This window comes from Erinaceus europaeus, chromosome 11, assembly GCF_950295315.1.
Source record: "Erinaceus europaeus chromosome 11, mEriEur2.1, whole genome shotgun sequence".
NCBI lineage: Eukaryota > Metazoa > Chordata > Mammalia > Eulipotyphla > Erinaceidae > Erinaceus > Erinaceus europaeus.
Genome location: NC_080172.1, coordinates 116,189,846 through 116,253,174, shown reverse-complemented (window position 1 = coordinate 116,253,174; position 63,329 = coordinate 116,189,846). Strand labels below are relative to the sequence as shown.

Below are 63,329 nucleotides of genomic sequence, written 5' to 3'. Positions count from 1 at the left end.
TCAAGCTCCCGGATCCCCACCTGTAGGGGGGAACCTTCACGAGTGGTGCAGCAGGGCTGCCGGTGTTTCTCTCTCTCTCTCTCTCTCTCTCTCTCTCTCCCTCTCTAGCTCCCCACTCCTCTCAATTTCTCTCAATCCTGTCCAATAAAATGGAAGAGATGGCTGCCAGGAGCAGTGGATTCATAGTGCTGGCACCGAGCTCCAGCGATAACCCTGGAGGCAAAAAAAAAAAAAAAAAGTAAGGTAGAGGGAGTTGGGCAGTAGCACAGCAGGTTAAGCTCAGGTGGCGCAAAGCGCAAGGACCAGTGTAAGGATCCCGGTTCGAGCCCCCAGCTCCCCACCTGCAGGGGAGTCGCTTCACAGGTGGTGAAGCAGGTCTGCAGGTGTCTGTCTTTCTCTCCCCCTTTCTGTCTTCCCCTCCTCTCTCCAGTTCTCTCTGTCCTATTCAACAACGATGACATCAATAACAACTACATCAATAAAACAACAAGGGCAACAAAAGGGAATAGATAAATATTTAAAAAAAAAAAAAGAGAGAAAGGTAGAAACTGACTGCTGGGAGCAGTATATTCAATGTGCAGACACTGAGTCCCAGTAATCATTCTGGTGGCAATAAAATAAATAAATAAAAGTCTGTGTTGTCTCCAAGTTGGACAGGGGCCACGACAGTCAGGACAGCCCTGTGACTTCACTCAGTCAGATACTAGCAAAGAATCCGGGAGCCGGCCTGGAATCGGTGCAGCTCCTTCTCAGGATCCCCGTTTTCTGTTTTTCTTATCAGACCCCTGCTCTGCTCTGGCTCACGGTGGTGCCAGGGACTGAAGCTGGGAGCCACGTCTCAGGCAGGAGGGGCTGCTGTGCCCCCTCTGTTTCTCCCTGCCCCCTCTGGCACGCATGGCTTTGCAGGAACTCACTTCCCAGCTCCTCTTTGCAGGAAAGAGCCCTACCTCCCTGCTCCTAAAGCCCGAAAAACCCCACTCACTCCCGACATGTTCAGACGGGTCTCTGGAGACATGAGTCTGCCGTCTCTTCATGAAATATTGACCCAGACTAAGGATTGATTTTTTCCCCTTTTTTTGTTATTAATAGCGGGTTATAAGATGCTAAGGTTACGGTATCTAGTCCCACACCACACCTACCACCCAGAGCTCTGTGTCCCCATGCTCCCACCTCCCAAGGTGAACCACCATGGTTCCCATAAGCCTTAGAAGCAGTTACTTGGTTTTTTTTGTTGTTGTTTGTTGCAAATTCATGTTTCAATTCTCTAGATTCCACATAGGAGCGAAACCACCTGGCAGCCGTCTCTCACCTCTTATTTCACTAAGCATCATCAGCCCAGTCCCATCCATTTTGTCCCAAAGGGCTCAATATCATCTTAAAAAAAAAATAAAAAAAAACAAGATTTGGTGCCTTTTAAAAAAATGTTTTATTTTTATTTATTTTCCCTTTTGTTGCCTTTGTTGTTTTTTATTGTTGTAGTTATTATTGTTATTGATGTTGTCATTGTTGGATAGGACAGAGAGAAATGGAGAGAGGAGAGGAAGACAGAGAGGAGGAGAGAAAGACAGACACCTGCAGACCTGCTTCACCGCCTGTGAAGCGACTCTCCTGCAGGTGGGGAGCCGGGGGCTCGAACCGGGATCCTTATGCCGGTCCTTGTGCTTTGTGCCACCTGCGCTTAACCCGCTGTGCCACCGCCCAACTCCCTCAGTATCACCTTTTTATTGCAGAGTAGCATTCCATGTACCATATATCCCATAACATTTTTGGTCAGACATCTGTTGATGGACTTTTTGTCTGCTTCCACTCTTTGATAGTTAGTTAGAAGCACAGGGGTTCACATGCCCCTTCAAATTGGCATTTTTGTTTTTATTTTATCTTTAATTTTTTTTTTAAGTTGTGACTAATATAGGTTCTAAGGTTGTAAGGTGACAGTGTCTAGCTCCACACCACACCCACCACCAGAGCTCTGTGTCCTCACCCTCCCATCTCCCTAAGAGAACCACTGGGTTCCTGTGAAGTCTTAGAAACAGTTGCGTGTGTGTGTGTGTGTGTGTGTGTTTAATGCCAGAGCAGTACTCAGCTCAGGCTTATGGGTGCGCTGGGGACTGATTGAACCTGGGAACTTTGGAGCCTCAGGCATGGAAGGCTTTTGTTATCTCCCTAGCCTGCTTCTGGCTTTTTGTTTTTCTTTTTCTTTTTTCAAGTTCATGTGTTTCAATTCTCTAGATTCCATAGATGAGTGAAACCCTCTGGCAGCCGTCTTTCATCTCTTAACTTATTCCACTAAGAATCATCACCTCCAGTTCCAGCCATTTTGTCCCAAAGGACACAATGTCATCTTTTTTATTGCAGAGTAGTATTCCATGGAATACACATCCCATAACCTCTCCAGCCGACCATCTGCTGATGGGCATTTAGGCTGCGTCCACTCTTTGGCTGTTGTGAATAATGCAGCAGTGAACACAGGGGCACATGTGTCCTTTTAATTAATTAATTAATTAATTAATTAATTTATTTATTTTTTACACCACCACCTGACCCCGCCTTCATTTTTCATGGGAAATTTTCTGCGTCAATACACCAAATTCTTTTTAAAAAATACTTTTATTTATTTATTATTGGAAAGAGACAGAGAAATTGAGAGGGGTTGGAAGGGCTTGAGATGGGGAGAGACAGAGAGACATCTGCAGCCCTACTTCACAACTTGTGAAGCTTTTCCCCACAGGTGGGGACCAGGGGCTTGAACCTGGGTCCTTGCACACTGTAGTGTCAGTGCTTAACCAGGTGCACCACTGTCCGGCCCCTGCATGTGTCCTTTTTAATTAGCATTTGATTTTTCTTTGGATAAATGCCCAAGAGTGGTATTGCTGGGCCACAAGATAATTCCATGTTTATTTAAGGATTCTCCATACATTAATGGCTGCTTATTATCATTATTATTTCTTTTCTTTCTGATTTTTTCCCTTTTCATCTTTCTCTTTTTCCATAACTAGGACTTCATAGCTTATTAAAAAAATTAAATCTTTGGGGGAGGGCGAGGCAGCAGCACAGCAGGTTAAGTGCATATGGTACAAAGCGCAAGGACCAACACAAGGATCCCGGTTTGAGCCCCCGGCTCCCCACCTGCGGGGGGGGGGGGGTGTCACTTCACAGGCGGTGAAGCGGGTCTGCAAGTGTCTATCTTTCTCTCCCCTTTTCTGTCTTTCCCTCCTCTCTCGATTTCTCTCTGTCCTATCCAACAACGACAGCAGTGACAACAACAATAACGATAAACAACAAGGGCAACAAAAGGGGAAAAAAATAGCCCCCAGGAGTAGCGGATTCGTGGTGCAGGCACCGAGCCCCAGCAATAACCCTGGAGGAAAAAAAATAAAATGAAATAAAATTTTTATTAATGAAAGAGATAGGGGGAAAGAAAGAGAATCAGATATCAACCTGGCACATATGCTGTGCGGGTCCAACGAGGGAACTTGTGCTTGAGAGCTCGACACTTTATAAACTGCATCACCTTTGGGACTGCCGGGTTAACTTTTTTCAGAGAAAGAGAGAGAGCAGGAGAAATGAAAACGAGAATAGCGGGAGTCGGGCGGTAGTGCATCGGGTTAAGCGCACGTGGCACAAAGCGCAAGGACCGGCGTAAGGATCCCGGTTCGAGCCTCTGGCTCCCCACCTGCAGGGGAGTCGCTTCCCAGGCGGTGAAGCAGGTCTGCAGGTGTCTGTCTTTCTCTTCCCATCTCTGTCTTCCCTCCTCTCTCCATTTCTCTCTGTCCTAGCCAACAACGACTACAATAAAACAACAAGGGCAACAAAAAAGGAATACATAAATAAATATTTAAAAAAGAAAAGAATTTGCCACCTGCAAACTGGGTGCATGAAAACAGAAAACCATCGTAAAGTGGTGGGATCAATATTATAAGTCAAAAAACAAAAACCCCAGAATAGTACCAAAGCTTCTCAGTGTCGTGGGAGCGGGCGGGCTCAGATCTGGGCTGTGAACATGGCAAAGCAGTGCCCTGTTCAAATGAGCGACCTTGTTGGCCCCACACTTGACTACTGGGTCATTCTGGCCGCCAACATTGAAGCTTCTCTGGGCAGCAGAGCTTGTTCTGCTCTCCCTCTGGGTCCCCCGGCTCACCACCGACCCCCCTCCCCCAAACCCACCAGGGGCCTCAGTGGAGAAGATGCTCAGTAAATTTTGCAGCACAAATGACTAAGTGACCCCGCACACCACTGATGCGCTGCTCTGGGCGCCACTGAGATGAGACCAGGAGTTTGGGACCATAAGGCGACTTTACCCTGAGGTGCACAGCTTCCCCATGTGTTCAAAGTAGGGCATCCCCCTAGGGGGCTGGGCGGTGACAAACCCAGCTGAGTGCAAATAGTAAATAGTATGACGCGCAAGGACTGGCGCAAGGACCCGGCTCCCCACCTGCATGGGAGGACACTTCGCAAGCAGCAGAGCAGGTCTGCAGGTGTCTGTCTTTCTCTCTCCCTCTCTATCTTTCCTCCCCTCTCAATTTCTCTCTGTCCTGTAAAAAAAAAAGAAAAAAAAGAAAACAGTGGCTACCAGGAGCAGTGGATTTGTAATGTCGGCACCCAGGCCCAGCAATAACCCTGGAGAAAAAGCAAATCAGAGTCCTCTCCATTATCTGCAATGACAAGGCCCCCCCCCCCCACCTGCCCCCTTAAGCATGCCTCCCCAGCGGCCGCCAGCTTTTAGCAGTTTCTGGCTCTGCCTCCTGCCAGTCCCCAAGGCCATACCCTTCCTTGGGGACAGCTAGATCCAATGTGTATGTGTGTGTGTGTGTGTGTGTGTGTGGTGGGGGGGGGCAATGACATACTTTAGGCTACTTGTATTTTTTTTAAAAATATTTATTTATTAGCGCGAAAGAGAGAGAGGAGATGGGAGGACACTTACATGGCCTGAGAGGTGGCCCAGTGACTATATTACTGGACTCTGAAGTGTAAGGCTCTAAGCTCCATCCCTGGCATGGCACGAGCCAGAGCGATGCTGGGATTCCCCCACCCCCACCCCCCCACTTCATGCTAGCAAGTACTTTTAGACCAAATATGCGGCCAAGAGCAAATAACACAGGAGAAAAATCTGCATCTACGCTGAACGTACCTTCGGGCGGGGACCACAGAACCAGCCTCGCCACTGGGGGATACAAGGGATACAAGGGGCTTGAGCAGAGAGAGCAGGCGGCTCGGACCCATGACCAAGGCCTCTCACAGCAGCGCTGGGCCCACACTGCCTGAACCTCACAGGGACGTCTGGAAGGAGGAGGCAGTGACCACTCAGGCCGGCGGCCACCCCTCCCCAGGCCTCCTCACAGCTGCCATAGGAGAGAACGGAGCCTCTGGCCCGGGGCCAGCTCAGGGCACCATGTTCCACCACTTGAAGGGGAAGGGCTGGCGACGCACGTTGGTGCCACAGTGCACCTCCCCATGGCGGACGTGGTAGGCGAAGAAGTCGTCGATGAAGGTACAGTGGAGGCCCAGCGGCTCCAGCAGGGAGCACACCCTCTCCTCCAGGCAGCAGCGGCCGTTGATGACGGGCCCGAAGGGTTTGGGGATGCCCAGGTGCCTGCCTAGCACCAGCATGTTTACCTGCCAAGCAGGGGCACCCAGCTCAGGGGCGGTGGGAGCAGCTTGTGTTAGTGAAAAGAGGCCCACGCCACGTACACAGTGCCAGGGCGCGTGCAAGCGTCAGGGTTCGAGCCCCCTGGCTCCCCAGCTGCAGAGGGAGTCACTTCACATATGTGGTGAAGCAGGTCTGCAGGTGTCTGTCTTTCTCTGCCCCCTCTCTGTCTCCCCCTTCTCTCTCAGTTTCTCTCTGTCTTATCAAAAAAAAAAAATAGAGGTCCAGGGCAGGGTGGCGCACCTGGTTGAGCACACGGGTTATAAAGCACAAGGCCCCAGGTTCGAGCCCCCGGTCCCCACCTGCAGGGGGAAAGCTTCACAAGTGGTGAAGCAGGGCTGCAGGTGTCTCTGTCTCTCTCCCTCTCTATCTCCCTCTTCCTCTTGATATCTGACTGTCTCAATCCAATAAATAAATCAGGATAATAAAGAAAAAAATAATAAAGAGAGAGAAAGGTCCATGACAGTGTGATAGTTCACCTGGGAGGACACTTTGCCTGCAAGAGACCCAGGTTTGAGTCCCCTGGACATCACATGGGAACACTGCTTCACTAGCTTTAGCACTGTGTTCTCTCTATCTATTTGTTTCTTTAATTTTTTTAAAAAAAATTTTAAATTTATTTATTTTCCCTTTTGTTGCCCTTGTTGTTTTATTGTTGGTAGTTATTATTGTTGTTGTTATTGATGTAGTCGTTGTTGGATAGGACAGAGAGAAATGGAGAGAGGAAGGGAAGACAGAGAGGAGGAGAGAAAGACAGACACCTGCAGACCTGCTTCACCACCTGGGAAGCGACTCCCCTGCAGGTGGGGAGCCGGGGCTCGAACCGGGATCCTTACGCCGGTCCTTGCGCTTTGCGCCACGTGCGCTTAACCCGCTGTGCTACCGCCCGACTCCCTCTTTAAATTTTTAATTAAAATAATTAATGTTTTTTGCCTCCAGGGTTATCGCTTGGGCTCAGTGCCTGCACTACCAATCCACTGCCCCAGCAGCCATTTTTTCCTTTTTTACTGCATAAGACAAAGAGAAATTGAGAGAGGAGGGGAAGAGAGGGAGCGAGAATGAGAGACACCTGCAGACCTGCCTCGCCACTTGTAAGCGCCCCCACCTGCAGGTGTGGAGTAGGGGCTTGAACCAGGAACCTTGCCTGGGTCCTTGTGCTTGGTACTGTGTGTGCCTAACTGGGTGTGCCACCGCCCAGCCCTGTGCCTGGATTCTCTGTCTCCAGGCTTCTTGGGAGGTGCCCAGAGCTGCTCTGCAGGCTGGTTGGAGCCATGAAGCCCCAAGAAGGAGCAGACAGCCCAGCCTCCCAGACCTGCCTCCAGGTCCCACTGGGCCCTCTGCGGTTCCTCACTCACCATGTTGGGAAAAAAAGCCTCGGCCTTGAGGAGCCCTCTGGAGTCCTCCTGGAGCTTGAAGAGCTGGGGGATGTCCACGATGTCTCGTTCCGTCAGCCCCAGCTCCCGCTTCAGCACCTCCCGGTTCCAGTCGATGCAGCTCTGGGGAGGAGGGGTAGCGGGTGAGGTGACAGTGGTGACTGTGGTGGTGGGAGATTGGGGACAGCTGCAGGGATGGACCCGTGGGCCCTGACCAAGGGCGAACCAGACCAGGGCAGCAAGGCAATGCTGGACACCTCGTCCCCCATCTGCATTTGTCCCGCTCTGCTCAGTCCTTACGCCTCGCGCCTCGGTCTCTGGGTGTATGCTGTGTGTCTGTCTCTTTCCTTCTTCCTTCCTTCCTTTCTCTCTCTCCCTTTCTAATTTTTATTAGATAGAACAGAGAAATTAAGAGAGGATGAGAAGATAGAGAAAGAGAGAAAGAGAGACACATTCAGACCTGCTTCACTGCCATGAAGCTTTCCCCCAGCAGGTGAGGAGCAGAGGCTCGAACCTGGATCCTGGTGCTTGGGAACATCTGAGCTTAACGGGTGCACCACCGCCCGGCCCCTGTGTGTCTCCACCTTCCTGGCCACTCTGCAACTCTGCAGCTCTCCACTTAGCATCTTCTCTTTCTTTTAAAAAATAAGTTTGCCACTATGATTATTTTTTAAGAAATCTATTTATTTTGGAATAGAGACAGAGAAAAATTAAGAGGGGAGAGAGAAAGAGAGAGAGAAACAGAGAGACACTTGCAGCCCTGCTTCACGACTGGTAAAGCTTTTCCCCTGCAGATGGGAACTGGGAGGCTTGAGCCTGGTGTCTCTTTCTATCTCTGTCTCTGTCTCTGTCTGTATTTCTCGCTGACACACATTTCCCCAAACCCTAGGGTGCTATCACCCAGCTGACATCCAGGCAGCAGGAGGTTCTGCCTTCAGAATCACAGGCAGGGCGACTTCTGGGTCCTGGGCTAATACCTCCACATAGGAATTGTGTTCTCTCAGCTTCTTGCTTGATAGAATGTCCTTTATTTTCAGTTGTTTTTTTCCTATTACAGAGGAAGAAAAGCAAAAGGAAATGCAGATAATTCAGAAGTTGACGTCCTCCCTCCGGGTAGGTACAGTAGAAACTCAGTTTTCCTCATCTAGAAAGTGGGGCCACAAGAGTTCCTAGAATTAATTTCTTAAGTTTTGATCGGTGCACCAGTCAAGTTCTGGCTCTTGGTGGTAGCAGGAGTTGAAATTGGGGTCTTTTTCAGACAAGTCCTGTGCACTACCCCTACTCTATCTCCCCAACCCCAGATGGCCTTAGTAGAAATGTGTCATCAGGGTGAACCATCACTAAAAAATGGAGCTCTCACTCCCCTCGTGTCTCCCATTTACTGGGGCGGCAAGAATGTCTAGCAGCTGCCCAATGCTACGCCACAGACTGCAGACGGTCGTGGACACACTCTGCCATGGAGTCTCAGCCTGTGACCAGAACCCCGTGTCAAGACTTCATTGAAGAAACCACATTTCAGGGCCGAGTGGTGGCACACCTGGCTAATCGCCCACATGACAGTGTGCAAGGACTCAGGTTCAAGCCCCCGAACCCCACCTGCAGAGGCAAAGCTTCACGAGAGGTGAAACAGGTAGCAGGTGTCTCTGTCTCTCTCCCTCTCTGTCTCCCGCTCCACTCTCAATTTCTCCCTGTCTCTATCCAATAATAAATAAATAAAATATACAGCAGGGGGTAGATAGCATAATGGTTATGCAAACAGACTGTCAGGCCTGAGGCTCTGAAGTCCTAGGTTCAATCCCCCGCACCACAATAAGCCAGAGCTGATCAGTGCTCTGGTAAAACAAACAAACAGACAAACAAATAAATAAGATAGCATATTGTATTCTGTGTTTCATCCACACTTCACTTTTTTTCCTTTTTTAATTATAATATTTATTTATTTACTTAATAATGATCAACAAGACCGTAGGATAAGAGGGGTACAATTCCATACAATTTCCTACCACCAGAGTTCCCTGTCCCATCCCCTCCATTGGAAGCTTCCCCGTTCTTTATCCCTCTGGGAGTCTGGACCCAGATTCTCTATGGAGAGCAGAAGGTGGGAGTTCTGGCTTCTGTCATTGCTTCTCCGCTGGACATGGGTGTTGGCAGGTGGATCCACACCCCCAGCCTGTGTCTGTCTGTCCCTAGTGGGGCAGGGCTCTGGGGAGGTGGGGTTCAGGGACACACTGCCTATAGAGGCCCCCAAGCGGGCCCACTATGTTGTTTCTGATGGCGATGACCAGTGACAGTGGAGAGAGGGGCCCGTTAGAGGTCTAGGCCCATCCTGTCTGTGTGGGAATCCCAGGACTAGGGTCTGACTACGGCCCCGGAGGAAGGGCCTTTCCTTACCCTCTCTGGACTGAGCCCAGAAGGCAGGAGACTACTCTGCCCCATGTACTGGGCTTCCCCAGGACTTAGCTCAGTGGGTGCTCTGAGGATAGGTACTGCCAGGACAGTCCCAGCAGGCAGCGGGGGAGGCCATGCAGACAGAATAGCTCCCAGGAGCAGACCAAGGCACAGCCAACTTACTCTTGACGCCCTCAAACAGCAGCGCCTCTCCATGGCCCTGCTTCAGCTGTTCCTCGAACAGTTTGTAGCAGGCCGTGGGACTGGCCAGGAGCAGCCGGAAGCCCTGGAGGCAGAAACGTGAGGGTCAGAGATCATCTTTGTCCTTAGGCTCCCAGGAAGGAGACCTACCTCCTCTACAGCCCCTGCAAGGGGAAGGGGTGGGGCTCAGAAAAATGGAGTCAGACACTGTTGGTCTGCTTCTAAATTCTGCTTATCAGACCTTCTGTTTAGATCATCACATTAGGTTTGCTTGTATTACTTAGGATGTGGTCTGTTTACATCATCACTGTTTACCTGGGTCCCGCCCTGCCTGCAGGGTATTGGTTTCATCCCCACTGGTTAGATGGAAGCTTTCTATGTTCTGTTTGCACTCTCTTTTTGCTCCGCGCCCTCTCCTAGTCATTTCCTTTCCCTTGTCACTTCCGGTGAAGAGATGCATAAAAGGCGATGTATCTGACTAATAAACGAGATACTGCTTCCCAGCTCAGCCATGAGTCCCTGGTCGTCTGTCTCCCGCCCGCAAAGCTAGACTGGCAACTGGTACCCCGAACTGGGACCCACAAGACACCCCAAAGTCAGATGCAGAGCTGTGCACTCAGGCAAGAGAGAGGTGTGGACCTTCCTCCAGGCAGCCCTCCCAGACTGCACCTTTCCATGAGCAGGAACAAAGCTGAGGAACTCGTCCACATGGCCCACGCACAGCCAGTCGGAGTAGAGCGTCACGGGGGCCTGCACCAGCTGGGCTCTCAGGAAGTTCTGCAAGTCTTGATGCATCTCCTGGCTCTCCTCACTGCCAACACAGGAGTGTTAAGAGAGTGCCGGGGCCCGGCGGTGGTGCAGCAGGTTAAGCACACACAGTACCACATGCAAGGACCAGCACTGAGATCCCAGTTCGAGTCCCCGACTCCCCACCTGCAGGGGGGACACTTCACAGGCGGTGAAGCAGGTCTGCAGGTGTCTGTCTTTCTCTCTCCCTCTCTGTCTCCCCCTCCTCTCTCCATTTCTCTCTGTTTTATCCAATAAAATGGAATAATGGCTGCCAGGAGCAGTGGCTTCATAGAGCCACCAACATCGAGTCCCAGCAATAAACATGGAGGCGAAAAACAAAAAGAAAGAAAAAAAAAGAAAATTCAATGCCTGAGGCTTTGAGATCCTAGGTTCAATCCCCAGCAATGCCATAAGCCAAAGCTAAACAGTGCTCTGGTCTCTCTCCCTCTACCTCTCTCTGTAAATAAACAGAGCACCAAAAAGTATTCTCACCAGGAAGCAACCCAGGTGTCCAACAACAGGTGAGTGGCTGAGCAACTTGTGGTCTATATACACAATGGAATACTACTCAGCTGTAAAAAATGGTGACTTCGGGAGTCAGGCAATAGCGCAGTGGGTTAAGCACATGTGGCACAAAGCAGAAGGTCCGGCGCAAGGATCCCGGTTTGAGCCCTCGGCTCCCCGCCTGCAGGGGAGTCGCTTCACAGGTGGTGAAGCAGGTCTGCAGGTGTCTGTCTTTCTCTCCCCCTCTGTCTTCCCCTCCTCTCTCCATTTCTCTGTCCTATTCAACAACAACGACATCAATAACAGCAACAATAAAAAAAATCCTTAAAAGAAAAAGGTGACTTCACTGTTTTCAGCCGATCTTGAATGGACCTTGATAAATTCATATTAAGTGAAATAAGTCAGAAGCAGAAGGATGAATATGGGATGAGCTCACTCTCAGGCAGAAGTTGAAAAACAAGATCAGAAGAGCAAACACAAGTAGAACCTGAACTGGTATTGGCGTATCGCACCAAAGTAAAAGACTCTGGGGTGGGTGTGGGGGGGAGAATACAGGTCCAAGAAGGATGACAGAGGACCTAGTGGGGGTTGTATTGTTCTATGGAAAACTGGGAAATGTTATGCATGTACAAACTATTATACTTACTGTTGAATGTAAAACATTAATTCCCCAATAAAGAAATTTTTTAAAAAAGAGAAAAAAGTATTCTCAAACATTGGAGGAAATTAGGAACCATCACTCAGTCCTGTTGCAGGAAACAGAGGGGCACAAAGTTCATCGCTTACAGGAGACCAGAGCCCAGCCTGGGAAGCACTATCTGGTGACCCAGCTAGAAGCTGGTCTTCTGAGCTGACGGGGGCTTGGGGCCTGAGGGGGGGGGGGGTCGCTGTCAGCCGTATGGCTTCAGAAATGCCACCCCCTCCCCAGCTTCATCTCCTCCCTGCTCTGGCCTGTAAGGTCCCTTGTGATTCTCCCCTGCTATCCCTTTCACTCAGTCTGTTTCAGTCCTACTGGTCTCACGGAACACCCAGCTCACAGCACCTCAGGGCCTTAGCACAGGCTTCCAGGATCCCTCTACACTCTCAGTCCCTCTTGCCGCCATGCCTCAGCCTCAGAGAGCAGTCCCCTGGCCACCCTGACTCGCACAGTCCCCACTCTTCCTCTGTCCCTTGCTTCTCTTCACTATTTCTTCTAAATGTCTTTATTGGGAGATTAATGGTTGACAGTCGACAGTAAAATACAGTCGTTTGTACATGTTACCATTTCCACATGACAATACAACCCCCACCTAGGTCCTCCTCTGCCGTCGTGTTCCAGGACCCGAACCCTCCCCCCCCCACCCCAGAGTCCTTGACTTTGTTGCAATACACCAACTCCAGTCCAAGTTCTGCTTAGTGTTTTGCCTTCTGATCTTGTTTTTCAACTTCTGTCTATGAGTGAGACCATCCCATATTCATCTTTCTCTTTCTTTCTGGCTGATCTCATTTCACAGGATTCCTTCAAGCTCTACTCTGACCTGCAAGATGGGGTGAAGAAGGTGAATTCACCACTTTTCATAGCTGAGTAGTATTTCATTGTGTGTAGAGACCGCAGCTGGCTCAGCCACTCATCTGGTGTCGGACACCTGGGTTGCTTCCAGATTCACTACTTTTTTTAGACTCGTTAATTTACAGGGGGTGGTGGAGAACCAGAGCATCACTCTGGCACACGTGCGCTTAACCAGGCATGCCCCTGCCCGGCCCCCGTTTCTCTGGTTAAGCGCACACATCACAGTGCCCAAGGACCCACCTTCAAGTCCCTGGTCCCCACCTGCAGGGGAAAAACTTTCACCAGGGGTGAAGCAGGGCTGCAGGTGTCTCTCTGTCTCTCCCTCTCCCTCTCCCCCTCAATGTCTCTCTGTCTCTACCCAGTAATAAATAAATAAATAAAAAGGTTTACAATTTTTTCTGATGTGTTTGTTTAGGAGTCACTGGGGCTTCCCTGGTCCAGGCTGACTTCTTCAGAGAGGAAGAGACACCACAGAGGCAAAGCTTCCTCCGGTGCAGTGGGGGCTGGGCAGGAAGCTGGGCTGGGCGCATGGCCATCCTCTTTGTTACCTGAAATTCCTACACCTGTTGGCTTTTCCATCAGGTGTTTGCCCCCACTGGAGTTATGACAGGGCCTTGGCTGTCATGGTCACTTTCCTTCCCAGCCAGTACCTAGCACACAGTCAGTGGACCCTCAGTCAGTGAACCCTGAGTCAAAGGGTGGGAGTGGCAGCACTGGGATCTCCTGAGCCCCTGTTTTCCTTGGCATATACTTTGACTCCCCTCAGCTCTTTTTCATAGCTGAGTAGTATTCCATTGCGTATCTAGAACACAGTTTGCTCAGCCACTCATCTGTTGTTGGACACCTGGGTTGCTTCCAGGTTCACTATTTTTTTTAGACTTATTTATTTATGGGGGGGTGGCCCCTGCTATATTTATTTATTTATTTACTATTTTTTTTCTTCCAGGGTCATGGCTGGGGCTCAGTGCCGGCACTATGAATCCACTATTCCTGGCAGCCATTTTCTCCCCATTTTATTGGATAGGACAGAGAGAAATTGAGAGGGGAGAGGGAGACAGAGAGGGAGAGACAGAGAGACACCTGCAGACCTGCTTCACTGCCTGTGAAGCGTTCCCCCTGTGCAGATGGGGAGCCAAGGCTCGAACCCTGATCCTTCCTTGTGCGAGTCTTTGGGCTTAGTACTGTGTGCGCTTTACTGGGTGCGTGACCGTCCAGCCTCCACCCTGCCATCTCTTGAGCCCCCTTGGGAGGAAGACAAGAGGTCACTGCCATTCCACGCCATCCTAGGGGGCTCCCTCCCTGGGCCCCGTCACCTGGGGTAGCTGCTGTTCCCAATGAGAATCCTTCCCAGCGGATACTTCTTCCCCCCAGCTGTGACCGGGGGGCTCACTTCCAGGTTCCCAAAGGCATCCAGGTCACTCACCGCCCCCGTTTGGGGCCCCCGAGTCACGTAGCCGAAGTCTGGACCCTGAGATGGGAGGAGTATGTGCCAAATATAAGCCAATCAAGTCGCTAGGTGGAGAGAGAAGGGGGGTCCAGGACCAGAGACGACGCTGGTCACGGCAGGCACTCAGGGAGGGCCCGGCAGGTGCGATGCAGCAGGTGGGCAGGTGAGCAAGTGCCGGAGCAGGTGACAAGCAGAGACACTGCACACGGGGCTCAAAGCACAAGGACCGGCGTAAGGATCCCGGTTCGAGCCCCTGGCTCCCCAGCTGCAGGGAAGTCACTTCACAGGCAGTGAAGCAGGTCTGCAGGTGTCTGTCTTTCTCTCCCCCTCTCTGTCTCTCCCTCCTCTCTCCATTTCTCTCTGTTCTATCCAACAATGACGACATCAAGAACAACAATAAAACAACAAAGGCAACAAAGGGAATAAATAAATAAATATTAAAAAAAAAAGAGACGCCGGCATTCACTGATTAATCAGATCACCCCCCACATGCTTCAGGATCCCCAGCTTGGCATAACGACACCCCCTCAAGGCCCACACTAACCCTCCTTGTGCAGAGTGGAGCACTGAGTGGACTCTGCAGGCCCCACAGCCAGTGGTGCGGACCAGCCCTGCAGCATGGCTCCCCGTCCACACGGGGCTGCATCCCGCTGCTGGGCTGGGCTGAGCTATGAGCAAGGACCGTGACGTCACCATCCCTGAGATGTCACTTTGTGAGACCAGGCAGATGGCAGAGCTCTTGCCCTTAGATTGGTTTCCTGTTTGTATTTTTTTTTCTTTACTTATTGGATAGAGACAGAAGTCAAGAGGGAAAGGGGAGGGAGAGAGGGAGAGAGACAGACACTGCAGCTCTGATTCACCACTCACAAAGCTTTCCCCCTACAGGTGCGGTTTGGGGGCTTGAACCCTGGTCTTTGTGCATTGTAACATGTGCGCCACCACCCGGCCCATGAGTGGAACTTTTGCAGGTGTGCTTGGCTAAGAGTTTGTCACAGTCCCCAAACATCTAAGGTTGTCTGTGAGGAAGACAAAGACACCTGAGCTGGAGGGTCTGTCTGTCTGTCCAGCAGGGCTCTGGGGGTTTGGCTTGGTGTGTACCATCAGGGACTGTGACCCCTGTCACAATGGAAGTTGTACCCTCTGGAGAGAGCAGAACGGTGGAGGCTGGGCGGTGGCACACCTGGTTAAGCACACATAGTACTAAGCGCAAGGACCTGTGCAAGGATCTGGGTTCGAGGCCTCTGCTCTTCATCTGCAAGGGGGACACTTCATAAGCAGTGAAGCAGGTTGGCAGGTGGTGCTCTCCCTCTTTGTCCCTCCTCTTCCTCCTCTCTCAATTTCTCACTGTCCTATTCAATAAAATGGGGGAAAAAAGCAGTGGATTTGTAATGCTGGCACTGAGCTCCAGAGATAATGCTGGAAAAGAGAGAGAGAGAAGGAGAGAGAGAGAGATAGAGAGAGAGAGAGAGAGAGGGACCTGCAGCCCTGCTTCACCATTCATAAAGTTTTCCTCCTGCAGGTGGGGACCAGGGGCTTGAACCTGGGTCCTTGTGCACTGTAACAGGTGCACTTAATCATCTGGCTCCTATCTTTTTTCTTTTCTTTTCTTCCTTTTTTTTTTTTTTTACCAGAGCATTGTTCAGTTCTGGCTCATAGTGGTGCAGGGGATTGAACCTGGGACTTTGGAGCCTCAGGCATGAGAGTCTCTTTGCAGAACCATGATGCTGTCTCCCTGCCGTGACTCTCTACTTCCATCTAAAACAAACAAGCTTGTTCAGAATCGCGAAGCCCCAGTAGTAAACTGAACTCCAATCTTTCCTCAGTTTCCCCTGCCCCTTAGAGCGTTGGGGGTTGTCATGGCTTGGGGTGAAGGCCCGAGGTCCTCTCAGGGGGTGTAATGGCTAATGGCATGGCCCTGACCCAACCAGCCTGTCCCGAACACTCTCTCCATCCTCTGTGTGCAGTTGAGAAAGCCACTCCGCCTCTCTGAGCCTCCCCCATCCCTTCACCTCCAGCCATGAAGCCTAGTGATGCTTCTGTGTGAAAGGCCTATCTGGTTGAGTGCACATGTGACAAGGCACAAGGACCCAGGTTCGAGCCCCCGGTCCCCACCCACAGGGGGAAAGCTTTGCAAGTGGTGAAGCAGGGCTGCAGGTGTCTCTCTGTCTCTCTCTCTCTATCTCCCCCTTCCCTCTTGATTTCTGGCTGTCTCCATCCAATAAATAAAGATTAAAAAAAAATCTGAAGAGGCCAGGTAGTGGCGCACCTGGTTGAGCACACAGGTTACAATACACAAGGGCCTGGGTTCAAGTCCTCAGTGCCCACCTGCAGGGGAAAGCTGTGTGAGTGGCGAAGCAGTGTTGCAGGTATGTCACCCCCTTCCCTCTTCATTTCTGGCTGTCTCTATCCAATAAATAAAAACAAGATAATTTTAAAAAACTGAAAGGCTGTGGCTGACCTCGCATGTCTGCCCAGGGTGCTGATGGCAGTTCATTCGTGACTTATTCCGCACCCCTGCCATGCCAGCTGAGCATTGGCTCACCCGTGTCACCCACCCCACCCCAAGCCCACACAAAGACTGATTCTGGAAGCCCCTCCCCATAGTATTCCAGCTGGAGCTCCCTGAAGGGCAGAAGAAGCCCCTAGCCACGTGCCGGGAAGGGCTCAGGTCCTGGGTGGGGAGAGCTCCAAGCCAGAACTCCAGAGAAACTCTGTGGAGAGGGAACCCCAAGCCCCTGACCTTCCCCCTGAAGACAAGGTGAGCTCAGGGCTTGAAGTGATTTTGAGAAAGGAAGGGCCAGTTCTCATCACAGCAACAGCAAAGATGACAGGGCGCCCACCCGCACCATCTATGCTGAAGCAGGGAGTCGGTCCTGAGGGAGTGGGGATAGGAGGAGGCTGGTGTCAAGAGCACGAAGCCTCCAAGCCAGCGGATTCCGGCAGTCGCTGTCCCCACCGACACCTACCAGCACCTGTTTGACAGGAAACTCCTTCAGGCCCCTGTTCCGTGGAGAGTCAAAGACCACAGGCAGCGTCTTGTGCGGGGCCTGGATGTAGCCAACCTCCATCTCGTCCTGGGCAGAGCAAGTGGGAGAAGGTCATCATGACTGACAGCCCCTGTGGAGGGCGGGCAAATGCTGGCAAGGCAGCAGAGCTCAGAGAACGGTCTTGGGGAAAGCATAGCTTCTTTATTTTTACTTTCTTTTCTTTCTTTTCTTTTTTTTTTTTACCAGAGCACTGCCCAGCTCGGGCTTATGGTGGAATGGAGTGCAGGGGTGGGAGACTGAACCTGGGACTTTGGAGCTTCGGGAAGGAGAGCCTCTTTGTATAACCATTATGCTGTCTGTTCCCACTGGAAAGCAAAGCTTCTTATTCTGTGTTGGCACCAACATGCTGTGAAATGCCCTGCACCTTTGGCTCTGACGAATCTATTTGAAACTCTGCACCCCTCCCTTCTTTTCCTGAATAAAGTTGACATGAGCTGTCTGAGGTTAGGAAAAGCAAAAACTAGCCTGAGGTTTGTAGTTTGAAGGGTATGACAACCCTTCCCTAAGAAGAGTTACACATTTGCATTCTCTCAAGAAAGAATTATTTATTATTTATAGATGGGTTTATTTGAGAGAGAGAGAGAGAGAGAGAGAGAGAGAGAGAACCAAAGAATCACTCTGACAGAGGCTGAACTTAGGACCTCCCGCTTGAGAGTTCAAGATTTTACCCATGGCACCACCTCCCAGTTGTTCTCTCTCTCTCTCTCTCTCTTGACTTATTAACATAAGGAGGAGGGCGAGAAAGAGAGAGAACTAGAACATTCCTCTGGCACAGGAAGTACCAGAGATTGAACTCAGGACCTCAAACATGTGAGTCTGGGACTCTCCCCACTGTTCCACCGCCTAGGCTGCCAGTCAGTCAGACCTTTGGCTTTGCTTGAACCAAGACAGAACCCTGCTAGTAAGGACACACAGACCCCAGGCTAAGCAGAAGAGGTCACTCAGGGGAGCCGTCCTGGGCCACCACTTCCTGTGCCATGTGGCCACGGTGGGCTCCTGTCCTGAGTGGCAGGTGCACTCTCACACGCGTATCTTTCCTGCAAAGTCCCTGCAGGTCTGTAGACTCTCACGTCCCCCTGACTGGACTCACTGTCCTCCCAGCCCCAACCCCCTTCATCTTCTTTGAAGCTTGGCAACAATCTTCCCACCTGGAATTTTTTTAGTTGCTTGGTTTGGTTTTTGGCATGAAATATAGATTTATTTAGAAAAGGTACCCACTGAAGCAGAGTGGGCTCACTCTCAGGAAGTGAGCAAAAAATCTGACTCTAAGCTCCACAAGTCGGTAGTGTTTAGTTAAGGAGAGAAACAAAATGCAAAGCAAAGAGGTAGTACAGTCATGAGAAAGAGTCAGTAGGAAGTCAGTCCACCTTGAGTAGTTCCTCTCTCTCTCTCTCTCTCTCCCTCCCCCTCTCTGGAGCTCAGCACTGGGGCTATGAATCCACTGTTCCCGGCAGCTATTTTTCCTTTTTTTCCTTTTTTTTTCTTTTCTATTTTGACAGGACAGAGAGATTGAGAAGGAAGGGGGAGATAGAGAAGAGAGAAAGAGAGACACCTGCAGACCTGCTTCAGGGCTCATGAAGCTTCCCCCTGCAGGTGCGGAGTGGAGAGTCTGGAAGCTGGGTCCTCATGCATTTTATATAATTCAATGTGTGCACTCAACTGGGTGCCCACCATCTGGCCCCTGAGTTCTTCTTCTTCTTTTCTTTTCTTTCTTCTATTTTTAAAAAAGACTTTTAAACATTTTTCATTATCTTTATTTATTTATTGGATAGAGACCATCAAAAATTGAGAGAGAGAAAGGGGAGATAGAGGAGTGATACAGACACCAGCAGCCCTGCTTCACCACTTGCAAAGCTTTCCCCCAGCAGGTGGGGACCAGGGGCTCGAACCCGCGTCCTTGAGCATTGTCATATGTGCACTCAACCAGGTGTGCCACTGCCTGGCCTCCCTGAGTTGTTTTTCCACCTAACAAATTTATTTTCTGGGGGGGTCAGATGATGGTGTGCCCAGTTAAGCGCACATAGTATTAAGTGCAAGCACCCACACAAGGATCCGGGTTCTAGCCTCCGGCTCCTCACCTACAGGAGGGTCACTTCACAAGTGGTGAAGTAGGTCTGTCTTTCTCCCTCTCCCTCTCTCTCCCTCTCAATTTCTCTCTGTCTTATACAGTAAGAATAAGAATAATCGACACAAATTCTACAGGAGCAGTGGATTTGTAGTGCAGATACCAAACCCCAGCAATAACCCTGGAGGTAAAAAACAGGAAAAAGAAAAAACTTATTTTCTGCACAGCTGTTCCTGTGCAGCCTCTGAGCGCAGCTCTCACGCCTGGGAGTGACTCAGTGTCTCACCGTGCGGTGCTAGTGGGGAGCAGAAGGAGCAGGGAGGTGTGCTGGGACCCTCAGCCCAGGACCACCTACCTGCATCCACCGGTCATTCATGTTTTCTTTGGAGGGGCAGACGGTCAGCTTGCACTTGGCTTTCTTGGCCAGAGCAGTCAGTGACTTCAGGAAGCTCTCGTTTCCATATATGCTAGGCGAGCAGAGCACAGAGGCACTTCTCAGTGTCCCGGACTCAGTGACCAGTGGTCTTGGTAGGCCTCTGGGGGTGGGGGTGAGGGGTGGGCAGGAGGGGAGGGAAGCTGGATCCCTGAAGGTCTCCAGGGTCGAGCAGGAGTGAGAAATGGCGTCAGTGCTCAAGGGAGGTCACATCAGCTGGGGACAGCACTGGGTTCAGAGCCAGGCCTTCCTGGCCTCCCAGCACCTCTTCTGCCCCTGAAGCAACAGGAAGAGGGGAGGATGCCCTGAGACCCCGCAGACTTAATGAGGCCTCTCAGATGGGCTCCTTCGCAGAGGCAAGGTCCTCAGGCTGGCCAGGACTGTGTATTCTGACTGTGTCCCCAGCACTTACCTGACACACACACACACACACACACATCTTTTTTTTTTTTTTTTTTTTTAATCCAGGGAGGTTCTGGGGTCTTGAACATGTACAAATCACTGCTTCTAAGCCAGCTCTCTCTTATAATTTTAGATAGAGAAACACATGCCATAGGAGTCCGGGCGTGGGCACACCCGATTAAGCACACACAATACAAAGTGCAAGGACCCAAGTTCATGCCCCCTGCCCCCCACTCCCCACTTGCAGGAGGGAAGCTTCATGAGTGGTGAAGCAGGTCTATGGGTGTCTATCCACCTCTCTCCTCCTCTATCTCCCCACCCCTCTCAAAATAGAAGAAAAAAACAAAAGAAAAAAATAGCCTCCAGGAGCAGTGGCTTCCATAGTGCTGGTACTGAGCCCCAGCAATAACCCTGGAGGCAAAAAGAAAGGAGAGAGAGAGAGAGAGAGAGACCATACCACCTTTGCGCCTTCTGTGAAGCTTCCCCCAGTGTCATGGTTCTCCTGTGTGGTGCCAGGGCTCAAACCCAGGGCCTTGCACACAGTCAGGTGGTGCCCTCCTCATGCCGCTGTGCCCCACGCTGTGAGCTGTTGCCCAGCTCTGGAGCTGCGGGCTCTGGTCTGCCACTCTAGCAAACCCAGCAGAGCCCCGGGAGCTAAAGCAGGTCTGAGTGGCATCAGGGCAGTACCAGACTTGTAACAGCAATGCTTCCTGCTTTTGTTTTGTTTTGTTTTTGTATCCTGGTTTTTAAAAAATATTTATTTATTCCCTTTTGTTGCCCTTGTTGTTTTTATTGTTGTAATTATTATTGTTGTTGTGATTGTTGGATAGGACAGAGAGAAATGGAGAGAGGAGGGGAAGACAGAGGGGGAGAGAAAGACAAGACACCTGCAGACCTGCTTCACTGTCTGTGAAGCGACTCCCCTGCAGGTGGGGAGCTGGGGGGCTTGAACCGGGATCCTTACCCCAGCCCTTGCATTTTACACCACGTGTGCTTAACCCGCTGCACTACCGCCCGACTCCCAGCCTCCTGCTTTTTTTTGTGGCTTCTGAGGAGCACCCTCTGGGAGCTGCAGTGGCGACTGGAACTCCCCCAGCCCCAGTAGAGGCTGAGTCTGTGGCCACACACAGGACCCCAGGCCCCTGGCCCAGGACTCCTCCACCCCAGCCCCCACCCCTTCCCAGTACTCCAGAGGCCTCACCTGCATACATATACCTCCTTGGGGGGCTGGGTGTTGGGGGTCATGATCCAGGGGGCCACACGGAAGGTCACACTGTCTTGGAAAACCAGGACACTGGGCAGATCCTGCAGGAAGAGGGAGCAGGGGAGGGGCTGGCAGGGCAGACAGGGCCCTGCCCCTCCCTCCTGCCGTCCAGCTGGGTCACTGCCCAAAGCCCAGCCTCTTCACCCCGGGGCCACCAGCTCAGCCTACCGGGCTGGATGTGCCCAGCAGGGAGAGACGCAGGGAAATGAGTCCTGGGAAGCTGGTGTCAGGGAAAGCCAGGCCCTCCACGTAGAAGTCGGTGCTGTGCTGGCCGCCAGGGAGCTCCAGAGGGTAGCAGGGCTGCTGGGGGCCCAGGACCGCCTGGTACTTGGAGGGGTCTTTGTGTCCTGGGAGAGAGGGGAGCCCGGTCTGGGGCCTGCACACCTTGCCCAGAACACCCCTCTCCTCTCTGTTGCCTGAGACCTTCCAGGGTTCTGCATGTCACCTCCGGGCCCCTCAGAGCTAACGCTGGACTGTGAGGAAGGGCACACCACTGCTGCTGAAGGTCAGGAAAGACGGAGGGCAGATAACATCATGGTTATGCAAACAAACTCTCATGCCCCAGGCTCCAAAGTCCCAGGTTCAATTCCCTACACCATAAGCCAGAGCTGAATAGGGCTCTGGTTAAAAAAAAAAAAAAAATCCAGGAATGGAGCGATCCCCATGGGATGGGTCTAAGCTACTCCTGGATTTGCAGGAAGTTCCCTGAGCATTATGGCCCATCCATCCATCCATCCATCTCTGAGCACCCATTTTCAGGTGAAATCTGGGGTTCAGACTTAGGCCTCCCAGCACCTCTTCTGCCTTTGAAGCAATGGGAAGTGGGGGACACCCTGAGACCCGCCCCCACAGACTTAGTGAGGCCTCTCAGATGGGCCCTTTCAAGCTGGCCAGAACTGTGTATTCTGACTATGTTCCCAGCACTTACCTGACAGCCCCCTTTTTATCCAGTGAGGTTCTGGGGCTTGGACATGTACAACATCACTGCTTCTTTTTCTTAAATATTTATTTACTTATTCCCTTTTGTTGCCCTTGTTGTTTTATTGTTGTAGCTATTATTGTTGTCATCATTGTTGGATAGGACAGAGAGAAATGGAGAGAGGCGGGGAAGACAGAGAGGGGGAGAGAAAGACATACACCTGCAGACCTGCTTCACCGCCTGTGAAGCGACTCCCCTGCAGGTGGGGAGCCGGGGGCTCGAACCGGGATCCTTACGCGGGTCCTTGCGCTTGGCGCCACACGCGCTTAACCCACTGCACTACCACCTGACTCCCAGAACATCACTGCTTCTTTTTTTTTTTTTTTTTAAATTTATTTATTTATTTATTTATTCCCTTTTGTTGTCCTTGTTTTTTTTATTGTTGTAGTTATTATTGATGTTGTTGTTGGATAGGACAGAGAGAAATGGAGAGAGGAGGGGAAGACAGAGAGGGGGAGAGAAAGACAGATACCTGCAGACCTGCTTCACCGCCTGTGAAGCGACTCCCCTGCAGGTGGGGAGCCAGGGGCTCGAACCGGGATCCTTATGCCGGTCCTTGCATTTTGCGCCACGTGCACTTAACCCACTGCGCTACCACCGGACTCCCAGAACATCACTGCTTCTAAGCCAACTGCGTCATTCTTTTCACTTTACACAGAGAGATAGAGACATGCCACATATCTGGCCTGGCCTCCAGGCAGTCTCATGGGTGAGTAGGGTGCATGACCAACTGAGGAATGTGATGGGAAGCCAGGAGAGCAGGGGAGGCTTCCTGGAGGAGGTGGAGGCTCAGCAGAGGCAAGGAGTGCCTAGGCTGCCGGTCTAGTTGCTCTGTCTAGAGTGGAGGGAAAGCCAGACGGAGCCATGCCTCCACACGGAGCTCTCAGGTGGCTTTCTCCCTCTCCATCGGACTCGCAGCCAAGGCTGCCCATGCCCATCTGATGGCCTCTTGCCCTCCGCCCTGTCTCCCCCACTCCACCCATCCCTCCCAGCCCTGCCCCTTCCACTGCAGCCGCACACTCAGGCCGCCCTGCACCCCTCATGCCCTCAAGGCCTCCCACCACAGGGCCTTTGCACCTGCCACCCCCTCCACCTGGAATGCCCTTCCCTGAGTGCCCACCCCTCCTTCCGCTCAGATGACACCTCACAGGGCTGCCCTTCCCTGGCCACCTTCACTGCGAGAGCCACTTCTGCCCACACCCCTCCTCTGCCATGTTCCTCCACGGGACACTCAGAGCCACCTGATGTGACAGGTATTTACTTCCTGATCTGACAGACCATCCCTCCTGCGCCAGTGAGAGATGAGGACACGAGAACAGGGACGTACGCTGTTCTTCCTGCTCAGGCCCTGAGTGCAGAACTAACCCTGCCATCCACTTAGAAACAGGTGCTCACAGTATCTACACAATGGAATACGACTCAGCTATCAAAAATGGTGACTTCACCGTTTTCAGCCGATCTTGGGTGGACCTTGAAAAATTCATGTTAAGTGAAATAAGTCAGAAACAGAAGGAGGAATATGGGATGATCTCACTCTCAGGCTGAAGTTGAAAAACAAGATCAGAAGAGCAAACACAAGTAGAACCTGAACTGGAATTGGCGTATTGCACCAAAGTCAAAGACTCTGGGGTGGGTGGTGGGTGGAGAGAATACAGGTCCAAGAAGGATGACAGAGGACCTAGTGGGGGTTGTGTTGTTATGTGGAAAACTGGGAAATGTTATGCATGCACAAAATATTGTATTTACTGTCGGCTGTAAAACATTAATTTCACAATAAAGAAATTTAAAAAAAGGAAAAAGAAAGAAAGAAAGAAAGAAACAGGTGCTCACAAATACCTTTGAGAAGCAGGAGGGAGGACAGACCATTATCTAATACCTAAGGTTGGAGGGGACCCAGGGGTCTATAATGAAAAGCCATCTGTGTGTGTGTGTGTGTGTGTGAGTGTGTGAGTGTGTGTGAGTGTGTGTGTGTGAGTGTGTGTGTTTGTGTGAGTGTGTGTGTGAGTGTGTGAGTGTGTGTGTGAGTGTGTGAGTGTGTGTGTTTGTGTGTGTGTGTGAGTGTGTGTGTGTGAGTGTGTGTGTGAGTGTGTGAGTGTGTGTGTGTGAGTGTGTGTGTGTGAGTGTGTGTGAGTGTGTGTGAGTGTGTGTGTGTGTGTGAGTGTGTGTGTGAGTGTGTGTGTGAGTGTGTGTGAGTGTGTGTGTGAGTGTGTGTGAGTGTGTGTGTGAGTGTGTGTGAGTGTGTGTGAGTGTGTGTGTGTGAGTGTGTGTGTGTGTGTGAGTGTGTGTGTGAGTGTGTGAGTGTGTGTGTGAGTGTGTGTGTGTGTGAGTGTGTGTGTGTGAGTGTGTGTGTGAGTGTGTGAGTGTGTGTGTGTGAGTGTGTGTGTGTGAGTGTGTGTGTGAGTGTGTGTGAGTGTGTGTGTGTGAGTGTGTGTGTGTGTGTGAGTGTGTGTGTGTGAGTGTGTGTGTGAGTGTGTGTGTGTGTGAGTGTGTGTGTGAGTGTGTGTGTGAGTGTGTGTGTGTGTGTGAGAGAGAGAGAGGGGGGTATAGAGGGAGAGGGAGAGAACAATCACAGGTGGGCACACCTGGCTGACTGTACACATCACACTGTGTAAGGACCAGGGTTTGAGCCTCTGGTCCCACCTGCAATGGGGAAAGCGTTGTGAATGGTGAAGTAGTTCTGCAGGTGTCTTTCTCTCTCTCTCTCTGTCTCTCTCTCTCTCTCTCTCTCTCTCTCTCTTTCTTTCCCTATTGTCCCCTTCCTCCTGATTTCTGGCTGTCTCTATCCAATAAATATAATTAATTAAATAAAGATAATTAAAAGAGAGAGAGAGAGAAAGATAGGGCAGTAGTTCCTGTCTGGGTTACTATGCCCCTCACAGTATTTGCCAGCATTAGACAGCACACTGTGGGCCTGGGAGGTGGCACAGTAGACAAAGTATTGGACACTCAAGCATGAGGTCTTAAGTGTGATCACCAGAGTCCCATGTGCCAGAGTGATGCTCTGGTTCTCTCTCTACTTCTCTAATTAATAAATAAAACTTAAAAGAAAAATAGCCAGTGGGCTGGGGAGATAGCATAATGGTTCTGCCTGAGGCTCCAGAGTCCTGGGTTCAATCCCTAGCACCACCATAAGCCGGAGAGCTAAGCAGGGCTCTGGGAGCTCTCTGTGTGTATCTTTCTCTCTGTGTCTCTCTGCCATTAAAAATAAATACATTTTTAAAATGATGACAAAACAGACAGCATCTTGTTTCTTTGTCTTTTGCCCACATGCCCTTTCTAGAAGGTGTCGGGCAGAGACGGCCGTCCCATTCACAACTGTGGCTTTAGGTTTGGGGCTGTAGCACCCAGGGGGTGCTCTGGGATTATTCTCTCAAGGAGGTGTGACAGAAGGGTGCCCCGCTGATCGCACAGGAAGGGGACATGGAGGGGACGCTGAGGGACAACTCACGGCCGGCGTGAAACACTCTGACTTTGTCCATCTCTGACGTGGCCACGTGGAGCAGCAGCTGGTGACTCGAGAAGAAGTCCCTGGGCGTCTCGGTGCTCAGGGTCATGCGAGACATGTCCTGCAGGTCTGGAGCCAGAGGGGCGGCTGAGACACAGGCTCCTGGGGCCTCACTCTCCCCTTCCGGCCACTCCTCAGCACATGGCCTGGTTTGACACTTTTAGTAAAATTAAAAAGCTGAGGGGGGGGGGCGGGCATGGTGCATCTGCTAAGCGCACAGAGCGCAAAGCACAAGGACCCACACAAAGATACTGGTTTGAGCCCCCGGCTCCCCATCTGCAGGGAGGGCACTTCACCTGCTGTGAAGCAGGTCTGCAGGTGTCTGTCTGTCTTTCTCCCTATCTCCTCCTCCTCTCTCAATTTCTCTCTGTCCTATCCAAGAAAAATGAAATAATGGCCACCAGGAGTAGAGGATTCATAATGCTGGCACCAAGCCCCAGTGAAAACCCTGGATTCAAAGAAAAAAAGACAGACAGACAGACAAAATTCGTTTCCTTCCCCACGCCGCCACCCGTCCTCACCTCTGCTGTCCTGCACCTCTTCATCCTCGTAGTCCTTGGCGGAGGACTTGGAATTGTCTCTGTCACAGTTCACCAGCAGGATGGCGCCTTGCCCACGAGGGCCCCAGGTCCAGGCTCCCTGCGGACCCCCGGCAGAGATGGGCTGAGGAGCTGAGCAGTGCAGCCAGCTCCCTCTGAGCACGGCCGCCTCTCCCTGTCACCTCGCTCCTCGCATGTAGTCAGTGCAACTTGCTCCCACTTCAGGCAATCTCTGACCCCAAGGAGATTTTTGTCTACCCCCAACGTCAGCAAATTAAAAGAAGAGATGCAATTTGATCACTGTGTTTGTTTGTTTTTAAGAAGGAGCCTATGACAGTCTGGCTGACTGTTAACAGTTAAATAAAAGAAACAAAAACCAGTTGGGGTTGACAAACGAAATGAATATTTATGTCCAGATTCCAGTCTGAACAGTCACTCTAGCAGAAACTCCTGGTCACCTCTTCTCCGAAATGCAGGCTCCGTACCCAGCAGCCGGTTACCGTCTGCTCAGAGATGAAGGCGGCTGGGCTCCCCTCCCAGGAGACAGCTCACAGCAGTGACCTCTGTCTTCTGTTTCAGGGCAGCGTTTGCCCCTGGGGAGCCCCCACATTGGGGATGGGTCCCAAGCATGGACTCCACCCCTGCTCTCCAGCTGACCTCACAAAGGGACCTTGATCGTTGGGCAGGCGGGAGCCTCCCGCGGTAGCAGCCAACATGGCACCGTGCACGTGGCCTCGGGGCGTCAGGGGGGTCCTGAAGTTTGCCCACAGACCCCAGTTAAGACCACTCCTCACCTGCACATCCCGTCACCCTACAACACTCACCCACCCACATTCCCTGAGCCCCAGCTGACTCCTTCTCACTGCTATCCCCCTGCCATTTCTCTCTTTCTTAGAAAACTATCTTATTGGGGCCAGGCGGTGGCGCACTTGGTTAAGCGCACACACTACAGTGCACAAGGCCCCGGGTTCAAGCCCCTGGTCCCCACCTGCAGGGGGAAAGCTTCATGAGTGGTGAAGCAGGGCTGCAGATGTCTCTCTGTCTCTCTCCCTCTCTATCTCCCCTTCCCTTCAATTTCTCTCTGTCTCTATCCAGTAATAAATAAAGTTTTAAAAAAAAGATTAAAAAAGAAAGAAAAACATTTATTTTTCTTTTGTCTTTAAATAATTTATTTATTTATTATTGATTACAGACAGAAAGAAATTGAGAGCAGGAGATAGAAATAGGGAGAGAGACAGAGAGACACCTGCAGCCCTGCTTCACCACTCATGAAGCTTTCCCCATGCGGGTGGGGACCAAGGACTTGAACCCAGGTCATTGTGCACTGTAATGTGTGCGCTCAACCAGTTGTGCCACTGCCTGGCCCCCACCACCATTTCTTTTGCTCTCTACATTCCCGTGGGCAGTACCATTAAAGTCCTGGACGGGAGGATTCGGAGACCTGCTTGTAAAGTTTCTCTCTGCTGTGTCTGAACTCAGTGACTCCAGATTCCAGTTCACACAACAGCACATTCTCTGAACCCACAATCGGTGAAAACTGAGTTTTGTAAGAAGGGGAAGAACATATGTAAGTTGGGGTCCAGGTGGTGGCGCACATAGCTGAGCGCACATGCTACAGTGTGCAAGGACCCAGGTTCGAGCCCCGGCTCCCCACCTGTAGTGAGGAAGCTTTGAGAGTTGTAAAGCAGGGCTGCAGGTGTCTCTGTCTCTCTCCCTCTCCATCTTCCCATGCCCTCTCGATTTCTGGCTCAAGAGGGAAATGGGAGAGAGAGAGAGAGAGAGAGAGAGAGAGAGACACCTGCAGCCCTGGTTCACCACCCATGAAGCTTTCTCTCTGCAGGTGGGAACCGGGGGCTTGAACCCGGGACCTTCTGCACTGTGACATGTGCGCTCAACCAGGTGCACCACCACCCAGCCCAGCTAAATGATCTCTTTATGGTTAAGAAGGAATGGGGGTCTAGCACATAAAAATTTACAGTGCTCACGGACCCAGGTTTGGGTCCCTGCTCCCCACCTGCGTGGAGGCGGGGAAGCTTCATCAGTGGTGAAGCAGGGCTGCAGGTGTCTCTCTGTCTCTCTTCCTCTCTGTCTTTTTCTCCCCTCTCAATTTCTGTCTCTACCTAATAAATACATTTTTTTTAAATGCATGAGACAAGCCGCTATTCAACCCAACACCACCAGGGAGCACTGGAGATGCATCTGGGGTTTGGGTGGGAGGGACAGATACCTGGTGCTTCCCATCGCGGGTGAGTTTCATCTTGCCAGTGCGAGTGACGTCCGCATGCAGAGAGATCTCTGGAATCCCACAGAGCAAGAGGACAGGGTTGACAAGGGCACTCAGCCTTTCCCCAGAATCCTGTCTGCACAAGGATTCTTTCTCTCCCCTTCAGAGAAGACAGAGATTCAGAGACACGCGCCTCCTCTCCAGGAAGAAGTCTGATTGCAAGCAGGGGCTGTGCTCCTACGGGGAGTTCACACCACACCTGCCATGCCCAGCCTGACCCTCAGAAAAACTCTCTCACCTTGGTGGAAGGCTTGATGTGCCTGCCTTCCCCCCAGCTCTCCGGGGGCACTTCCGCCTGCCCTCCCCTCCCATGGGCACTTCCTGTGGGCAAGCAGGGTCCCAGGCCTTGCTCTCTCCACCTTCACTGGGCAGAGACCAACCTCCCTGCTGTGAGGACAGCCTTGGCTGAGCTACCCTCTCTGAGGCTGGAAGGAATGATGGACAGGAAGATGGGCTGGGCTGGACAGACACAGGGCCCAATGACAGACAGGTAGGAGACAGGTAGAAAGACGGCAAACACGAGTGAGTTTTCATGTGGGTTCATGTCCTCACCACCCACCCCTCCTACCCCTACAAGTAGCTCTAGAAATCTCTCCCACGCAGAAGCCTAGATCGGCTCCAGGTGAGTTCTCTCCAACCCAGAGAGCACTTGCTCGGGAAGAAGCACCCTCAGGCTCTCCCGGCAGAGCAGTGCTCTTGTCTTTCTATCTCTCTCTCATAGAAATAAAAATAAATATATTAGAAAAGGGGGGCCAGGTGGTGGTGCACCTGGTTACGTGCACACATTACAGTGCACAAGGACCTGAGTTCAAGCTACTAGTCCCCACTTGCGGGGGGGGGGGGGCTTCAGAGTGGTGAAGCAGGGCTGCAGGTGTCTGTTTTTCTCTCCCCTTCTCTGTCTTCCCCTCCTCGTTCCATTTCTCTCTGTCCTATCCAACAATGACGACATCAATAACAATAATACAACAGGGGCAACAAAAGGGAACAAATAAATAAATAAAGTAAATATTGTTTAAAAAAGAAAACCCGTCTTTCTATGAAGCCTCCCTCCCCCGTGAGGGCACTACATGACAACCCCTCAGCTTGGTGGCCCAGACCTGTGTGTGTGATGGACGTGGAGACTCAGACTGTAACACTGACCTGGCTGACCTTTTCAACTTATTCTTTAAAAACGTTTTTTAATTATCTTTATTTATTGGATAGAGACAGCCAGAAATTGGGAGGAAAGGGGAGACAGAGACAGAGAGACAGAGAGACACCTGTAGACCCGCTTCACTACTCATGAAGCCCCCCCCCCGCAGATGGGGAACCAGGGCTTGAACCTGGATCCTTGAGCACTGTAATGTGAGCACTTACAGAGATAGAGAGAGAGAGAGACAGACAGAGACAGACACGGGGGGTCCGGGAGGTGGTACCTGTTTAAGCTCACACGTTGCAATGCACAAGGACCCAGGTTCAAGCCTCTCATCCTCATCTGGGCCCAATATTCATACCCACGTATCAGACTAGGGCAGGGTGTAGGTCTTAGTGACATGGGCTTCTCAGCTTCTTCCTCGAGCGACCTTGGGCCAGTCGATTTGCTGCTTATACCTGACTTTCCTCATTTGTGAGGTGGGATGCTGATAGTTCCAATTTCACTGGACTGTTCATAAGCTTTGAAAATGAGGACTTAGCATAGTGCCCGGCATAGGGTAAGTGCTATATTACTTTGTTACTACCAGTAATAGTAAATGTTTGCTAATGAAATAGACGTGTGCTTTTTAATATTTTATTTATTTATCATAATGAGAGGGAGAGAGAGAGAGACAGAGAGAGAGAGAGAGAGACAGAGAAAAAGACACAGAGAGAAAGAGAGACCAGAGCACTGCTCAGCTCTGGCTTATGGTGGTGCTGGGGATTGAACCTGGGACCTCAGAGGCCCAGGCAGGAAAGTCTTCTGCAGAAAGAACCATTATGCTGTCCTCTCAGCCCCAAATAAATGGATTCTAACAAGTTAAAGCTATGAATGAAACGAGACTTGAAGGCTTCACATGCTATTCCTATATTCACCGCACAGCTAAGAAGCCACGACACATTGCTGAAGATGAGGACACATCAAAATCCATGTTATTTAAAGAAGCAAATCAAATGAATATGAACATAAATAAGAGCAGACGACGGATGGGGCCAGATGGCGGAGACCGGACGCAGATGCAGGATCTGAGCAACACCGCCTGACCGCTGTGCCAGACAGCAGAGCGTCACCGTGTGCGTGCGTGAGTGTGTGAGTGCGTGTGACTGGGCCATGGGCATGATGTGCACACACTTCCTCTGCTCCAGGTTACTGTCATTCAGACAGAGAGACAGAGAGAGCAGGAAAGTCTGCACAGGACCTGACTGTCACAGCACTGACTACATAGTGCTGCCTTTTGCAGCTAGGTCATACATATGACTATCTTTCCAGCCCTACCTTTTCTATTTCTATTTCTTTTTTTTAATTTGTTATTGGATAGACACAGAGAGAAATGGAGAAAGGAGGGGGAGATAGGGAGGAAGAGAGACAGAGAGACACCTGCAGATCTGCTTCACCGCCTGTGAAGTGACACCCCTGCAGGTGGGGAGCCGGGGGCTCAAACCAGGATCCTCACGCTCGTCCTTGTGCTCTGCGCCACATGCGCTTAACCTGCTGCGCTATCACCCGACTCCCACTCCTTTTCTTTTTTTTCCATTTCATTTCTTTCCTTCCTTCCTTTCTCTCTCTCTCTCTCCCCCCCTTTCTTTCTTTTTACCAGAGCACCGATCAGCTCTGGCTTATGACAGTATGGGGAGATTGAAACTGGGACCTTGGCATCTCAAGCATGAGAGCATATTCGCAGAACCATTGTGCTATCTACTCCCACCCAATCAGTTCTACTTTTTCTTAGAAATATTTGATGTCGATTCGACTTCCGGAGGCGGAGCTACGAGCAGCAGATCGCTTTCTCTCCTCTCCTCTCCTCTCCCGGATCAACTAGGAATACCAAAGGAGACCACCCGGACCAAAACAAGACAGGACTAGAATGACCACAGAAACCCAGTAAATCACCCGTGAGTACAAACACGCGTGGCTGGTGACAGAGAGGAGAGAGGGGCCTAAGGAGAGATTAAGTGACTGCTAACAGTTCGACAGTTTGTCAGTGGAGACACCACCTCCAGTCTGCTCCACCAACAAGGGGACAGCTGAAGGGAGGAAAGGACTCCCCAGAGACTCACCAAGTACAACTCTGAGTCTCCATTGCTACTACCCTCAGAATCTGGAGCAGCAACAGGGAGGGACACCAGGGCACAGAGATCTAACCGGGAAACTCAGGAGAAGACCTATACCTCGGTGGCATAGCTGAAGGGCTGTGAAAGTCTCTTTGCATAACCACTGGATTATCTCTGCCACACCCTGCTTTATCTCTTGGTCAGGAGTCATTGATTAAGCCAAGAAGCCTATTGATAGTTTAAAAGCCCTCAGGCTACCATAGCCTACAGGGGAAAAAAAAAAAAGGCTTTTACACCACTGAACTCCAACTCAGGGATTGAAAAAACTGTTAACTTATATAAAATGGTTAAAACAACAAGAAAAAATAATGGAGACTCGAACCAGGACAAGAGTCCAGCTAAAAGTCCTCCAGAGGGAGAAGCACAAAACAACGAGTTCAACATCCAAACATTAGCCAAGGAAATAATAACAGGAGTGAGTAAAGAATTTGAAAAAATTGTAATCAGAACTGCAGGAACAACAAATGAGAATATGGAAGAAAATTCTAATAATCTCATGGTTATTAGAGAGCTGAAAGCTGAAATTGCTGAGCTAAGAAGGCAACTAGCTGAACAAGCTAAAACAGTATCAGAGCAGGGCAACAAAATAGATGAACTCCAGAAAGCAGTAGAGGGCAGAGAGAATAGAATCAATGAGGCTGAAGACAGAATTAGCAAGATTGAGGATGAATTAGAGACAACTAAAGAAGAAGTAAGAGATCTCAAAAAGAGATTAAGAGATGCTGAAAACAACAACAGAGTCCTATGGGATGACTTCAAAAGAAACAATATACGCATTATTGGCTTACCAGAGGAAGAAAGAGAAGGGGAGGAAGAAAGCATTCTCCAGGCCATAATAGCTGAAAATTTCTCTAGTGTAGACAACACCAAAGACATAAAGATTCAAGAAGCCCAGAGGGTCCCAAACAGAATTAACCCAGACCTAAAGACACCAAGACATGTCATACTTAGATTGGAAAGGAATAAGGATAAAGAAAGGATCCTCAAGGCTGCAAGAGAAAAACAAAGAGTCACCTACAAAGGAAAACCCATAAGATTAGCAGCAGACTTCTCCATACAAACACTACAGGCCAGAAGAGAATGGCAAGATATCTATCGAGTGCTCAATGAGAAAGGCTTTCAGCCAAGAATACTATATCCTGCTAGACTGTCATTCAGACTAGATGGAAGCATCAAAACCTTCTCAGACAAGCAACAGTTGAAGGAAGCAACCATCACCAAGCCTGCCCTGAAAGAAGTTCTGAAAGGTCTCCTATAAATAGTCAGACCACCACAAATAGGACATATATCAAAACACTCTAAAACTCTACAAGAATGGCATTAAAATATCTTCAATCTTTGATATCAATAAATGTCAATGGCCTGAATTCACCTATTAAAAGACACAGAGTAGGAAGATGGATCAGAAAACACAACCCAACAATATGTTGTCTACAGGAAACTCACCTAACGCAACAAGACAAACACAGACTTAAAGTGAAAGGATGGAAAACTATCATTCAAGCCAATGGCCCACAAAAAAGGGCAGGAACAGCTATTCTCATATCTGACATGATAGACTTTAAAATACATAAGATTAAAAAAGATAGGAATGGACACTACTCCTACCCTATGATTTTGTTAATTAATCCTTTCTTAAATAAAAAATAAAAAAATAAAAAAAATAAAAAATAAATTCAAGGTGAAATAAAAGGTTATGGAACACACACACACAAAAAAGAAATATTTGATGTCAAGAAGATACAAGGATTCACAATGCTGAAAAGCCATGCACACTTTTCCAGTGTGTGTGTGTGTGTGTGTGTGTGTATGTGCAAAATTGTTGCACTTTTTGATTTATTTTATTAGCAAGACAGAGACAGAGATGGGGGGGTCCAGGAGGTGGCACACTTGGTTAAGCACACACATTGCAATGCACAAGGACCCGGGTGCAAGCTCCTGGTTCTTACCTGCAGGGGGAAAGTCTTTCTATCTCTCTTCCTCTCTATCTCCCCCTACCCTCTCAATTTCTCTCTATCTCTATCTCTATCCAATGATAAATAAATAAAAATACTAAAGAAGAAAGAGAAAGACCAGAGCACTGCCCAGATCTGATTTATGGTGGTGCTGGAGATTGAACCTAGGACTTTAGAGCCTCTGGTATGAAAGCCCTTTTGCAGAACCACTCTGCTATTTCTCCTGCCCCACTTTTCAAGTTGAGCAGTAAAACCTGTAAGATGTAAGTGGTTCTCCCTGCATGCACTTCTCTCCTCAGTTTGCCGTGCTAGCTTCATGGGTGGGAGACCAGGAACTCGTGGTGGCATGGTAATACAAATCTTTATTCAGGCGGGAGCTCCAGAGTCGGGTGTGAGCACAGCGGGTTAGGCCATGTGGCACCAAACCACAATGGCCGCTTCCAGTTCTGTACGCCAGCCCTTCTCCAGGTCGGGACGTGGGAGAGAAAAGGGAGGACAGAGAAGAGAAGAGAAAGAGCGAAACCAGGGACAGAAGTGGGCTTTATAGGGTAAAAACTGGAAGTGGCAAGTCGGGAACGGAGATGGCTGGGAAAGGGAGTGGAGAAAAGAAAGAGCTGGAAGGTAGAAAGCTTCTGTAGCAAGGGTTGCTAGGGTTTTAACTAGCGGGGCAACGACTGCCACCTCTCCAGATTCAAAGGAGGTCTCGAAACTTTACATCAGGCTCAACCTGACGCTGTTGACTGGCTACGGAAGAAGGGCAAACGGTAGAAGAAGAATGTACCCTGCAGGCAGGGTGGGTCTCGAGGTGGAAAAAAGACAGATGAGGCAAAACAATGATTCTGTAAATAGGCCATAATGTCAGCGATGCAGCATGGAGCAGGGGGGCTGCCGGACACAGTTGACTCTGTGTGGCTCACTGACTGGGGAAGAAATATTTATTTAACATCCACTGAGTGTCTGATTTTTTAAAAACTATCTTTATTTATTTATTGAATAGAACAGTCAGAAATGGAGAGGGCAAGGGGAGATAGAGAGGGAGAGAGACAGAGAGACACTCACAACACTGCTTCACCACTTGCAAAGCTGTTCCCCTGTAGTTGAGGACCGAGGCCTTGAACCTGGCTCTTTGCTCACTATAATATGGGCGCCACCACCTGGCCCCTTGACTTTTTTTTTTTTAAGTTGTCTTTTTAATTTTTCTCAGCTCGGTCTGAAGTAAGCTCCAGTGCAAAGTTGCTTTCAGGGAAATGCCTTGCAGGTGCGTGCGTGTGCGTGTGCGCATGTGTGTGTGTGCACGTGTGTGTGTGTGTGTGTGTGTGCATGTATGTGTGTGTGCGTGTGTAGGGGAGAGGAAAGCCCCCCCTTCCCCACTTACCGACTCCAGTGAGGTAAAGCAGGGCATGGACAGGGGTGGTCTCCGGTCCATAGTACGAAACCCGGACCTGGAGGGAGTCAGCACGCCACTAGGGACCGCTCTTGGTCATTCAGCCAGTCCCTACTGGGTCCCTGCTTGTGCCCACTCAGACACAGCGGTGGATCTGAAGTCTTGGCCAGCATGGGGCACCCCTCCCGCCCCCCGCTGCCGAGAGCAGAGGAACAAAATGCCCAAATGACTGTTGTCCACAGCAGAGGGTCCTGTGGGAGCCCAGGAGCGGAGACGGGCCTACTCTGCCCACACAGGGTCAGGCAGGGGCACGCGGAGGTGGGCCTTGGAGGGCAAGTAGGCAGCAGCTGCGGGCACAGTGTGAGAATGACAGTGTCTCTCTGAGTCCCAGAGAGCGTGATGCTGACGGGAGGGAGGACACCTGGAGAACCCGACCTCAGGCTGCTCCCTGAGCCCTGACAGAGGACTTGGAATGGACGGGCATCTCTGCAGGGCAGGTGCTGTTGAGATCAAGAGACATGGGGCCAGGCACCTGGTCGAGCACACATATCACAAAAGCACCCTGGCCCCCACCTGCAGGGGGAAGTCACAAGTGGTGAAGCAGGGCTGCAGGTCTCTCTCTCTCTCTGTCTCTGTCTCCCCTTCTCCTCTCAATTTCTCTCTGTCTCTATCCAATAAAAAATAAAAATATTTTTTTAAAGGAAGAGATTAAGAGGCACCAAGGCTCAACCCCCAAGAGGCGCCTGTTGTATTGACCCAGGCTGGCCAGAGGGCTGCATCCTTCCATGTCACTTATTTCTGCGCCCCTCGTGACGGGCGTACAGTAGGTGATGATGGAACGCTCGCCGAACGAATGAATTCAGTAGAAGTTTTGGCCTGCACAACCCCTGGCATCCTTGTACTGTCTGCGAGGACACTGTAGCCAGCTCAGACCATCAGCAGCTTGCCCAGGGAGGAGCCTGGATCTGTCGGTCAGTGCCAGCGCCTGACCAGTTGGGACCTCCTCACGCCTCCCACATGTCCCACCTCCTCCATCGGCCACACTCACCTTCTGGTCACCTGCGTCACTGCTGGCAGTCCTCATGCCCAGGCTCACCTCCACGTCAGGGTCCAGGGGCCACTTGGAGGAGCCCTTGGGCTTCTTCTTGGCTGGGGGGCTGCGGATAATATCCACAACCACATCTGCAGAGGCATCCACGCTGAAGGACATGTAGCCCTCGGGTGCAGAGCTGTGGAGGAGATGAGGACTCAGTGAGGCAGGGTCCATCCCCCAGCTCTCTCCCGTCAGCTTTCGGTCTTTCCCCGAGTGCAGATTTTAGCTGGCAGGCAGCCTGGCCTTCACCCACGTATGAGGTTGTCAGGAGGGGGTGAGAAACAGAGGAGAGGTCCCCTCAGCTGGGGGGCTTCCACCAAGAGGCTGTAGGGTCTCGCACACACAGACATGCGCGTGCCCACCTCGCCCGTATCTGTGAGGGGACACACAGGGGCCATGGGTAGATGGGGTCACACAGATCGAGTCTGGAATCACAGCTAACCTGCACTCCACAGGGCCTTCCTCTTCCTCTTACAAAACAACTGGTGTGCTGGCTACGGGGTGAAAGTGTACTTCCTAGAGCACTGCCAAGACCGTGGGGAGAAGTGAAAGTGTCAGGGCGTGTGCGTGTGCGTGTGCGTGTGCGGGGGGACACACCTGCATTTTAACTAAAGAACACCAGAAAGGAGGGATCTTAGGGGCCGGGGAGATACCATCATGCTTAAGCAAATGACTTCCATGCCTGAGGTTCTAAGGTCCTAGGTTCAAGTCCCAACACTACCATAAGCCAGAGCTGAGCAAGGTTCCCTTCCTCCCTCCCTCCCTTCCTCCCTCCCTTCCTTCCTTCCTTCCTTCCTTCCTTCCTTCCTTCCTTCCTTCCTTCCTTCCTTCCTTCCTTCCTCTCTGTATCTCTCTCATTAAAATAAATCAAATATTACAAAAATGAAAAAAGAAGATCTTAAAGAACTTGGGGAGGGAAAGAAGACAGAACAAAGCAGACTTCTCAGTCGCGGCAATACATTCAGAAAAATAATCTGCAAAATATATATTTTTACAAAAACCTATCTGAATTGTCGTGCCCAGTCAAATCATTATTTCGCCGCTGGGGTTATCGTCTGGAATCGGCGCCTGCACAATCCCTCCGTTCCCAGCAGCTTTTATCATTTGTTTCATTGTAGAGGGTGAGACACAGAGAGGGGCAGAGAGGGAGACACAGAGAGAGACGCCTGCAGCACTATTCCACCACGTTTGAAGGTCACCCCACCCCTGCACGTGGAGGTGGAGTGGGAGGGGGGTCTGGAAGCTGGGTCCTCATGGTGCTGTGCGCACTCCCGCAGCTGAGCCACCACTTGGTCCTACAAATTATGGCTGGCGGTTTTGTTTGTTTGTTTCTTTGTTTTGCCTCCAGGGATTGACACTACTACGTATCCATTGCTACTGGAGGCCATTTTTTCCATTTTGTTGCCATTGTTGTTATTGTTGAATAGGACAGAAAGAAGTCGAAAGAGGAGGGGAAGACAGAGAGGGGGAGAGAAAGACAGACACCTGCAGACCTGCTTCACCGCCTGTGAAGCGACTCCCCTGCAGGTGGGGAGCCGGGGGCTCGAACCGGGATCCTCATGTCAGTCCTTGAGCTTTGCGCCACGTGCGCTTAACCCGCTGCAGTACCATCTGCCCCCCTAATTATGTTTTCTTTTTCCTCCAGGGTTATTGCTAGGCTCAGTGCCTGCACCATGAATCCACTGCTCCTGGAGGCCATTTTTCCCCCCTTTTGTTGCCCTTGTTGTTGTAGCCTTGTTGTAGCTATTATTATTGCCATTGTTGATGTTGTTCGTTGTTGGCTAGGACATACAGAAATGGAGAGAGGAGGGGAAGACAGAGAGGGGGAGAGAAAGACAGACACCTGCAGACCTGCTTCACCGCCTGTGAAGCGACTCCCCTGCAGGTGGGGAGCCGGGGGCTCGAACCGGGATCCTCATGTCAGTCCTTGAGCTTTGCGCCACGTGCGCTTAACCCGCTGCAGTACCATCTGCCCCCCTAATTATGTTTTCTTTTTCCTCCAGGGTTATTGCTAGGCTCAGTGCCTGCACCATGAATCCACTGCTCCTGGAGGCCATTTTTCCCCCCTTTTGTTGCCCTTGTTGTTGTAGCCTTGTTGTAGCTATTATTATTGCCATTGTTGATGTTGTTCGTTGTTGGCTAGGACATACAGAAATGGAGAGAGGAGGGGAAGACAGAGAGGGGGAGAGAAAGACAGACACCTGCAGACCTGCTTCACCGCCTGTGAAGCGACTCCCCTGCAGGTGGGGAGCCGGGGGCTCGAACCGGGATCCTCATGTCAGTCCTTGAGCTTTGCGCCACGTGCGCTTAACCCGCTGCAGTACCATCTGCCCCCCTAATTATGTTTTCTTTTTCCTCCAGGGTTATTGCTAGGCTCAGTGCCTGCACCATGAATCCACTGCTCCTGGAGGCCATTTTTCCCCCCTTTTGTTGCCCTTGTTGTTGTAGCCTTGTTGTAGCTATTATTATTGCCATTGTTGATGTTGTTCGTTGTTGGCTAGGACATACAGAAATGGAGAGAGGAGGGGAAGACAGAGAGGGGGAGAGAAAGACAGACACCTGCAGACCTGCTTCACCGCCTGTGAAGCGACTCCCCTGCAGGTGGGGGCTCGAACCGGGATCCTTCCTCTGGTCCTTGCGCTTTGCGCCACATGCGCTTAATCCACTGCACCACCGCCCGACCCCCCCAGTCATGTTTTAATGAAGATATTTTCAGATAGAGAAAACTGGTATTTCAAAACAAGCACAGTTTTGCCAAGGCAACTTCTAAAGACATTTTTAAAGAAATTTCTATTTTATTTATTTTATTATATTTTCCCTTTTGTTGTCCTTGATTTTTTATTGTTGTTGTAGTTATTATTGTTGTTGTTATTGAAGTTGTCACTGTTGTTGGGACAAAGAGAAATGGACAGAGGAGGGGAAGACAGAGAGGGGGGAGAGAAAGACAGACACCTGCAGACCTGCTTCACCGCCTGTGGTGGGGAGCCAGGGCCTTGAAACGGGATTCTTAAGCCGGTCCTTGCACTTGGCGTATTTTATTTATTTATTATTGAATAGAGACAGAGAAATTGAGAGGGAAGAGATAGAGGAGAGACAGACAGAAAGACACCCAAAGCTCTACTTTACCACTGAAGTGAAGCTTTCCCCCTGCAGGTGGGGACCAGGGGCTTGGACCCAGGTCCTTGTGCATTGTAGTGTGCACTTAACCAGGTGCGCCACTGCCTGGCCCCAAGGCATACCTTAAAAAGATAACTGATCTCACTCACATGTGGACTCTGAGAAGAACAAAACATCCTTTATTAGGTTTATTCCTAGATGTTTGTTCTTTTCAGAGTCCTGTGAGAGCAATTACCTGATAAAACCAGGTGGTGGAACTAAAGAAGCAAGACCAGCGGGAGTCGGCGGTGGCGCAGCGGGTTAAGCGCACATGGTGTGAAACACAAGGACAGGCATAAGGATCCCGGTTCCAGCCCGGGCTCCCCGCCTGCAGAGGAGTCGCTTCACAGGCAGTGAAGCAGGTCTGTAGGTGTCTGTGTTTCTCTCCCCCTCTCTGTCTTCTCTCTCCATTTCTCTCTGTCCTACCCAATGACAGCAACAACAACAATCATAATAACCACAACAATAAAAAAAAAAACAAGGGTGAATGTTGGTGAGTAGGTGGGTGGGGAAGGATTTATAGACAGGCAGGAAAACGGGCATCTCAAACACAAACTAGGTGAGGGAGCGCTGGGGAGATAGCAGATGGCTTTGCAAATAACGTCCATGCCTGAGGCTCCAGGGTCACAGGTTAAATCGCCAGCACCATATACAACACAGCTGACAAAGCACAAAGGCCTGCGGAAGGATCCCCACCTGCAGGGGAGTTGCTTCACAGGCGGTGAAGCAGGTCTGCAGGTGTCTGTCTTTCTCTCCCCCTCTGTCTTCCCCTCTTCTCTCCATTTCTTTCTGTCCTATCCAACAACAACGACAGCAATAACAACAACAATAATAACAACAAAAAGTAGACAAGGGCAACAAAAGGGAAAAAATAGCTTCTAGGAGCAATAGCCCAGGATGCATAAAACAAACAAACAAAAAAAACAAGGGCAACAAAAGGGAAAAAATTGTCTCCAGGAGCAGTGGATTCATCGTGCAGGCACCAAGCCCTGGCACTAACCCTGGAGGCAAAAAAAAAGAAAAAAGAAAAGAAGCAAGACCAGAGAGACAAAATGAAGTCGGGGAGTCAGGCAGTGGCACAGCGGGTTAAGTGCAGGTGGCGCGAAATGCAAGGACCGGCATAAGGATCCCAGTTCGAGCCCCCTGGCTTCCCACCTGCAGGGGAGTCACTTTGCACAGGAGGTGAAGCAGGTCTGCAGGTGTCTGTCTTTCTCTCCCCCTCTCTGTCTTCCCCTCCTCTCTTCATTTCTCTCTGTCCTATCCAACAATGACGACATCATCAACAACAATAAAAACAACAAGGGCAACAAAAAGGAAATAAATAAATATTTTTTAAAAAATGAAGTCAGACTTGGACCTGGGTCAGGGTACTGCATCCGCACAAAGGGCTCTAGCAGAGGAGGGGAGAGGGTGAGGGGCTCTTGGAAGCCCGGGTGCAAGATGGTGGGAAAGGCCCCCCCTGTTGGGGGGGTTGGAGTGAGAGTGCTGTGCAGACAGCTATCTTGGGGGATGAGAAAGTGTAGCCCTGTGTCAACAACTGTGCTGGAAACTGTGAACTCCCAGTAAAATAATATATTTCAAGGTGGTGGTGGTGCGCCTGGGTACGTGCACACATCACCATGCACAAGGGACCTGGGTTCAAGCCCCAGCTCCCCACATGTAGGGAGAAACCTTCACAAGCAGTGAAGCAGGTCTGCTGGTGTCTCTCTGCCTCCTGCCCTGTCTCTTTCCCTCTAAAGTTTTCACTGTCCTATCAAATCAAAAAAGTAGTTTACAAAAAAATAAATCAATAATAAGAAAAGAACAAAGCAAAGCAAATCTCTGAGCCGGCAGACAGAACAGATTCGTTTTCCAGAGGTGGGGAGGCAGGTGAAATGGGGGAACTTGTCGGAACACCCACACTTGTGGTTTGAAAGTGGGTAACCCCTGTGCCCTGTCCCCGCAGGGTCAGTGTGATGACGGCGGCTGAAGACGATGCACTGGCTGCTTGAAGCTGAAGGGAGAGAAAATTGTAAAAGTTCTCATCACAGGAAGAACAAAATGTCGCTGTCACTGTCTGGAATGTGGAATTCATTTCACAGCTTACACAAACAGCAAGTACGATGTTCTACACCTGAAATGAATATAATGGTCTATGTCAATATAGCTCAAAGCTAAAAGAGACTATTTAAAAAAGATGAAGAAAGGTGAAATCAATAACATAGAAGGCAGAAGAGAACAAAAAAATCTGATTATCAGAAACATGGCCTGGGATGCAGGCAAGGATGGGGACATACAAAGGTAAATATTTTGGTAAGCTTACTGCCTGCATGTTAGCTGTCAGGATCCGGTGAAAATTAGTAAAGTCACAGCCCCCCCTTGGAATAGACCTAAAATAAACCTACTAGTCTTTTCCAAAATGAAGACCCCAAATTTCATCTGCTATATTCTTACCTTTAGGTTCCTGACTATTAGGCAATTTAAAAAAATTTTATCTACTTATTTATTTTCACTTTTGTTGCCCTTGTTGCTTTTTATTGTTGTTGTAGTTATTATTGTTGTTATTGATGTCGTCGTTGTTAGATAGGATAGAGAGAAATTGAGAGAGAAAGAGACAGAGAGGGGGAGAGAAAGATAGACACCTGCCTGTGAAGCGACTCCCCTGCAGGTGGGGAGCCGGGGGTTCAAACCAGGATTCTTCCCCCGGTCCTTGCGCTTTGCGCCACGTGCGCTTAACCCGCTGCACTACCGCCCAACTCCCTTTATTAAACAATTTGTTCTGCATTACATCTTAATGCTTTTCAGCCACCAAGTTGCAGATGCTACCGTGATGCTAACCTGACTTCCCTGGGCAGACGCCCTCACCAATGTGTCCAGGAACTTCCCCTCCCCAGAGCCCTGCCCCACTAGGGAAAGACAGAGACAGGCTGGGGGTGTGGAGCCACCTGGCAACACCCATGTCCAGTGGAGAAGCAATGACAGAAGCCAGACCTCCCACCTTCTGCTCCCCATGAAGAATTTGGGTCCATGCTCCCAGAGGGATAAAGAACAGGGAAGCTTCCAATGGAGGGGGGGGGACAGGGAACTCTGATGGTAAGAAACCTGTGTAGAATTGTACCCCTGTTACCTTATGGTCTTGTCAATCATGAAGTCAATAAAAAATATTTTGGTAAGTCTAAACATATTTAGTTATTTATTATTTATTTTTTACCACCAGAGGTATATCTGGGACAAATTCATTACTCCCAGAGGCTTTTTTTCCTTTCTTGTTCTTGTTAGAGAGAGAGAGGCACCAGCAGCTTATGAAGCTCCCACCCACCCCCTGCAAGTGGGGACCAGGGATTTGAACCTGGGTCCTTGTGCATTCAACCAAGTGTGCCACCACTAGGCACCATTTGTATTTTTAAGATTACAAACATATCAAAAATGTGATTAAAAACTGAGAGCCAAAAAGCTGGGAGATGTGATAGAAGTTGAAAAATTCTGAGGTCCTAGATGGAAGAGGAAGTTGAGATAGTGTTTCCTCCTGTATTTTCTTTTTTAAATTTATTTTATTCATTATTCATTGGACAGAGACAGAGAGAAACTGAGAGGGGAAGGGGAGATAGAGAGGGAGAGAGACACCTGCAGTGTTCTCGAAGCTTCCCCCCTGCAGGTGGGGACTGGGGGGCTTGAACCCAGGTCCTTGCTCACTGTAATGTGTGCACTCGACCAGGTGAGCCACCACCAGGCCTCTCCTTCTGTGTCTTCTAGTCACAATTTTATGATTGAGATGAAGAGTATTCACCAAACTAAGGAAAAGACTCGAGCAGACAGCCACAGAAACTGAGACACATCACCAGTCAGGGCAGAAATGAAGGTGTCAAGGCCAGGGGGTTGGGTGGGGGTGCACCCGCTTAAACGCACATAGTACAAAGATCTGGGTTCGAGACCCCGGATCCCAACCTGCAAGGGGATGCTTCACAAGTGGCAGATCAGGTCTGCAGATGTCTCTCTTTCTCTCTCCCTTTTTATCTCTTCCTTCTCTCTCAATTTCTCTCTGTCCTATCCATTAAAATGGGGGGGGGGGATGTCTGCCAGGAGCAGTGGATTCGTAGTGCTGGCACTGAGCCCTACAGTGACCATGAAGGAAAAAAAGAAAAACAAACCAGCTATCAAGGCCGTTAAGGAGCTATACACCCACCTGACTGGTGAAAAATCCAGCCGGAGACCACCGGATCCCTGGGAATGAGAGCCACTGCTCACGGGGATGGGAGGCCAACCCCTCTGCAAGGCGATGGAGCATTGACCTTGTAGAGTCAAACGCTGTGCCCGCCGGCCTCCAGAACCACAAGTCCACCTCCAGGCCCCAGCCGAGGAGGTCTGCACGTGGACACCGGCAGGCACGTGCATTCCAGAATGTCCGACACAGCCATTCTCTTTACTTTTTGAAAAGATTCAATGAATTAATGTATTGGATGGAAACAGAGAACTCAAGAGGGGAGGGGGAAGAGAAGAAGGAGGTGGGGAAAGAGGAGGAGGAGGTGGAGGAAGAGGAGGAGGAGTAAGAGGAAGAGGATGAGAAGGAGGAGGAGCGACACCTGCAGCCCTTCTTCACTGCTTGAGAAGCTTTGCCCCTGCAGGTGGGGATCAAGGGCTTGAACTGGGGTCTTTGTGTGCTGTGATGTGTAGCTGGTGTTCCACTGCCCAGCCCCATATTTAATTCATTTTATCTGTATTTTTGTACAGAGACAGAGAAGGGAGAGAGAGAGAGAGAGAGAGAGAGAGAGAAAGAGGAACCCACATCACTGAAGCTTCCTGCAGCGTGATGGCGACCAGGTTTGCACACATGGCAAAGCAGCGCCCCGTCCTAGTGAGCTGCCGGGGCGGCCCCATACCCCAGCCCTCAACAGAGCACGGCCGCAGACAGCAGAAGGGACAGAGAATGAGTCACGGTGTGAGAGCCTGCCCGGAGAGGCGACTCGCTGCACAGGTCACCAAGGCAAGGCTGGTCTTTCCCCTTTGCTGGCATAGCAGCAGCTGCATCTTGTTCGCCTCGCTCAACGTCAAAAAGCAGCTCCAACCACCTGCGGCTCAACAACTTAGGACCGGGATATCTCTAAGTACTCACCCAGCCACTGCTGAGTACAAGCACGTGTGGCTCCTGGACAGAAAGGGGCTGAGGGAGACATTCCTGGGACTAAAAGACCTGACTCAGGGGGCTGGTGCCGGTCTGGGAGTTTGCCAGCTGACACACAACTTCTGGCTCTTAGTTTTAGCAACAGAAATACTACCAAAATGCAAAAGTCACCAAAGACTCACCAACATACAACCGCGGGCTCTACGTCTCCATTGCTGTTGTCCCTTCAGAGGCTGGAACAGCAACAGGGGGACCCTGTATTGACATCAAGGGCACAGAGCTGGCCGGTGAGTCAGGGTAGCATCTTCCTCCCGGGACCCGGAGGTGTGGATGTGGAGCAGGCGTCTTTGTGTGTGGCTACCCTGACAGACTCGGAAGCACGGCGAAGACTCACTTGAGGACTCAACAGAGGGCAACCAGGGTTTCTTTGGGGGGACTCGCCAGGCCTTATGTTTTCTGTTTATTCTTGTAATGTCACGCCTTGTGTTTACAGCAGAAGCTGCATGCATTCCCTGAAGAGAATTGGGAAGCGACAGGAAAGGTATGTGGCAGTGCCCAGTCTTCCACCCCTGGAGCGAAAGCCCTTGTGTGTGGGGGTGTAGCCTGAAAGTCTTTCTTATAGGTGGTCTGGAGGGGGGGGGTTGCTGCAGTGGATGAAGCATTAGACCCTTAAGCACAAGGTCCTGAGTTCAGTCCTTGGCAACACATGTACCAGAGTGATGTCTGGTTCTTCCTCTCTCTCTCTCTCTCTCTCTTGCTATCTTTCTCATTAATAAATAAATTCTAAAAAAAAAAAAAAAATCTTTCTGATGGGTGGGAGATGACTAAAGCGATGGGTTATTATCTGACAACAAAGTGACAAAAGATCTCTTGGTGTTTCCTGTGGGCATTAGCCAGCTCCCCTGAATTCCTGATACTATGGCCTATTTACATAATCATTGTTTTACCCTAAAGATCCCACCCAATTTCATATCTTTGGCCTATCTTCTTTCTACCTGCCCTGCCTGCAGGGTGACATTAATCCCACCGGTTAAAACCTTTGCAACAGCTGCTAAGGGAGTTTCTGCCTTCCCAGCCCTGCTTTTTCCTTTTCTCCACCCCCTTTCCTAGCCATTTCCTTTTCCGACTTGCCACTTCTGGTTCTATGCTATAAAAGTGTTGTCTCTGATCAATAAAGACACATTGCGTTCCCACTCCACCACGAGTTCCCGGTCTCTCTCCCGCGTCTCTGAGTAAGCAGCAGCCCAGGCTGGCTCCGGTCGAGTTCTCTCCAACCCAGAAGGCACCCCCACGCTAGCCCGACAGTTTTCCTTCCTCTCCTCCTTTCCCTTCCTTCTGGTCTCACTCAGTGGGACAAAGCAAACTATGAGGAGGTCCAGGGGACCCCCAGGAAGAACTGTCTATCCCAAGACCCTGCGAATGAGTTTGGAAACAGCATCCCTGATTCAGCCTTAACATGATGGCCTCCTTCCACCACCCTGGTTGCAACCTTCCAGACCCCAGGCAGAAGGCCCAGCCAAGTCACACCCGAGTCCTGACCCACCAGATCTTAGCAAGAATAAAAGACAGTTGCTTCAAGCTGCTGAGTTTGGGGGGCGGGGGGGGGGGGTTTGCTACACAGTGGTAGATAACTAATACAGGATCCAGAAATAAAGAGAGCTCGAAGCTAGGTCCCTCCTCCGGTTCCCGCAGCCCTGCTCAGGGGACCAGACTGTCAGTAGGTGAAGCCTGAACATGTGACCAGCTGGTGACCTTGCACACTGCGGTCATTAACCTCCGTTTGCACAGTCAGCCCAGGGGTGGGGCACTGTTATTCCCATTTTACAGATGAGGACATTGAGACCAAGTCATAGGACTGGTGATGGCAGGGCTGGGGACATCCACTGCACAGCTGTTAATTCACCCACCCACCCACCCATCAGCCACGCCTGGGCTTACAGCGTGTGGACACTGACAGTGCTCACATGATATCCATGTGAGAACAGAAGACCAGTGCATTTCAACGGATGGTCCTGAGAACAGCAGCAGCAGTAGGACCTGGGGACTGGCTAGAAATTCAGATTCTTTCACCCGTGTGTCCTGGAGCCTCCCCTCCCCAGAGCCCTGCCCCACTAGGGACAGACAGACACAGGCTGGGGGTGTGGAGCCACCTGCCAACACCCATGTCCAGCGGAGAAGCCATGACAGAAGCCAGAACTCCCACCTGCTGCTCCCCATAAAGAATTCGGGTCCAGGCTCCCAGAGGGATAAAGAACAGGGAAGCTTCCAATGGAGGGGATGGGACAGGGAACTCTGGTGATGGGAACTGTGTGGAATTGTGCCCCTGTGATCTTATAATCTTGTTAGTCATTATTAAATCACTAATAAAAGAAAGAAATTCAGATTCTCCATGTGAAGTGAGATCAGCCAGCAAGAGAAAGATGAAGATGGGATGGTCCCCCTCAGAGACAGAAGTTAAGAAATAAGAACAGAAGGGGAAACACTAAGCAGAACTTGGGCTGGGTTTGGAGTATTGCACTAAAGTCAAGGACTCTGGTAGGAGGGTGGATTTTCAGATTCTCTTTGGGGTGGTGGGGTAGGGACATAGACCTTTGGTGGTAGAAACAGTGTGAAACGACTATTAATACAGAAGGGGGAGTGGGGGCGGTGGCAAACCTGACTGAGCACAAACATTACCAAACATAAGGACCTGAGTTCAAGCCCCCAGCCCCCACCTGCAGAGGGGAAGCTTCACAAGTGGTGAAACAGTGGCACAGATATCTGTCATCTATCTATTATCTATCTGTCTGTCTGTCTGTCTGTCTATCTCTCCCTTCCTTCTCAATTTCTCTCTGTCATATCAATAATAATATAATTTTTTTTGAAGAAGGGAAGGGAAGGGGGAGTCAGGCGGTAGCGCAGCGGGTTAAGCGCATGTGGCGCGAAGCTCAGGGACCGGCGTAAGGATCCCGGTTCGAGCCCCCGGCTCCCCACCTGCAGGGGAGTCGCTTCCCAGGCGGTGAAGCAGGTCTGCAGGTGTCTGTCTTTCTCTCCCCCTCTCTGTCTTCCCCTCCTCTCTCCATTTCTCTTTGTCCTATCCAACAATGATGACATCATCAACAACAACAATAATAACTACAACAACAATAAAAACAATAAGGGCAACAAAAGGGAAAATAAATAAAATATAAAAAAAGAAAAAGAAGGGAAGGGAAGGTAGTTGGGCTGGTTTTTTTATATAGACGTTGAACAGTATTTTTATTATTGACTTAATACTGATTTTCACAATTATAAGATAACGGGTATAATTCCACACCTTTCCCACCACCAGAGTTCTGTGTCCCCATCCCTCCACCAGAAACTGCAGTGGTTCTCCCAAGGTCACAGATATGAGTTAACTGTTATTTCAATAATAGATATATATTTGCCCATTTTATTTATTTATTCATTTTCCCTTTTGTTGTCCTTGTTTTATATTGTTGTTGTAGTTATTATAGTTGTTGTTATTGATGTCATTGTTGTTGGTTAGGACAGAGAGAAATGGAGAGAGGAGGGGAAGACAGAGAGGGGAGAGAAAGACAGACACCTGCAGACCTGCTTCACCGCCTGGGAAGCGACTCCCCTGCAGGTGGGGAGCCGGGGGCTTGAACCGGGATTCTTGAGCCAGTCCTTGAGCTTTGCGCCATGTGCGCTTAACCCGCTGCGCTACAGCCCGACTCCCCCTATTTGCCCATTTTTTCCCTTCTTGTCTTGGCCTCTCTTCCTTTCTAAGTCACACCTACTACTTCCAAGTGCCCTGCCTTTTTTTTTTCTTCTCCCCCCCTTCCTCTTCTGTCCCTGGGTCCTGATGGAGTTGGAGTTCACAACCCTCTGGTCATCTTCTAACATTTACCCCTCTGGGAATATGGATCAAAATTCTTTAAAAAATTTTTTTTATTATCTTTATTTATTGGATAGAGACAGCCAGAAATCGAGAGGGTAGGGGAGATGGGGGAAAAGAGACAGAGAGACACCTGCAGCCCTGCTTCACCATTTGTAAAGCTTTCCCTCTGCAGGTGGAGACCGGGGGCTTGAACCCAGGTCCTTAAGCACTGTAACATGTGCCCTCAACCAGGTGTGGTGTGCCACCACCCGGTCCCCTGATCAAAATTCTTTATGGGGTGCAGAAGATGTAAGGTCTGGCTTCTGTAATTACTGGGCTGATTAGTTTTTGACTGAACGGGCCAGACGGAGGCAGCCTGGGCTGCGGGACGGTGCGGTAGCCCAGAGGTCAGCAGGTCCAGTGCCCGTGCATCCCCTGAGGGCAGTAAGGTCACGAGGCAGGGTGTGAACAGAGCAGCGCTGGGGGTAGTGGAGAGCCTCCTGACGGAAACTCAGCTGTGTCCTAACCGCCTTCTGTGGATTTATTTCACCTGAAAACGGAAGGAAGGAGCCTCCTTTCGTAAACTAAGAAGGGAAGGCATCCAACACAGGGCGTGCCCCACAGCTGGCACTTATCTCCTCTTGAACCTTCTCCCCTTCCTCTCTCTCTCTCTTCCCTTTCCCCTAACCCTGTGGCACTCACATCACACCCTGGGTGGGAGGTGTTTGACTAATGGAGGCCATAGAAGGTCCTTGGTGAAAGAAAGACCAAGGAATGGTGTCCAGACAGCCCGAGATCTAAGGGCCTCTGCTCTGCGTGAGGGATGGAGACGGGCAGTAGGACAGGCACCTTCTCTGAAATGTATGCTCCTTGTTTCCTTGTCTTGCTTTTTACAACCAACCCTTCCTCTCCTGCTGTGAAGCGATGTCAGGGTAACTATTTGCCTGCCACGCACCCAGCACAGAGGATACAAGAATGAACAGGACCCTGGGTCCAGGCGGTGGTGCACCTGGTTGAGCGCACACATTACAGTACACAAGGACCCAGGTTCAAGCCCCTGGTCCCCACCTGCAGGGGGGAAGCTTCATGAGTGGTGAAGCAGGGCTGCAGGTGTCTCTCTGTCTCTCTCCCCCTCTCTGTCTGCCCCTCCTCTTTCAATGTCTACCTGCCTCAGTCCAATAACAAATAAATAAAAAGGTTTAAAGAAATGAGCAGGACCCTTTCCCGCATTCAACCGCCTTCACTCATCCCACAAACACGTAGACTCCTGACTGTGCTGTGTCCCAGTCATCTCTCACTCTGTCGGTTCATGTTCAGTCCCTCACTGCGTGCCCGTGGGCTTGGGAACACGCTTCACTGCAGGTCACTTCACAGCAGAGGGGTCTGGGGTTGGACTGTGGGATCCCCAGGTCTTTCTGGAGAAGGACGTGAGTTAGCTATCCGAGCCTAGCAGCCAAGTGTGCCACTGAAGTAGTGTATAAAAATAATTGCAAATACTGGCACCAGCTTTTTAGGACATCTATCAGTTCTAAGCTTAATACCTTTCCCCATCTTCTGCATCTTCTGGTGTTTGTGAGGCCCTGAGAGCTTTAAGATTTTTGCTACCTCTGCCCATCTCCTGGTTCTAGTGAACCATCAGACAACCTTTCTTTGTGGACTCTTTCACTATAAAAACATAAAAATTTCATATTTATTATAAAAAAGAAACTGCTGAGTTTCAGGGCCTAGAACTTGTAGCGTGAGCTAATTCTGGGTCGGCGCCAATAAACTCTGTTCTCTTTCACCCCAGGTATCACGACTTCTGTTCAGATCCCCATTTACACCACTACCTGGTCCCAGTAGAAGGATGGATGGATGAGAACCAGGGACATGCCCAGCTGTACTAAGTCCTTAACAAATATTTTCAGGATCTTTCACATTTAAGTGATAGAATAGCTATTGTATGAAACAAGCACTATACCCATTTCACAGATGGAGAAAAAGGCTCCACTGCCCAGGGCCACACAGTTAGCTGAGAGCAGGGCTAGCTTCTCACCTGTGCCCTTGTCAGAGCCTGTCTGAGCACGTCCATGTTCTGACACACCCATGGTGGCATGTGCATCCCAGAGGGCTCCAGAAGGCCAGAGTCTAGCCTTGCTTCTGGCAGACACTGGCCATGTGACCTTAGGCAAGTCACACATCCTCTCTGAGCTTCCACTGACTCCATCATAAAAGGAGAGGGTCCTGTCTACCCTGTAGTACTCACTGGGGCGGGGGGGAGGTCTTAGGGACGTCCCTTTTGTTCCTGACAAATAACTCACTGCCCTGCGTCCAGGCCCGTCCTGGGGCCCCTGTGACCTCAGTGCTCCAGCTGCTGCCCAGGCGGCAGCTCCAGAGGCTGAAGCCGGAAGCCTGAGCCAACAGCGGGACCCCGGTCAGCAGAACCAGCTGGTCCAGCTTCTCTGCCCCTGCCCCCCCCTCAGGGCACTGCCTTCTCACCCGTAGACATCCAGCTGGTTCCTGGTGCCCAGCACGCACACGGCACGGGTGGGCTGCTCCGGGGTTATGTGGATGCGTGTTCCCTGCGCCATCGTTCAGCCAGCCTGCCCCGCAGCTGCAGGACAGGAAGCCCGGTCTGCCTCTTAGGGTGTGTGTAAAGCCTGTGAGTCAGCAGCTGTGGTTCACAGCCTGGGCTCAGCAACCCGCCAGCCCAGAGCTGCCCCTCGGACACTGCGTGTGCCTGCAGCCATGGCTGAGCCGATTCTGGGAAAGACAGAGTTCTCAGGAAGCTCCGGGAAGGGAGGGGAGGGGAGGTGCAGGGGCCAGCCCTGGAGCCGCAGCCCTGTCTCTGCCTGGGGCCACACACTCCTGGATCCCGCGTTGACTCAGGAAGCCAAGTAGGGCATCAAAGAGGAGAGGGGGGGGGAACAGGAGGGCTGGAAAGGCGCAGGCAGCTTCGGACACCCCTGGACGCGTGTTCAAGGAACAGCTTCACTGGGAACAAGAGCCCCCAGGCTGGGCCCTCCATGTGGGTCACCTGGCTGGGTGTTCTCCCCACTCTGGTTCCTTTTCTGCATGTTACATGGAAGGACTCACCCACACAGACCTGTGAAGGAGGCCTGTCATGGCCCCCTCAATGGTCTCTAAGGCCTGTGGCTTAATCTTCTCCATATAGAGAGAGACAGAGTTTATCCAGTTAGAAAGAAAGTGGGAAAGGGCAGGGCTAGAGTGGTCTAGATACTCAATGGAATACTACTCAGCTATGAAAAATGGTGAATTCACCTTCTTCACCTCACCTTGGATGGAGCTTGAAGGAATCCTGTGAAGTGAGATCAGCCAGAAAGAGAAGGATGAATATGAGATGATCCCACTCATAGACAGAAGTTAAGAAATAAGAGCAGAAGGGGAAACAATAAGCAGAACTTGGACCGGAGTTGGTGTGTTGCACCAAAGTCAAGGACCCTGGGGTGGGGGGAGGGTTCAGGTCTTGGAACTTGGTGATGGCAGAGGAGGACTTAGGTGGGGAGGGGTCAGAGTGTGAGGGGGAAAACTGAGAAATGTTACACATGGACCAATGACTGTGTTTTACTGTGACTATACACCATGAACCCCCCCAGAAAGGAGAAAACAGTGTGTGGGGGGTGGGGGTAGGGACAGAAACAGCTCGCCAGGTTGGCATTCGCCACGCACACGACCTGAATTCCAGCCCCCACCAACACACACACGGGAGCAGTACGCAAAGCCGAGGCTTGATAAGCTGTGAGACACCACTCCTCTCAGCCTCTCTCTCCCTGTTTCAGCCCTGCTTCAACCCCCTCAAGAAGCTTTCTTCTGCTGAACCTGGGTCCATGTGCACTCAACACAGAAGAAAAAATCTACTCTAACTCAGTCATGTGTAGCAAATAATTTTACTTCTGTTTTTATAGCTCTTTTATCATTTTTTTCTGAGGCTAAATTTTATGTGTTTTATTTTGACTAGTAGTGTTAATCTTTATTTAAGCAGTCATTTCATTTAATGTAATTAATAGCATAAGTTTGTATTTTATAATGACTGTAAGATTGTATAATTATGGGGTATAGTTCTTTTTTAAAGTTTTTTAAATACTTATTTATTTATTTCCTTTTTTTTGCCCTTGTTGTTTTGCCCTTGTTGTTGTTATTGATGTTGTTGTTGTTGGATAGAACAAAGAGAAATGGAGAGAGGAGGGGAAGACAGAGAGGGGGAGAGAAAGACAGACCCCTGCAGACCTGCTTCACCGCCTGTGAAGTGACTCCCCTGCAGGTGGGGAGCCGGGGGCTCAAACCAGGATCTTTATGCCGGTCCTTGCGCTTTGCACCACCTGCTCTTAACCCGCTGTGCCACTGCCCGACTCCCTATGTGTCCATTTTTATCGCAGTACTATGCTTTCTTGATTACTATCACTTTGTAGTATAAACTGAAGTTGGAGAGCATGATACTTTCATATTTTCCCTTTTTTTCTTAAAAGTGCTTTGGCAATTTATAGCCTTTTGTGGTTCCACACAAATTTTTGGACAAGTTGTTCAATTTGCTTGAAAAATGCCATTGGAAATTTGACAGTTCATTGAAATTGTAGATTGATTTTGGTAGGACATCCTTGTCTGGTTCCCAGGTTTAGGGGAAAAACTTTCAGCTTTTCTCCATTGAGAATGATGTTAGTTTGTTATAAATGGACTTTATGACATTGAGGAACGGTCATTCAACTCCTAGATTCTGGAGGACCTTTCTCAGAAATGGGTGTCGGGTCTTGTCACCTTTTCAGCATCAACTGATAGGACCACGTGGCTTTTGTATTTCTTTCTGTTGATATGATGATTACATTGATTGACTTGTGGATGCTGAATCCGACTTGGTCTTGGTGAATCATTCTCTGATACGTTGTTGCATTTGGTTTGTCCAGATCTCACTGAGATCTGCATCAATGTTCATCATGGATATGAGTCTACAGTTTCTTTTCTGGTAGAGTCTTTCCTGCTTTGTGCATCAAAGTGATGGCTGCCTCCATATAATAGGTTTGGTAGTATTTGCCCCTCTCCAGTTTCCTGGAATAGTTTGAGGAGAATTGGTGTTAGCTCTTCTTTGAAAGTCTTACAGAATTCATTAGTAGAGACATCTGGGCCTGGGACTCTCATTCTGGGGAAGATTTTGAGTACTGTACTGATTCAATTTCTTTATTATTATTCTTATTGATTTAATAATAACCAACAAGACCGGAGGATAAGAGGGGTACAATTTCACACAATTCCCACCACCAGAGTTCTGTATTCCAACCTCTCTGATTCAATTTCTATAGCTACCTACTTCCTCTTGGGTTAGGCTTGGCAGGTGGTATGGGTCTAGAAATGCATCATTTATTCTACATTGTCCAATTTACTCCCATAAAGATGCTCATAATATTCACATGTGATTCTTTGTATTCCCATCCTCAATTGTAATTTTATCTCCCTCATTCCTATTGTTTTTTTTTAATATTTTAAGAAGTTTTAAATTATCTCTCTTTATTTCTTTCTTTATTTATTGGATGGAGACAGCTGGAAATAGAGAGGAAAGGGGATGATAGAGAGAGAGACAGATATAACATTGTTTCACCACTCACAAAGCTTTCTCCATGCAGGTGGGGGCTGGGGGCTCGAACCCAGGTCCTTGCACATTGTAAGGTGCGCCGCCACCTGCCACCCCCTGACTGTTTTTATCATAGAGTTCTCTTTTGTTTTCTTTTTGTGAGTCTCGCCAGTGGTTTATCTATTTTGTTTATCCTTTCTTTTTTTTTTTTTAAAGTGTTGTTTATTTATTTATTTATTTTGGGGGGTTGTATTGTTTTTTTTCTTTTTTATTTAAGAAAGGATTAATTAACAAAACCATAGGGTAGGCGGGGTACAACTCCACACAATTCCCACCACCCGATCTCCACATCCCACCCCCTCCCCAGTAGCTTTCCCATTCTCTATCCCTCTGGGAGCATGGACCCAGGGTCATTGTGGGTTGCAGAAGGTAGAAGGTCTGGCTTCTGTAATTGCTTCCCTGCTGAACATGGGCGTTGACTGGTCGGTCCATACTCCCAGTCTGCCTCTCTCTTTCCCTAGTAGGGTGGGTCTCTGGGGAAGCAGAGCTCCAGGACACATTGGTGGGGTCTTCAGTCTAGGGAAGCCTGGCCGGCATCCTGATGACATCTGGAACCTGGTGACTGAAAAGAGAGTTAACATACAAAGCCAAACAAATTGCTGAGCAGTGTTTATCCTTTCAAAGAGCTAGCTCTTGGTTTCACTGATCTTTCGTATTGTCTTTTTGGTTTCTATTTCATTAATTTCGGCTCTGGTTTTGACTTTTTCTTTCCTCCTGCTGGCTTTTGGGTCTCTCTGTTGCTCCATTTCTGGCTGGCCCAGTTGTGGTGTTCGGTGGCTTTCTTGAGATCTTCACTGTTGGTTGAAATGGGCTTCTACTGCTATAAGCCTCCCTCTTAGGACAGCTTTCGCTGCATTCCACCGGGTCTGTCTGGTCACTGAGGTTTCTGTCACTGCTGTTTATATATTTGTTTTCTCATTTAGTGTGGATTTTGTTGTTTTGCTGGCAGGAGGCACTGTGGCTAAGGTGTTCAATTTCCCTGTTTATATTTATGGTGGGGCAGGTAAGACTTTATCATGGACCTGTGACAGCCGGTATAGGGTCTCCCTGTTGCTATTCTAGTCTCTAGGGGGCATTACAGCCTTGGAGAATTCCTTTCTCCTTGTGCAAAGGAAAAACAAGACTGATGACCCTAATAATTCCTTCCTCCCTCCCACCAGCGCTCTGTTTTATAAGTACCAAAATGTCACCCGCTGCCCCTGAGCATGACTTTTGAAGTTTTGACACCTTTTCCCTCACTTCTGACCAGGCTTGTCTATACCCATTTGTGGCTAAGTGAGTTACTTAAGAAATCAAATCACAGTTGTAGGGAAGGGGAGATCTTTATCCTGACTCACCGGGCCGGGCCGGTTTAGGGCCTTTGATGTCCTTATAGGGTTTTCTGTTGTTCCAGCCTCTGTAGGGCAAAAGCATTAGAAACTGAAGAAATCACAGTTTTTTGTTTTTTGGTTTTTTTTTCAATCTTTGTTTGACGGAGACAGCCAGAAATCGAGAGGATGGTAGAGACAGAGAGACACCTGCAGCCCTGCTTCACCACTTGTGAAGCTTTCCCCCTGCAGGTGGGGACCAGGGGCTTGAACCTGGGTCCTTGTGCATCGTGACATATGTGCTTAACCAGGTGTGCCACCGCCTGGCCCCCACAGTTGTAAATTGGTGAGTTTTTGGGTATTTTTTAAAAATTATTTATTATTGGATAGAGACAGAGAGAAATGGAGAGGGGAGAGGGAGATAGAGAGGGAAAAAGACAAAGAGACCCCTGCAGCTCTGCTTTACCACTCATGAAGCTTTCCCCCTGCAGGTGGGGCCAGGGGCTTGAACCCGGGGCCCTTGTGCACTGTGATGTGAGTGCTTAACCAGGTGCTCTTTTCTTCAGTGGAGTTTTAATTTATTTATTTATTTATTTATTTATTTATTTATTTATTTATTTCCTCTTGTTTCATTGTTGTAGTTACTATTGCTATTGATGTTGTTCATTGTTGGATAGGACAGAGAGAAATGGAGAGAGGAGGGGAAGACAGAGAGGGGGAGAGAAAGACAGACACCTGCAGACCTGCTTCACCGCCTGTGAAGCAACTCCCCCGCAGGTGGGGAGCTGGGGGCTCGAACCGGGATCCTTATGCGCCACATACGCTTAACCCCCTGCGCCCGACTCCCCCAGGTTCTCTTTTCTAACAGCTGTTGTTTTAATCTGGCCCAGAAGTGCTGTTCTTTGGCTGCTAATCTCCCTGTTGTAACGTCCTGAGTGTAGCTTTTAGTCCCCGAAACCTCTCCCTGACCCTCTGCCAGCCACGAGCCACAGGTGTCTGTACTCACCTGTGGTTTGGTGAGCTCCTGAAGAAATCCTGGCCATATTTTGTTGAATTTTGGGGTGATTTTTGTTGTGTTTTCTAGTTGACAGGGAGAGAGAAGTGAGTCTGCTGTTACTCCATAGGCAACCTGTGGAAGTCCCCTACCGTTTTCATTTCACATCTTATAAAATCTCTTCCTATATAACTTTTGTTTTTTAAATATTCCCACTACTACCCCAGAAAGCAATATCCCACTGTAAGTAGAAAGACAAACAGCTTTCCAGTCTCCACTGGCAGCCTCTCTGATGAGCTGGGCGTGGACCCTTCTGGAAAGGCTTCTATTAGTAGATCATCACAGAGGATGGCATCATGCTGACTGTGCTAGCTGACAGTTTTCCTCTTTTTAAGTCCCAGACTTGTGTGTATGAGTGTCATTTCCCCCTCTTTTTTTTTTCTTTAGCATTTCAGTAGGTATGTTCAAAGAAAGTGATGCCTACTTTGACCCCTTCTTACAAGTCATGGCCAGTATGATCATTCTTATGAATCCTATCCCCACATCATTCATCTAGCATCTTAACTTTCCAAAGCTCACTCACTTCTTCTGTAGCCAGACTTTTTTTTTTTTTTTTGTCTCCAGGTTTACCGCTGGGGCTTGGTGCCAGCACTATGAATCCATTGCTCCTGGAGACCATTTTATTTCCACTTTATTGGCTAGGACAGAGAGAAATTGAGAGAGGAGGGGGAGATAGGGAGGGAGAAAGAGACACCTGTAGACCTGCTTCATCACTTTTTTTAAAAAAAGTATTTATCTATTCCCTTTTGTTACCCTTTTTGTTTTATTGCTCAAGTTGTTGTTGTTATTGATGTCATCATTGTTGGATAGGACAGAGAGAAATGGAGAGAGGAGGGGAAGACAGAGAGGGGGAGAGAAAGACAGACACCTGCAGACCTGCTTCACTGCCTGGCAAGCGACTCCCCTGCAGGCGGGGAGCCGGGGGCTGGAACCGGGATCCTTATGCTGGTCCTTGCTCTTTGTCCCACCTGCACTTAACTCGCTGCGCCACCGCCCGACTCCCGCTTCATCACTTTTTATTTATAAAATGGAAATATTGACAAGACTATAGGATAAGAGAGGTACAACTCCACACAATTCCCACCACCAGAACTCCACATCCCATCCCCTCCCCTGACAGCTTTCCCATTCTCTATCCGTGTGGGAGTATGGACCCAGGGTCATTGTGGGTTGCAGAAGGTGGAAGGTCTGGCTTCTGTCATTGCTTCCCCGCTGAACATGGGCATGGACAGGTGGATCCACACTCCTAGCCTGCCTCTCTCTCCCTCATAGTGGCATTTTTGTGTTTATCCAGTTCCTAATGAGACAGACAGGTGTTCCAATGTTTGCCATCCACTTGCCGGTGCTGTTTTAGAGCAATTTTGATCAGAAGAGAGGTTGGGGGAAAGGCCAAAAGCTGGGAACTTGGCAGCAAGTTGAGAAACTTGTAACTTCACAAATTCAGTGCTTTTTTCCTGGCTACTGCCTCTCCTCAAGAAGCTTGAACCTGGAGCTAAGATAACACCTCCATACAAATTTGAACTGAAAATGACACAGCGTGTTTAAAATAACACCGACACCTCCCATTGTCTCCAGCCAGGCTTAGGTGGTGACCTCTCCCAGGATTTGTTTGTTCAGTGACTTTACACCCAGCCAAGAAGCTGAGAGGTGAAAGGTAGGGCTGGGTGACACCCCAGAGGGTTTGGCAGGGCCTGAACTGGTAGCAGGTACTTCTACTGCTCTCCTGTGTGTTCCAGCTATACATCCCTCCTTACTGGGAGACTTGCCTTGATGGTGTGTGTGTGTGTGTGTGTGTGTGTGTGTGTGTGTGTGTGTGTGTGTGTGTGTGTGTGAGAGAGAGAGAGAGAGAGAGAGAGAGAGAGATGGAGAGGGGAAGGGAGAGGGAGGGAGAGCGAGTGGGAGGGAGAGGGAAGGAGGAAGAGGGGAAGGGAGAGGGAGGGAGAGGAGAGAGAGGGAGAAGGGGAGAGAGGGAGAGGGGGGAGAGAAGGAGAGGGAGGAGAGGGAGGGAGAGGTGTCAGGCTGCAACTCGGAGGAGAGAGAGAGGAGATCCAGAGCAGAGAAGCCTGACAGAGAGGGAGAGAGAGGGAGGGGGGAGGGGGAGAGGGAAAGAGAGAGAGATGTATTTAATATTGACTTACAAAACTACGAGATAACAGGGGCACAACTCCACACCATTCCCACTCCCAGAGTTCTGTGTCCCCAGTCCCTCCATTTGAAGCTACAACAGTTCTCCCAAGGTTGCAGATATGGTTTAATTATCATTTCTGCAACTATCTGTCTATATTTGCACATTTTTTTCCTATGGTCTCATCTTCTCCTCCTTTCCAAGTCACACCTACACCTATGACTACATCCAAATGTCCCTCCCTTTTTCCTCCTGTCTCTCTGTGTACTAATGGAGTTAGAGTTCAGAGCCCTCTGGGCATCTTCCCCCTATCATTTCTCCCACTCTGGGAGTATGAATCAACATTTCTTTTTGCAGAAGGTGGGAGTTCTGGCTTCTGTCATTGCTTCTCCACTGGACATGGGTGTTGGCAGGTGGATCCACACCCCCAGCCTGTGTCTGTCTTTCCCTAGTGGGGCAGGGCTCTGGGGAGGGGAGGCTTCCAGGACACATGGGTGATGTCGTCTGCCCAGGGAAGTCAGGATGGAATCAGGGTAGTGTCTACAACTTGGTGGCTGAAATGGCCTTGATGTCTTCAGTTGATGTTCCTGGGTCCTGTGAATTTAGCTTGGACACAGCTCTTGGTCCTCTGAAGTCCAGGGCCCAGACATCATAAGCAGGAGGAAGGGGCCTGAGACCAGCACGTTTCCCGACATGTTCTCCCCAGTGTTTACTGTTGAGGACTTCAGACGGCTGCCGTGTACAACTCCATGCAGTTGGTTAGCTTTGGGCCAGACCCCTCTTCAAATCTTAAGGAACCCAGGCTTCTGTGTTCTGAAGTCTCCTTGCAGCTGTGCTGTCCTGGCATGAGCTCCTTCCATGGCCTTTGAGCAGAGAGCTCTCTGGTCTTGTTTTCTGTATGCTAAAGCTGACCGTACTGACTATGGTGCTGTGGGCTGAGATCCTCAAAGCAATTCTACAGAAATCCGAGGCTAACACTCTTATTCTGTAGGTCAGGAAGCTGAACTCAGAGAAATGACCTGACTCAAGGGAGATCACACAACCGGGGGTGAAAGACATCGGGCGACCTGGGAGGTGGCACAGTGGATCAAGTGTTGGGCTCTCCAGCATGAGGCCCCAATTTCTGGTCCTCTATCACATGTGCCAGCAGGGTAGTCTTCTTCTGTTCTCTCTCCTGTCTTATAAATAGGCAAAAAAGAGAAAGTGGAAATTGAACCCTGATTGAGTTCGTTGTTAAGGTCTTAACCACACGGCTTCTCTAGCCCCTTAGAGGGATACTAAAAGACCCCAGGGTTTCCCAGCTAGATTCCTTTAACATACACCTGCAGAGATTTCTCTGACAGATATTGTCCTAGGTATTGGGGACACAGAAGATGTGAGGGCTGGTCCATACTTAAAGGCAACCTAAGAGACAAAAAGGAAATATCGCTATTCACCGATCTCCCTACCTAATCACCTGTTGTCTATTTATTGGTCTATCTACCTTTCTATCAGCTATCTATGTAGACTTAAGGACATTGAATGAGACTGTGGAGATAGGTGAGTCTAAAATCTACAGGACAGGAAGAACAGAGCCTCCAGTGAGAGCTGACATTGTGGCTGGAGCCTGGAGTCCAGTCACTATAAGAATTCAGCCTTTGGGAGTCGGGCGGTAGTGCAGTGGGTTAAGCGCACGTGGCGTAAAGCGCAAGGACTGGCATAAGGATCCTGATTTGAGCCCCCGGCTCCCCACCTGCAGGGGAGTCGCTTCACAGGTGGTGAAGCAGGTGTGTATGTGTCTCTCTTTCTCCCCCCTCTCTGTCTTCCCTTCCTCTCTCCATTTCTCTCTGTCCTGTCCAACAATGATGACATCAATAATGGCAACAATAACAGTAACTACAACAATAAAACATCTAGGCAACAAAAGGGAAAATAAATAAATAAATAAGAAGAATTCAGCCTTTACTCTCTTTTTTAAATATTTGTTTATTTATTCCCTTTTGTTGCCCTTGTTGTTTTATTGTTGTAGATATTATTGATGTTGTTGTTGGATAGGACAGAGAGAAATGGAGAGAGGTGGGGAAGACAGAGAGGGGGAGAGAAAGACAGACACCTGCAGACCTGCTCCACTGCTTGTGAAGCGACTCCCCTGCAGGTGGGGAGCCGGGGACTCGAACCAGGATCCTTATGCCGGTCCTTGCGCTTTACACCACCTGCGCTTAACCCGCTGTGCTACTGCACGACTCCCACAGCCTTTACTCTCAAGACCTTTAACGGACTGGATGGAGAACCTCTACATTACGGGGAAATATCTTCTTTACTCAAAACCTGCTAGCTTAAGTGTTAAACTCATCAAAATAAGATCTTCATAGTCATATCTGGTCTGGTGTTGGGCCAAGTATCTGAACACTGTGACCTAGTCAGTTGGACACATCAAATTCATTGTCCTAGAAAATGTGATTTAAGACAAGGGTTCTTCACACACTTGGGATCAATACCTTTTGAGCCTTTCTTTATGCATATATTAATTTATTTATTGTTGGCTAGAGACAGAGAGACACTGAGAAGGGAAGAGGAGATAGATAGGGAGAGAGACAGAGAGACACCTGCAGCTCTGCTTCACCACTCATGAAGCTCTCCCATTGCAGGTGGGGACCAGGAGCTTGAGCCTGGGTCTGTGCAGACTGTAATGGGTGCGCCTAACCAGGTGCACCACTACCTGGCCCTCCTTTTGAGCCTTTCAAAGAAGCAATCAACAGGTCCTTTCAAACAAGGAAACCGAGGCTTGGGGATAAGCAGCTATTAGTCTAAGTTCATGGCAAGCGGGTTCAGAATGAAGAGAGGAGTCTCGTTCATCTTCAGGGGACTCCTTGGCGTGGGCTTACCCAGGAGACTCAGACAAGGATGAGAGAACAAGGACTCTGCCATTTGCTTGGAAGATGCAGGATTTGCTGGGAGAATGGGAAAGTAAGACGGAGACGGGAGCTTGCCCCTGAATGGTTTGCTTGTGGTCTGGTCACTGTGGCTACCCCCTCAGCAGGGGATTAACCCGCTGGGGGGCACTGCAAAGTGGTATGGGGGTCTGCAGCCCCAGAACTAGCCCCACCCAGGAGCAGAAGGGGCAACACTTTTACACCCACTCTACTGGTCCTTAGTGCAGGACCTTTTCTGAAGGGCACTCTGGTCAGCAGGCTCTGGTGACCAGTGACAAGAATACAAGTACTGATACTCAGAGGTGAGGCTTCTGGGAGCTGAAGAGGGAGGAGATGGAGGCACTGCGTGCATGGACCATAGGAGGGGAATACACCATCTCTCCTCAGAGCAGAGGACAGACAGCTGAGAATGTATTATCTGTGAACAATGCACAAGGAACATTTTGCCTACTATTCGATGGGTGTGTGGACCCTGGAGGCTACCTGGGAACTCAGTTAAGACTCTCCTCTGAAGCTCCCTTCATCCACAGACCCTTCCTTTTCTCCCCAACAATCTACCTGCCCCTAGCGGGAAACAGGTAAGGCTTCATTAACACAAGTCCCTCCTAGCCCCCCACACTCAGGAGCTCTGCTGGACCACTTAGTGATGGCTCAGGCGGCCTGGCTGCCTATGCAGAGATATTGTCCTCTACCCTGAGCACTGGGTTTCTGGAGCAGCTGAGCCCTGGCACTGTGCCTCTGAGGACCCTTGCCCTGCTGGAGGTGGGGGGCGTCTAATTTTGTCCCAACCAGTGGTCCATTGATTAGCTGAATTCCTTCATGCATGTCTTCTGTGGTTACCTTTATTTAAATTTTTTTTAAATTTATTTATAAAATGGAAATATTGACAAGACCATAGGATAAGAGGGGTACATTTCTAAACAATTCCCACCACCAGAAATCTGTATGTCATCCCCTCCATCGGAAGTGTTCCTATTCTTTAACCCTCTGGGAATATGAACCCAAGATAATTATGGGGTACAGAAGGTGAGAGTTTTGGCTTCTGGAATTGCTTCTCCACTGAACATGAGTGTTGGCAGGTGGATCCATACCCCCCAGCCTCTCTCTTTCCCTAGTGGAGTAAGTCTCTGGAGAGGTGGGGTTCCAGAGTACATTGATAAGGTTATCTACCGGGGAAAGTCAGGTTGGCATCATGGTAGTATCTGCAATTTGGTGGCTTAAGATACAAAGAAGAACAAATTGTTCAATAATCAGGAACCCAAAGGCAAGAATATAACAGATGATATTTGGGGTCTCCACTTTGGAAAAAGCTAGGAGGCTTATTTTAGGTCTATTCCAAAGAGCCCATGACTTTACTAATCAGTGCCTGAGCCCAACAGTTCACATGCAGGTGGACCAAAGGTATTGTTTGGGGAGATGGTGTGAAAGCTGGGAATAGGGCTAGAAAGCTGGATCAGGGAAGGGAGTAACTCCCAAACATGGGGATACTATATAAATATTAACTGCAACCCCCCTTGACTACCTTTCCATTTATGTGCATTTCTTCAAGTTGTAAATTAAACAGTGCATGTCGACAAGTGTGTCATGTGCACTCATTGGGGGGAGTAAATTACAATGAACACTGCACATTCCAACCAGATTAAGAAACAGGAAGTCTTCTGGGCCCTCTGAGGCTGTTTAGAGAACCCTCCTCACAACATCTACCCTCCCACAACTGAGAGCCATGCAAATGAGATATATTCTCACCTGCTCTAGTCTCACTTTTAGGTTCCTGATTATTAAGCTACTTGTTCTGCTTTATATCTTAATACTTTTCAGCCACCAAGGTGCAGATGCTACCATGACACCAACCTGACTTCCCTGGGCAGACGCCCTCACCCATGTGTCCTGGAGCCTCCCCTCCCCAGACCCCTGCCCCACTAGGGACAGACAGAGACAGGCTGGGGGTGTGGGTCTGCCTGTCACTCTCCATGTCCAGTGGAGAAGCAGTTACAGGAGCCAGAACTCCCACTTTCTGCTCCCCACAATGATCCTGGGTCCATGCTCCCAGAGGGATAAAGACTAGGGAAGCTTCCAGTGGAGAGGA

General features: G+C 49.8%; 1 protein-coding gene across 3 annotated transcripts; it reads right to left on the bottom strand.

Moving 5' to 3' along the window:
* Positions 1-4,866: 4,866 nt before the first annotated feature.
* Positions 4,867-50,871, bottom strand: LOC103114093 (protein-arginine deiminase type-4). 3 transcript variants are annotated; one of them, XM_060200887.1, is made up of 16 exons: positions 50,704-50,871; positions 36,086-36,266; positions 35,029-35,095; positions 28,357-28,424; positions 26,112-26,229; positions 25,534-25,659; positions 21,275-21,453; positions 21,044-21,147; positions 19,363-19,474; positions 16,862-16,969; positions 13,762-13,916; positions 10,276-10,417; positions 9,589-9,691; positions 7,995-8,065; positions 7,000-7,140; positions 4,867-5,634 (listed from the first exon to the last, which is right to left on the bottom strand). In XM_060200887.1, exons 1-16 carry the CDS (start codon positions 50,793-50,795, stop codon positions 5,380-5,382), a joined length of 2,022 nt encoding a protein of 673 aa, XP_060056870.1. In that variant the 5' UTR covers positions 50,796-50,871; the 3' UTR covers positions 4,867-5,379. The 3 variants fall into 3 exon arrangements, with proteins under 3 accessions (XP_060056870.1, XP_007523783.2, XP_060056871.1); XM_007523721.3 differs by having other exon boundaries at positions 4,867-5,613; positions 50,704-50,869; XM_060200888.1 differs by lacking the exons at positions 35,029-35,095; positions 36,086-36,266; positions 50,704-50,871 and adding an exon at positions 28,652-28,822.
* Between the last annotated feature and the right edge of the window lie 12,458 nt (positions 50,872-63,329).

Excerpts from the sequence above, each read along its gene's own strand:
- LOC103114093 (XM_060200887.1), bottom strand. The coding sequence starts at position 50,795 with ATGGCGCAGGGAACACGCATCCACATAACCCCGGAGCAGCCCACCCGT. Across the intron at positions 26,230-28,356 it reads CCCGCGATGGGAAGCACCAG|GGAGCCTGGACCTGGGGCCC; the intron begins GTATCTGTCCCT and ends GGGGGTCCGCAG. Across the intron at positions 19,475-21,043 it reads AAGGAGGTATATGTATGCAG|CATATATGGAAACGAGAGCT; the intron begins GTGAGGCCTCTG and ends CTGCTCGCCTAG.